The 72,089-nt window shown below is 35.4% G+C and overlaps 6 protein-coding genes across 6 annotated transcripts; 2 read left to right on the top strand and 4 right to left on the bottom strand.

Annotated features, from left to right (window-relative positions):
* Positions 1–1,257: 1,257 nt before the first annotated feature.
* On the bottom strand, positions 1,258–2,223 carry LOC123641611 (olfactory receptor 52N1). The gene has a single exon (XM_045556493.1). It carries the CDS (start codon positions 2,221–2,223, stop codon positions 1,258–1,260), a length of 966 nt encoding a protein of 321 aa, XP_045412449.1.
* A 13,313-nt stretch (positions 2,224–15,536) lies between these two features.
* LOC123641612 (olfactory receptor 52N2-like) lies at positions 15,537–16,499 on the top strand. The gene has a single exon (XM_045556494.1). The coding sequence runs from the start codon at positions 15,537–15,539 to the stop codon at positions 16,497–16,499; it is 963 nt and encodes a 320-aa protein (XP_045412450.1).
* A 12,928-nt stretch (positions 16,500–29,427) lies between these two features.
* On the top strand, positions 29,428–30,384 carry LOC123641613 (olfactory receptor 52N2). Its single transcript, XM_045556495.1, has one exon. The coding sequence runs from the start codon at positions 29,428–29,430 to the stop codon at positions 30,382–30,384; it is 957 nt and encodes a 318-aa protein (XP_045412451.1).
* A 7,351-nt stretch (positions 30,385–37,735) lies between these two features.
* On the bottom strand, positions 37,736–38,686 carry LOC123642051 (olfactory receptor 56A3). The gene has a single exon (XM_045556978.1). The coding sequence runs from the start codon at positions 38,684–38,686 to the stop codon at positions 37,736–37,738; it is 951 nt and encodes a 316-aa protein (XP_045412934.1).
* An 11,648-nt stretch (positions 38,687–50,334) lies between these two features.
* LOC123641614 (olfactory receptor 52E8-like) lies at positions 50,335–51,276 on the bottom strand. Its single transcript, XM_045556496.1, has one exon. The coding sequence runs from the start codon at positions 51,274–51,276 to the stop codon at positions 50,335–50,337; it is 942 nt and encodes a 313-aa protein (XP_045412452.1).
* Positions 51,277–62,207: 10,931 nt separating this feature from the next.
* Positions 62,208–63,155, bottom strand: LOC123642052 (olfactory receptor 52E8-like). Its single transcript, XM_045556979.1, has one exon. The coding sequence runs from the start codon at positions 63,147–63,149 to the stop codon at positions 62,208–62,210; it is 942 nt and encodes a 313-aa protein (XP_045412935.1). The 5' UTR covers positions 63,150–63,155.
* Between the last annotated feature and the right edge of the window lie 8,934 nt (positions 63,156–72,089).

A 72,089-nucleotide genomic window follows, 5' to 3' on the forward strand; every position in this document is an offset into this window, starting at 1 on the left:
ATAGGGCAGGGCACAGATACAGTAATTGAATTAAATCCTAATTGTGTATAACAGAGTAATGGGTAATCTAAAGTTCAAACATAGCTTTGAGTGAAAGAAATAACCACTAAAAAGAAAAAAGGAGAACTAAAACACACACACACAAATACTTTTAAGAGAGAATATCTGCAAAGAAAATAGATGGACAAGATTTTCAGGATGGAGGTTTTGATATTTTTTACGATAATCACGTCTGTATTTGATTATAATTTGTACAATGTGCACATATTATTTACACTAAATTTAACATACTTCTAAAATAAAAGAAATTATGCATGCTTTGTGAGCCATTGACAGATGGTATAGGAGGCAAAAAAGAAGTGTTTCATATTTTAGTCAGAGGGTGTGTGCAAGACACATTATTTTGAAAAAAAATTTTATCGAAGTATAGCATGCATGCAAAAAAGAGAGCACATCATAAGTGACATGAAATACCCACCCTGAAACTAACATCCAGGTCAAGAACTAATCAACAACAATTCCTCAGAAGCACCCCTCATTACTTGGCCCCTCATTCTCAAAAGTAAACATTATCCTAATTTCTAATAAATTAGTTTTGCCTGCTTATGAACTTTATATAACTGAAAACATACAATATGTATTTTTGTCTCTTACAGTCAACATTATAATTGAATGGACCACAATTATTTATTTATGTAGTCTAATGTTGATGGACATTGGTGTTATTGTCAATTTCTGGGTATTATGAACATGCTGCAATTTATGTTTTTTACAAGATTCCTGGTGAACTTAGGGATGAATCGCTACTGTCAGACTTGGGATAGAAGCAAGAGATAAGAACTTAGGAAATAAGAGTGAACTCCAAATGACTTTGGCAGAAGAGTGGTGATATAAGTAAATTGGCACAGACATTAATCAATGAACATGGCTCATAGTTAGCAGGGATTTAAAATTTTGTAAAAATTTAACTCCAGTCTTAGTGATCCAACTACTGTGGTGCAAAATTGTGTAGATTGTCATTCAGGATAGATATACCTGTCTATGAACATTAAACACAGCGAACTTTGAAGTCCTGTATAAATAAAGAGGATCTTTACCTACATGAGCATGGTGGTTCCCTTTCAAAAGAGGAAGAAAATTCTGAGTCACATGAAAATATTTCTTGTGGACAGATTTCTGGTTTCTTTTGGAGGGTCTCCTGTTGACTTGATGATCTCAACCTGGCTAAGAGAACTTTAACTTCTCAAAAGACTCTATTTAAATGTTATGAGAAGAATTGTCCTTTCCCTTAAACAAGAACCTAATGACACTATCTCGTATCTGCTTGGTTTTCACCCCATACACAATAGGGTTCATTGTAGGAGGCATGAGTAGATAAAGATTAGCCATAATAATGTGTATATGTGGAGGAATTGTATGTCCCCCAAAACGGTGTGTAAAGAAGGTGAAGAAGGCTGGAACATAGGTGATGACGATGGCACAGATGTGGGCAGTGCAGGTGCTAAAGGCTTTCTGCCGAGCATCTGCTGTTGATAGACTCACAACTGCTCGAAGAATCATAGTGTAGGAGATTGTGATGCACAAGATATCAAAGCCCCCAATCAGGAGGGCAACCACCAACCCATAGATGGCATTGACCTTAACATTACCACAGGATATCTTGGCAACAGACATGTGGTCACAGTAGGTATGAGGTATGACATTGCCCCTGCAGTATGGAAGGCGCTTGGTGAGGAAAGTGAAAGGGATAACAAGCATCACACCTCTAAAAAAAGTGATGAGCCCGACCTTGGCAATGACTGAATTAGTAAGGATAGTGGCATAGCGCAGCGGGTAGCAGATGGCCACATAGCGGTCCAGAGCCATGAGCATGAGTACCCCAGACTCCATCCCCGTGAAGGTGTGCACAAAGAACATCTGGGCCAAGCAGGCCTTAAAATCAATCTCCTTGAGGTTGAACCACAATATGCAAAGAGTGTTTGGAAGGGTGCTGGTGCACATGAGCACATCCGTGAAGGAAAGAAGGGCTAGGAAGATGTACATAGGTCTATGTAAGGCCTCTTCAGAGTAGATGAGGTACATAAGGCCAAAGTTCCCTGTAATAGCAATGCTGTACATGGTACAAAGGGGAAAAGAGATCCACAAATGCACTTCTTCCAGACCAGGGATGCCATTTAGGATGAATGAAGCTGGAGTTAGGCTTGTGCCATTTAGAAATGACATAATGACTGTTGGAAGTTCATGGTATAGCAGGTGCTGACTTGTCTCTGTAAGCAGGAAAAAATATAAGTTCAAGAGTAACTGATAAGGGAGTCTTCTTTCCCATAATGGCTAATTTGTCTTTCTTACAGATCAATGGCCAATATGTATACTTATGTTTAATATGTGATGTATACTCTGTTTTGGTCCATGTCTTAAACATTAGACATTGACAAGATAAACTGACTGAGTCTATTCAGTGTGTTTGGAGGGTCTTCTTTTTTTTTTTGTCATGTAGTCCATTCTCCAGGATAAAGTTGGTCACAAACTGAACAACTGGATAATCAAGTATTGATTAAATATTTATTGTGTTGTACCTACATCTTAGTCAGAGATGCCTATTCTATTCTGAAATGTTAGCAGACTTCAGCAGATCTTGTGGGTTTACCTTTCAAAGTTAATCAGTCTTACCTATTGGACATACTGACAATAATTTCAATCTAGTTTTAGCCCAATCTTCCCATTGTCGGTTTGCAGAAAACCTAAATGCAGAAAAATATAAATCATTCCCTTGTACCAAGTTTTCTTTAAGGAAAATCAAAGGATGGTCTTAAATGTATTAAAAAAAATCCCCTTTCTAATAATCATCAAAAGGCCACCTATTTTACCAGTACCACAGTAAATTAATGAAAAAGAAGCATTAGAAATACAATAATTTCTGAGAAGCTGATGTTTCTCTAAGATTAGAGTCCAGTCTAATGGGCTATGGAGTCCAGTCTAGTGAGAACAAAGATCTTTATCATCTTAAACTAAATCAATTGACATTCCTTTTAGAACAGAGTGCTTTATTTTCTATCCATATCGCAACTTCAGAGAGCTACAGAATCGAGTATTTCTCAAGCTGTGTATCTCCAAAGCTGTTTTTCTGGTATAAAGAAGATACTGAATGTATTTTTTCAAAGTCCATAGCAAAAGAAGCAGTGGTGCAGAAAGGATCAATAAAACACTCATTAGGAGTAAAGAGGTGAATATTTGATATGACAATCTGTTGTGAGGAAATAAGAATAAAGTTGTGATCATAGGATGGATGCAAATGGGTTGCAAGAGTCTGAAGAAGTGGGCCGTGTGGAGGTGGAATGTGTTGATTAAAACAAGGAACAAGGAGTGTGATGGGGGTAGTCTTTTAGAGGGGGATATTGGAGGAAAACTAAATAGGCTCTTTGATTAATAAATATTAATATTGAAATTTATAGTCCCTCCTGGACATATTGGAGGTGACCCTCCCATCACTTCAGGGCTATCTCCACTGGAAATTCAAGGTTGTGTAAATTGGCTCCCCTTTGTTCATAGGTGTCTTTTATAAAATTTTATATCTTTATTTTGTAAAACATGAGGGATGAGTAGATAAACTCTACGGGCCTTTCTAATTAAAATATAATTCAAATATCATACCTATAATGTGAAATGGAGGCAACTCCCTGGAAAGAAGAGTAGACAAGAAACAGAGAAAATTATGGAATAAGGCTGCCATCACTCTTTTCTCCCACTGCAAAATAAATTCTTTTCTCTCAGAAATACTGTTTTTAGCTTTCATAACCAGTGAGACTATGTAGAACACACCTCACAAGGGTTATGTTTCAGTAGTTGAAATGTGAATGTTTTATCCAATGTGAAAATGGAACATACAAGCCAGTATGTAAAAGCAGCCTTAGTAGAGTGCATGCCTTTTTAAAAGTTAGGAGAATAATTTTTTCTGGAAACTTTCTAATTCATCCTCCTTTCTCAGCTAGCATAATCTGCACCCATTCCTTTAATAAGAAGAATGCAACCCCAATTGAGAAATCTGCTCACCCTGCAAGCTACTCGAGTTCCTCAAGAAACTGAAGACAAATCCATGGATTGAGTCATATTCATGTCCATGTGATGATCTTGGCCCTGCAGAAGAAATATAAAATCTATATTGAGACCTTGGGAGGCAGCTGGAAGATGGAACATTTCTATTCTCTGTGTATGTGTGTGTGTACACATGCACATGTGTGCAATGTGTGTATGTGATATATTCTGAAGTTGGCAGTCAGAAAAACTTGGTTTTACTGTCTCTTTCTACTATAGTCTCAGAGGAGAAGTGATTTCCTGTGTGTGTGTGTGTGTGTGTGTGTGTGTATTTACAATAAAAATAAAGGATAATTAAAAATCAGATATATCTGGGTTATAAGGACACTGGCTAAACCCCTGGGAGCTGTCTTAGAAACTATTTGGTCCCTCATTATAGTCTAGGACTCCTGAGGGCATAATTTTTTACAGGTACGGCAGAGACCATGCAGGTCTGAAACCATTTGGAATTTCAGAGTTAAATCTTTTGTGAGACAGATTTATCTTCTTTTTCAAAATTTATCAAAATGTCAAGCACAAAATTGGTACTGAAAAATATTTTGGAAGAAAAATTAAATTACACTGGTATGCAAACAATTGAATTATACAAGTAATCTTTTATTTAATGTCTTCAATATATTGCTTATTAATAACAATTTTTGTATAAATTATTTAGGATTGTCTAGATATATGGCATCACATTGACTCTGAAAAGTGAACATGTTCTTTCTTTCTCTTCTATTTTTATGCATTTTTCTTGCCTTAATGCACTGGCTAGTGTCTCCCTTCTATGTAATATTTACCAGGAATAGTAATAATGCATATCTTTGTTTCATTACTGATGACTGAGGGTAAAGAAACTTGGTTCCAAATGATCATATGAAGACACAGACTTATGGCACAGTACAGAAGCATAGCTGTGCAAGCATAAACAAATTACATTTCACTTAACCTAATGTCCTCTAGGTTCATCCATGTTGTTGCTAATGACAGAATTTCCTGTTTTGTTAAAGCTAAATAGCATTCATTGTGTATATATATTCCACACTTTTAATCCATTCATCCACTGATAGACACTTAGGCTGTTTCCATGTCTTGGCTGTTGTCAATAATGCTGCAATGAACAAAGGATTGCAGACATCTCTTTGACATATTGATTTCAATTCTTTCTTTACATATACCCAGTAGTGAGATTTCTGGATCATATGGTAATTCTATTTTTAATTTTTTGAGGAAACTCCATAATGTTTTGATAATACTAATAATACTAATTTGCCTCCCCACCACCAGTGTACAAGTGTTCCCTTTTCTCCCTATCCTCGCCAACACTTCTACTCTTTCATGTTATTGATAATAGTCAACCTTACAGGTGTAAGGTATTATCTTATTGTGGTTTTAATTTGCATTTCTCTAAGGTTAATGATGTTGAGCATTTCTTCATGTATCTGCTGCCCATTTGTATTATGTCTTCTTTTGAGAAATATCTATTCAAGCCCTTTGCCCATTTAAAAAAATCTAGCTTTTTAAATTTGTATAAATTTAAGGAGTATAAGTGAAATTTTGTTATATGGGTATATTTCACAGTGGTAAAATCTGGGCTTTTAGTGTTTCCATCACCCAAATAATGTATATTGTAGGCTGGGCGTGGTGGCTCACGCCTGTAATCCTAGCATTCTGGGAGGCCGAGGTTGGAGGATCCTATGAGCTCAGGAGTTCAAGACCAGTCTGAGCAAACGAGACTCCGTCTCTACTAAAAATAGAAAGAAATTATATGGACAACTAAAAATATATATGGAAAAAATTAGCCAGGCATGATGGTGCATGCCTGTAGTCCCAGCTACTCGGGAGGCTGAGGCAGGAGGATCGCTTGAGCCCAGGAGTTTGAGGTTGCTGTGAGCTAGGCTGACGCCACAGCACTCTAGCCTGGGCAACAGAGTAAGACTCTGTCTCAAAAAAAATAATAATAATAATGTATATTGTACCCTTAAGCAATTTCTCATCATCCACCTCCCCCTGCTACACTCCCATCCTTCTGAGTCTCTAATGTCTATCAGTTCACACTCTATGATCATGTGTACACATTAATTAGCTCTCACTTATAAGTGAGAACATGTGGTAGTTGTCTTGTTTTTTTAGTTGTTTAAGATAATAGCCTCCAGTTTTATTCATGTTGCTGGAAAAAAACATGATTTCACTCTTTTTTATGGCTGAATAGAATTCCGTAGTGTATATATACCATACTTTCTTTATCCAATTATCCATTTATGGACATTTAGATTTATTCCATGTCTTTAACATTGCTAATAGTGCTGTAATAAACAGTATGAAAGTTCCTCAAAAACCTAAAAATAGAACTACCATATTACCCAGAAATATCACTGCTGAGTATATATCCAAAGAGGAATTCAGTAATCAAAAAGATGTTTGCACTCCCATGTTTATTGCAGCACTATTCACAATAGTCAAGATTTGGAATCAAACTACATGTTCACCAACAGATGAATGGATAAATAAATTGTGGTACATATACACAATGGAATATCATGTAGCCACAAAACAGAATGAAATCCTGCCATTTGGAACAACATGGGTGGAACCGGAGAACATTATGTTAAGTGAAATAAACTAAGCACAGAGGGACATGTTCTGTCATATGTGGAAGCTAAATATTAAAAACAATTGATCTCATGGATACAGAGAATAGATTGATGGTTACCAGAGGTTGGGGAGGTAACAGGGAGGTGGGCATAAAATGGGGATGGTTAATGGGTGCAAAATAGTTAGATAGAATGAAAAATATTTGATAGCATAGAAAAGTAACTATAATCAACAAGTTAGGGTATACTTTAAAATAACTAAAAGAGTGGAATTCCAATGATTCTCCCCCTCAAAAAAGATAAATGCCTGAGGTTGTAGATATCCAAATTACCCTGATTTGATTATTCACATTGCATTCCTGTATCAAAACATCATGTGTACCCTATAAAGAGATACAATTATTTTATACCTATAATAATTAAAAATAAAAATAATTAAAACATGGTCATGCTTGAAGGTGCTGACTCGTGGAGGTGGGGGGGGAGGATATGGAGGTATGACTACATGGTGAGTGCCAGGCGCACTGTCTGGAGAATGGACATGCTTGAGGCTCTGACTCAGAGGGATGGGCGGGACACGGACAATGTATATAACCTGAGCTTTTGTACCCCCATGAAGAGCTGAAATAAAAAATAAATAAATAAATAAATAAATAAATAAATAAATAAATAAATAAAGGTGATAATATTGTAAAAAATAAATAAATAAAAATAATTAAACAAAACAAAAAAGTACAGCACAAGTATATTTTTGAGATAACAATATCTTTTCCTCTGGGTAGATACCTAGTAGTGGGATTTCTGGATCAAATGGTAATTATATTTTTAATTCTCCATACAGTTTTCCATATGATGTCAAGCATTTTTTCATATGCCTGTTGGCCATTTGTATGTCTTCTCTTGAAAATGTCTATTCATGTCCTTTGTCCACATTTTAATGGGATTATTTGTGGGGTTTTTTTGGTGTTGTTGAGTTGTTTGAGTTCCTTGTATATTCTGATAATTATTTCCCTGTTGGATGTATAGTTTGCAAATATTTTTTGCCATTATGCAGGTTGTTTGGTCTGTCTGTTGATTATTTCCTTTATTGTGAAGAAGCTTTTTTCTTTTGTTATTTCAGCATATCATGGGGGTACAAATGTTTAGGTTACCTATATTGCCCTTGGCCCCCCACCGAATCAGAGCTTCAAGCGTCTCCATCCTCCAGGCGGTGCACATCGCACTTATTATGTATGTATATACCCATCCCTTCCTCCCCTCTCCCATCTGCCTGACCCCCAATGAATGTTATTACTATATGTGCACTTAGGTGTTGATCAGCTAAAACCAATTTGATTGTGAGTACACGTGGTGCTTATTTTCCCATTCTTGGGATACTTCACTTAGTAGAATGGGTTCCAGCTCTATCCAGGATAATACAAGAGGTGCTATATCACCACTGTTTCTTGTAGCTGAATAGTACTCCATGGTATACATATACCACATCTTATTAATCCACTCATGAATTGATGGACACTTGGGTTGCTTCCACATCTTTGCAATTGTGAATTGCTCTGCTAGAAACATTCGAGTGCAAATGTCCTTTTTATAGAATGCTGTGAAGAAGCTTTTTAAAGTCCCATTTGTCTATTTTTGTTTTTGTTGCTTGTGCTTTCTTAGTCATGAATTCTTTGCCTCGACCAATATCTGGAAGAGTTTTCCCTTGGTTTTCTTCCAGTATTTTAAGTTTCAGGTCTTAGACTTAAGTCTTTAATCCATCTTGAGTTGATTTCTGTCTATGGTGAGAGATAAGGGTCCATTTTCATTCTTCTGCATATAGCAATCCAATTTTCCCAGCACTATTTATTGAAAAGGGTGTCCTTTCTGCAGTGTATGTTCTTTGCCCATTTTTCTAGGGTTATTTGTTTTTTTGTTATTGAGTAGCTTGAGTTTCTTGTATATTTTGGATGTTAGTCCTTATCTGGTGTACGATTTGCAAAATTTTTTCCCAATCCATGGGTTATCTCTTCACCCTATTAATGGTTTTATTTGCTATGTAGGAGCATTTTAGTTTTATGTAATCCCATTTGTCTATTTTGGTTTTTGTTGTCTGTGCTTTTGGGGTCATATCCAAGATATTTCTGCCCAGGAGGTTTTGATTTTAAAAGTTAAAATTTGTATGCATCAATAAATTTTTATGTTATGGTTTCCACTTTTTGTTTACTAGATAAGAAATATTTGCCTATACCAAGGTCATGATGATATCATCCTGTCCTTTTCTTCTAGAGGTTCTATAATTTTAGCTTCTAGTTTAACTATATGCTCCACATTGAGGTAATTTTTGTGCATGGAGTGAGGTAAGGGCTGTGATTCATTTGTCCCTAGAGATGTACAATTATTCCAGCACCACTTGTCTCATTACATGTTTTGACCCCTTTGTTGAAAATCAATTGACTATATATGTGTGGGTCCGTTTCTGTACTGTCTTTTCTGTTTCATCTATTTATGTTTATATCTTTATATTATAAGCAAATTTTCTTGATTACTGTAGCATTATAATGGTTTCAAATAGTAAGCCCCCTCTGTTTGTTCCTTCTTTTTAAAGATTGCTTTGGATATTCTTTGTCCTTTGCATTTCCACAGATATTTTAGAATTAATTTTTTAAAATTTCTAGAAAAAGATTTCTTGGATTTTTATGAAGATAGCATTGAATAATAGATATTTTAACAATATTAAGTCTTAAACATTTAAATTTATTTATTTGGATCTTTTTTGACCTCTCCTAGTAACATTCTGTTGTTATTATAAAAAAATCTTACAAATAATTTGCTAAATACATATCTAAGTGCTTTATCATTTTTGGATCTATTATAAATCTTTTGCTTTTTAAGAATTTCAATTTCCTATTGTTTATTGCTAGTACATATAAATAAAGTTAATTTTAGTCTTATTATTTACTTCCCTTATTTGGAGTCTTATTCAACTATGTTTTTTTCCAGATTTTAAGGTAGAACTTCAGAAAATTGATTTTAAATATTATTATTAGTATTTAAATATGCACATTTCTTTCTAAGCAATGCTTTTCTGTATCCCACAAATATTAATAGGTTGAAATATGCTAATTTTCTATGTGCATTTTTCTTTGACCCATGGTTATTTAGAAGTTTTATTTCCCTGTATCTTGGAAGTATTTGGGTATTTTGTTGTTATTGATTTCTAATTCAATTATTTTTAGTAAGAGACCATATTGCCTATGATTCCTATGGTTTTAAATTTATCCATCCCCTGTTTTATGGACCATATGCCCTTGAAAAGAAGGCATGTTCTTCTGCTTTAGGGTGGAGCAAGAACAACAGGAATGGACCATCACCTCTGTATGTGTCATTCAATATATATGACCATAATGACCTTCTGAAAGAGATGGCTGAAGCTTTGACTTTGCCTTGCCTTCTAAATCTCATACAAATTCCTCTTTTGGCTTACTCTACCTCATCAACATACAAGAAGAAAAGTCTTAGAAATGTAGTTCCACCTTACCCATATTAACACAGTACAAAACACCACTGGGTTATTTCCCCCTTTAACAAAACAAACAAGACCGAAAAATCATTTCTCCATGTGGAAAATCTTAAATTGTAATTGCTTTTTCCATAAAGATGGGTAGTGTGGATATGAAGTTATGAAGAAAAGAAGTAAAAATAATCCATCTTTAGATTCATGAGTCTACATCCAAGACTTATTGAAATCAGTCTTCAAGAAAAGATTTAGTATTAGCGGGGAACTTCCTTCATTTGCTACTACCTTGATAGAAATTTAGTTTCATTTTTCTCCCATACATTGGTATTTTCTTTAAATCATAAGTTAAAATGTTTGAGTTAGTTGTTTTTATTTTATAAAGAGAAATCTAATTAGAATCATATGGGTGTGTTTCTCTGACTTTTATTTTTATTCTACCTCTTACTTTGGTTTTTTTTTTTTTTTTTGAGGGAGGATATAATTTATTTTTACAAATTAACTAAAAGTGGTCAATAAATTTGACAAGGTTGCTGAAATGGGCAAATTTCTTGAACTATACAATTACCAAAACTGACTAGAGAAGAGAAAAAAATCCAAACAAGCCTCCCTATATTTGTTAAAAAATAGAATCTATAATTAATCCTTCCCATTAAAAAATATTCAGGGCCAGATTATATTAATGGTGAATTCTTCCAAATACTTAAACAAGAAATAAACTCTTTTAGAGACTAGAGAAAGATGAAACTCATCCAAGTTTGTTTAATGAAGCCACATAAACTCAAAACCAAAACTTTACAAAGACATTATAAGAAAGAAAATTTACAGGCCAATGGATCATGAATGTAGATTTAAAATCTCAAATAAAACATTAATATTAAAAATTGAAGTTAGCAATGTATTAAAAGAATAGTAACTCATAACTAATGGGAGTTTATCTCAGAACCACAGGCATACCTTCTTTTATTGTGCTTTGCTTTACTGTGCTTCACAGACACTACATTTTTTACGAATTGAAGGTTTGTGGCAACCCTGTGTTTGAGGAAGTCTATCAGCGCTATTTTCCCAATAGCACATGCTCACTTTGTGTGTCTGTCACATTTTGAAAAGCAATATTTAAAACTGTTTCATTATTATTATATGTACTAGGTGATCTGAGGTTAGTGATCTTTGATGTTACTATTGTAATTGTTTTAGGGCACCATGAACCGCACCCATATAAGGTGGCAAACTTAATCGATAAATATTGCATGTGTCCTGACTACTCCATCAACTGGCCATTTCCCTGCCTCTCTCTCTCTCCCCTCAGGCCTCCCTATTTCCTGAAACACAACAATATTAAAATTAGGCCAATTAATAACTCTATAATGTCCTCTAAGTGTCCAAGTGAAAGAAAGAGTTGCACATCTCACTTTAAATTAAAAGCTAGAAATGATGAACCTTAGTGAGGAAGGCATGTCAAAACTGAGATAAGTGGTATGTTAGGCCCCTAGCATCAAATAGTTACCAAGTTATGAATGCAAAGGAAAGGTTTTGAAGGAAATTAAAAATGCTACTCCTGAAAACACACAAATCATAAGAAAGCAAAACAGCCTTATTGCTGATATGAAGAAATTTTAGTTGTCTGAATAAAAGATCAAATCAGCCACAACATTCCCTTAAGCCAAAGCCTAATTTAGAGCAAGACACTAACTCTCTGCAATTTAATTCCTTAAATGTGATCGAGATCTACTAGGTGAAATTACAACTTAAAGAATGTTATATTTCTACCAAGGTACAAAGGAACAGGAATGGAGAAACATTGCGTTTTAACAGTGTAACATTTCAAATGAACACATAACCCAGCCTTTTGCAGAAATATATTTTTATGAGCCTTTAGCATAGATCTGAAATTCTTTACTCAATATTGTTGAAGGAACTTTGAAACAAATACATTCCATGTGGATAAAGCTTTGACAAAGTTATAACACCCCTGGAGAGTCAGATATAATTCCAGGTTTATAAATCAATGGATGTCAGACACTGTGCACGTCCCTTCAGAGAAAAGCTGTCAAAATTAGAGGGTTTTTTCTTTCATAAACAAAGGTATTCTAAATATAGATATAGTTTCAACAAAGTTAAATTTACCTCCCCTCCATAAGAGACCTGTGGGACATCTACCTGTAAAACCCCAAACAAATTTTGTTCTTTTGCTTGGAAAATCCCCAGAGAAGATACTCAGTTTGTTTATAGGGTTCCTAACCAATATAATTCCATTGTTTCTGAGTAATATCAGTCACGAAGAGAGATTTAAAAACAGCTGGCACCAAGATGAGTTTGGAGGATTAAAATAAACCCAAATATATATAAGATGCACAAAATATTTGCTACTAAATAGAAAGTATTTGAGTCAGAGAATAGTTGAATAAGGAAGATACTGAATTGACTCACTCTTCAGAATTCTGAAACCAAAGGGATTTGGAAATTGCTTTGAAAAGGGATAAGTGGGAAAAATTAAGTGTGGTTTAGGCACTGAAGGAAGGAGACTCCATGATGCTGATGACAAGGACCCAAAAGATAATGTTACAGGCAAGCATATTTCTGTACAATAACATAAGAACTTCTCTGGTTTCCATGGATGAAGTATGCCTTAAGAAGTGGTAAGACCTCTACCGATAAAAGTGAATTAGTGCAAGAGTTGAAAGAAATTTCAGTAATCATTTTGCCCAACTTCTTGACAACATTCATGACACGTTCCATTTTCCCTTTGCTTGTATACATCAAATGACAGTGATCCCATTACCCCATTAGAAAATTTTATCTACATGAATGAGCAATGTTACTTGAATCCAAGTCTACTTTTCTGTAACTTTTTCTATTCATAATATGTATGTCCTTAGGGTTTGTAAAATAATACAAAAGGCAATTGCATGCATCTACTACTTATACTCTTTCCAATTCTAAATATCTCTAATTTCATTTGTTTAGAAGAATCTTTAAGGTTAAACACATCTTGAAATCATGTCTTCCAGATGCATTCATATTTTCTGATGTTTACCATGACATTAATTTGTTAAGGTATTTATGTACAACAAGGAGGATTAACCAAAACAAAGATTTTGGAGTTTATTCACCTATTCATTCATCATACAATTTTTTTTTCTTGTGCTGAGATACAGCAGTGAACAAAATAGCCAGAAATCCCTGTGAATATAGGTTTTACACATTAGTGAATGAGGGGACAATAGACAATATTTATTTCTATGGAGCAAGAAAAGGCTTGAAAGGGAGATGTTATGCCAAGATTGGTTGGTGTCTGGGAGTTGCAACTTTAAATTGGGAAGTCAGGGAAAGCTTTTACTTTTGAGATGATACTGAGTGGAGACCTGAAAACATTAAAGGCATGTGCCATGGTATTATCTTGGAAAGAACATAGCAGGTAGTGAAAATGACAAGTGGAAATACCCTGAATTGCACATATTTGTTGAGTTTGAGAAAAAGCCAGTAGGTATGGATGGACTGAGAGAATGAGAATTATTAATAGAATAGTGGGAGATCACATTCAGAAGTTTAAAAGGTTCCTAACTATGCAGGAATTTGCAAACAAATATAAGAATGTTAATGTTTGCTCTGAGTGAGATAGAAGGATACAGGAGGTTTTAAGGAATAGCTAGACATAATTTTACTTCTATTTATTTTATAGATCAAAATAATAGTAATAATATTAATAATAATTGTGAATAGTGCTATATATTTTGCTTATTATATTTCAGGTTGTACTGAAATTTTTCATGGTTTACTCTGTTTAATGTTAAAAGTGTTTTACAATTGAGCAAAATGCTTCAGAACTAATCAGCTCTAATCTTTCCCTGTTTTCTAGAAGAATGTACTTTCATATTTTTTATATATTGAGATTATTTATATAGCAACACTTGAAAAGTTTTCCATTTTTTAATAATAAAAAAACACACACACTTATACAGAAAGTCTTGGCTAAATCGCACCAGAAGGAGAAAGAAATAGATAGGGAGGGAGAATGAGAGAGTGAAGCAATCAAAACCAGAACTTTATAAAAGGCTGTATATAGGAGAAATTAAAATATAACAGATTATGATATAAAATAATTCATAAAAATGCAATAAAATGTTCAATGTTATGAGAAAATGAATAATTCAATTTGTTAATCTAAAACAAGCAATAACTAAGAAAACATTTTTTTTAAATATAAGGAAGAATTTCCTAAAAAAGAATAAAGGAAGAAAAGATCTTAGAGTCTCATGATTTAAATTAGGAAAGATTTCAAGATAGATCCATGTCTCAGAACATAGGAGAAAGATGGAAAGCCAACTGTTCTCAAAAAACAGACTAATAAATTAATAAGAATTTCACCCCACCCAATATAATTATCCATAGTTATTTAGGGGCTAAAAATAATACCTAAAAAGAAGACACACAATTATGATTTCATATATATATACACACATATATAATATATACTGTACATTGAGAGCACAATATATTCTTAAGCCTGATTATACATATAAGCATGATGTATATATCATGCTTATCCACAGGGAGATTTGAAGAGAATTAATAGAAAGAGAAAGTAGAAATAGTTAATAAAATTAATAGAAAGAGAAATAATAAGAAGATAAAGAGAAAATAGAGAGAAAGAATAATAGAAAGTATGAAAATTAATTAGGGCTTAACAATATCATTGGTTAAATATAAATATTATAAAAACCTTTCACATTTATTAACAAGAAACAATTAAAGATATAATACAGAATACACATGGCCATGCTTTGTAAGGTGCAACTTATTATGTAATTTTTTAGCCTGTCACATCTTCTGTCCTTGATTATTCTGACTTGGAAAATCCAGATTTGTCAGATTTACACTTGTAGATAGATCAAGCCAAGACTCATAGTAAAAGTGTGTAATAAGTAGGTGCTCACACAATTTAATTGACTATAACCCAATAGACACACTTGAAAGTACTTCTTGGAAGAAGGAAAATTAAGAGATTCAGTGTTAGACACAGTCCATAATCTGGAAATTGGTTGACAGGGAAAAATCAAACATCAGTGACTGACCTGGGAATTTAAGTAGGTAAATATAGACAGAGTTTCTAGTATAAAACCAAGCCAGGTTGGGGCTTTGATGCTATGTTTACACTATATTTGCATTCTTTTGATTCAGTAGTAGGTGTAAGACCACTCAATAGGATCAAAAAACACAGTCTGGGTACAAAATGATGAATTTTTAAATTTTATTATTTATATTGTGCAAAGCACTTGTTCATCTTTTTTCTGTGGATTAAAATAATCTCACTATATTCTTGTACAGGACAACTTTATTGGTACAAAAAGTAGCATGTTTTCTAATTGATCATCATGCATGGGGCCAATAGCTCTAACCTGACACCAAGATACTTCATCCTCAGTGGGATTCCTGGGCTGGAATCTGCACATATCTGGATCTCTCTGCCATTCTGCTTCATGTACATCATTGCTGTCATAGGGAACTGTGGGCTTATCTGTCTCATCAGCCATGAGGATGCTCTACACCAGCCCATGTATTATTTCCTAGCCTTGCTATCCCTTACAGATGTAACTGGGTGCACTTCATTTGTCCCCAATATGTTATGTATCTTTTGGTTCAATCTTAAGGAGATTGACTTTAATGCCTGCCTTGTGCAGATGTTTTTCATCCACATGCTGACAGGCATGGAGTCTGGTGTGCTTATGCTTATGGCTCTAGACCGCTACGTGGCCATTTGCTACCCTCTACGCTATTCCACCATCCTCACCAACACTGTGATTATCAAGATTGGACTTGCCACCTTCATTCGCAGTGTGTTGCTCATGATCCCATTTACTTTCCTAATCAAGCGTCTCCCCTACTGCAGAGGTAACCTCATCTACCACACCTATTGTGACCATATGTCTGTAGCCAAATTATCTTGTGGCAACATAAAGATTAATGCAATCTATGGTCTCATAGCTAACATATTGATTGGGGGGTTTGACATGTTCTGTATCTCCATGTCTTATACCATGATTATCCATGCTGTAGTGAATTTGTCATCTGCAGATGCTCGTCATAAAGCCTTCAGTACCTGTACATCACACATATGTGCTATTGTCATCACCTATGTCCCAGCCTTCTTCAACTTCTTCACTCACCGTTTTGGGGGACGCACCATACCTCACCATGTTCACATTTTTATAGCCAACCTCTATCTGTTGCTTCCTCCCACCTTAAATCCAATTGTCTATGGGGTGAAAACCAAACAGATCCGTGAAGTAGTGATAAAATTATTTTTTAGAGAGAAAGATATTCTGAATATAAGATAAATCTATGATATAAAATTCTTCATTTGTTAATAGCATAAAGAAAGTTATAGAGAAAGAAAGCAAATGTAAAATTCAAATACCAGGAGCTCAGGTGAAAATACCTGTAAATATTCTGCCACAAAAATTCATGAAATAATCACAAAATGTTCAATCTAAGACATTTAATGAAAAAAATAGGAAATAATTTTATTTTTCACATAATTTAGCTTTAGTTAGACCTCATGGAATAAACACACAAAATGAAACAGGATACCAGACTTTAAGTAAACTGTTGATGATTAATGCACTTTGGGCTAGGCACTGTGGGGAGTGTATAGGAAGCACTAAAAAATGTCAGATAGCCTAGAGAGACTCTGGAAGATTGGGGAAAGCATATAAACAAACTGTTCCATGTATTGTTACAGAGAAGCATGAAACACTTTTCCAGAATATACCGAATTTGAAGGGTCTTGTCTGTCATCCTTTCTATTCCACATTTATGTGAAATTTGTATAACTTTAGAAAAAAAAATTTGCCTGTTCATTTACCTCTGACATTCTGCTGCCTGAGGAATTATTTGGATTTATGTGAATGTACCAATGCATACACAAACGAAGCTGGAGTAAATATGGTTGCTGGAGTTCATCATAGTCTCGGAAGTACCCTTTGGAGTTAATGTAAAAAGAATTTTTAAAGATATTATTTGGATATAATGGATATTATTTGACAGCAGTTTGAAGAGAGGAGAGAAGTAGAGGAAACGAAACTTAACAAAATTTATGTATTTTGCCAGTCAAGGATGTCTGGGCTTGAGTGTTTTATCTGACTTTAATGCAGAGAGATAAACAGCAGAATGGTTGGAGACATTGAAGAAAGAACAGTTGACCCTACTTATCCATGGCTTCCGCATCCTCAGATTCAACCAACTGCAGATGAAAAATATTTGAAAAAATAAAAATAACAATACAACAGTAAAAATTACAAATAAATATGTTATAACAACTATTTACATAGCATTTATGTTGTATTAGGTATTATAAGTAATCTAGAATTGATTTAAAGTATATGGGAAGATGTAGGTAGGTTATATGCAAATATTACACCATTTTATACAAGGGACTTGAGCATCCAGGAATTTTGGTATGAGGGAGGTGTCCTGTAACCAATTCCTCACAGATACTGAGGGAAGATTCTATCTTATTTAGATTTCTGAAAATAACGGCGAAAAAAGAATAGAAGTGGAATGATAAATGTGGTATTCAGAAATAGCAAGATTGAATGGAAGTGAGAAAGAATAAGAGCGTAATTTAAGAGATAATTAAAGTAATAAATAGAATGTGATCAGAAAATGAATATAAATAGGTATGTATTAGTTATTAATATATTGATGAAAATTAAATTCTCATTTACTAATATGAAGAATTTATTTTATTTTATTTTATTTTTTTTTTTTATATTTTTTTTTTATTTCAGCTCATCATGGGGGTACATAAGTTTAGGTTATATACATTTTCCATGTCCCACCCATCCCCCCAAGTCAGAGTCCCAAGCGCGTCCGTTCTCATTCTCCAGACAGTGCACCTGGCACTCATCATGTAGTCATACCTCCATCCCCTCCCCCCCCCACCTCCCCGGGTCTGCACCTTCAAGCATGACCATTCCCCAGAGGGTGTGCAACGCACTCATCATGTAGGCATACACCCATCCCCTCCCCCCACCCCCCCATCCCAGTCTGATATCCAATTGGTATCCTTCCCTGATGTACATTTAGGTGATGATCAGGGAAACCAGTTTTCTGGTGAGTACATGTGATGCTTGTTTTTCCATTCTTTGGATACTTCACTTAGAATAATGGGTTCCAGCTCTCTCCAGGAGAACCAAAGAGATGTCGTATCATTGTTATTTCTTATAGCTGAGTAGTACTCCATGGTATACATATACCACAGTTTACTAATCCATTCGTGGATTGATGGGCACTTGGGTTGTTTCCACATCCTTGCGATTGTAAATTGTGCTGCTATAAACATTCGGGTACAGGTGTCTTTGTTAAAGAATGACTTTTGTTCTTCTGGGTATATGCCCAATAATGGGATTGCTGGATCAAATGGTAGGTCTACTTGAATCTGTTGAAGGTATCTCCATATTGCTTTCCATAGGGGTTGCACTAGTTTGCATTCCCACCAGCAGTGTATGAGTGTTCCTGTCTCTCCGCATCCACGCCAACATGTGTTGTTTTGGGATTTTTTGATAAAGGCCATTCTCACCGGAGTTAAGTGGTATCTCATTGTGGTTTTGATTTGCATTTCCCTGATGATTAGGGATGTTGAGCATTTTTTGATATGTTTTTTGGCCATTCTTATGTCTTCTTTTGAAAAATTTCTATTCATGTCCTTTGCCCATTTTTTGATAGGATTGTTTGATTTTTTCCTGCTGATTTTCCTGAGTTCTAAATAGATTCTTGTTATCAGTCTTTTATCTGATGTGTAGTATGCGAAAATTTTTTCCCATTCTGTAGGCTGTCTGTTTATTTTCATGACTGTTTCTTTGGCTGTGCAGAAGCTTTTTAATCTAATCAGGTCCCAGTCATTTATTTTTGTTGTTGCTGCGATTGCCTTAGGGGTTTTCTTCATAAATTCTTTGCCTAGACCAATGTCTGTAAGAGTCTTTCCTACATTTTCTTCTAGAATTCTAATTGTTTCCCATTTAAGGTTTAAATCTGTTATCCACCGTGATTTGATTTTTGTGAGAGGTGAAATCTGTGGGTCCTGTTTCAGTCTTCTACATGTGGCTATCCAGTTTTCCCAGCACCATTTATTGAATAGGGACTCTTGTCCCCAGAGTATGTTTTTGTCTATTTTGTCAAAGATTAGATAGTTATATGAGGATGGTTTTATATTTGGGTTTTCTGTTCTGTTCCACTGGTCTGTGTCCCTGCCCTTGTGCCAATACCAAGCAGTTTTAAGAACCACAGCTTTGTAGTATAGTTTGAAGTCTGGCAAATCAATACAAAGAGCTGGAGAAAGAAGAACAGACTGACCCCAAACCCAGCAGAAGGCGAGAAATTATTAAGATCAAATCAGAATTAAATGAAAAAGACAACAAAAATACTATAAGGGAAATTAATAAAACAAAAAGTTGGTTCTTTGAAAAGATAAATAAAATAGACACACCACTGGCTAGACTAACCAAGAGCAGAAAAGAAAAATCTTTAATAACTTCCATCAGGAACATGAAAGGAGAAATCACAACCGAAGCCACAGAGATACGTGACATTATCTATGAATATTACAAAAATCTTTATGCACACAAATTGGAGAATGAGGAGGAAATGGACAAATTTTTAGAATCACACAGCCTTCCCAAGCTCAATCAGGAAGAAATAGAATTCCTGAATAGACCAATATCAACAACTGAAATTGAAACAGCAATAAAAAACCTTCCCAAAAAGAAAAGCCCTGGTCCAGATGGGTTCACACCTGAATTTTACCATACATACAAAGATGAACTGGTGCCCATCCTACATAAACTATTCTTCAATATTGAGAAGGATGGAATTCTCCCCAACACATTCTACCAAGCCAATATAACATTAATACCAAAACCAGGAAAGGATGCAACAAAAAAAGAAAACTACAGACCAATTTCTCTCATGAACGTAGACGCAAAAATTCTCAATAAAATCCTAGCAAATCGTATCCAAGTGCTGATTAAAAAAATAATTCATCATGACCAAGTAGGCTTCATCCCAGAGATGCAGGGGTGGTTTAACATACGAAAATCTATAAATGTAATTAACCACGTAAATAGAAGCAAAAATAAAGACCATATGATCCTCTCAATAGATGCAGAAAAAGCATTTGACAAAATTCAACACCCTTTTATGATAAAAACACTTAACAACATAGGCATAAATGGGACCTACCTAAAAATAATACAAGCCATATATGACAAACCCACAGCCAACATCATACTGAATGGGGAAAAACTGAAAGCATTCCCACTCAGAACTGGAACCAGACAAGGCTGCCCACTATCCCCATTACTTTTCAACATAGTACTGGAAGTCCTTGCGAGAGCTATCAGACAAGAGAGCAGAATCAAAGGTGTCCAAATAGGGACAGAAGAGATCAAACTCTCACTCTTTGCTGATGACATGATGTTGTATCTGGAAAACCCCAAGGACTCAACCAAAAGACTCCTGGAATTAATTAACGAATTCAGTAATGTCTCAGGTTACAAAGTCAATACACACAAATCAGAGGCATTCATATATGCCAATACCATTCAATCGGAGAACCAAATTAAGGACTCAATACCTTTCAAAATAGCAACAAAGAAAATAAAATATCTAGGAATATATTTAACTAAAGAGGTAAAGGACCTCTATAAAGAGAACTATGAAACGCTAAGGAAGGAAATTGCAGAACACGTAAATAAGTGGAAATCCATACCATGCTCATGGATTGGAAGAATTAACATCGTTAAAATGTCTATACTACCCAAAGTAATCTATAGATTCAATGCAATTCCTATTAAAATACCAACATCATTTTTCACAGATTTAGAAAAAATAATTATACACTTTGTATGGAATCAGAGAAGACCCCGTATAGCAAAAGCAATCTTAAGCAATATTTTATTTTTTTGAGACAGAGTTTCACTCTGTTGCCTGGGCTAGAGTGCTGTGGCATCAATCTAGCTCACAGCAACCTCAAACTCCTAGGCTCAAGCCTGCCTCAGTCTCCTGAGTAGCTGAGACTACAGGCATGCATCACCATGCCCAGATAATTTTTCCTATTTTTAGTAGAGATGGGGGTCTTGCTCTTGCTCTTGCTCAGGCTGGCCTCAAACTCCTGACCTCAAGCGATCTTCCCACCTTGGCCTCCCAGAGTGCTAGGATTATAGGCGTGAGCCACTGTGCCTGGCTGAAAGATACATTTTAATGTCATGTTATTTATGGTCAAATGGTTGCAAAATATATTAATCACATTATGTATTTTTGCAATAAAATTTTCATGTTTGGAGGTAAAACCTGAATTTTTTTTTTAAAAAAAACATGCTAACACTATAAAAGTGCCTCTATATAATGTAATTTATTAAGCTTATCAATAGTAACTTTGCTATATCTTAGAATTATGTTTTAACATTTATTTTAATGTTAAATAATGTAAATGTGAACATAAATCTTATTTTTCAGGTAATTTCATTTAAGCCATACCAAAAATTGTCAAACATATCAAGAAGTTACTTTTGTTAAATTGCCTATTTTAAACCTAAGCTTTTTGTCAGGTATTATGATAATGTTTCACATATATTATTTCACTGAACTTTTACTTCAAAACCGTGAGATAGACATAATTATCTACATTTTATAAATGAGGAATATGAGCTACACAAGCAGCAAGACTGGATGAATCTTAGAAGGTTAAGATTAACATTTTAAAACAATAGTGTTAATAGGCCTATGCACGGTATGTGTGTGGGGAGTGACAACAAGAGCAAAAAAGTAAAACCAGAACATAAGCTTAAAAATATGGATGGAAGTTCTGACTCGGGGGGATGGGCGGGACATGGGCAATATATACAACCTGAACTTTTGTACCCCCATAATAAGCTGAAATAAAAAAAAATGGATAAATAAAATGTAATAAATAAAATTTATTTGAAGTGCATAACAATCTCCAATTGATTTCATCATCTTCTCATCACAAACTAAAAGATGAATTTCATGAAAAAAATTCTGAAAACTAAGACTCTAAGACTCACAACTGAATTAGAGCTAGAATGCCAGAATCTTTGAGGGATTTAAAAATTTTATAATAATTATAAGGTAGATTGTCATGGAAGAAAATTCTACTCAGTATTCATGGGTTGGGGGAGAGAAGAGAGGGATAGAGAGAGAGAAGAGAACAAGGAAATAAGTAAGAAGGAAGCAGAGGGAAGATGAGCGCACTGGAACAAATGGTGGAAGATATTTCATTTCAAATTGTGTCTCGTGGTTGTGAGGCAGAAATCAGCAGGCTGGATGAAAAAGACCCAATATTTCTATACCAACCTCACACAGTTAGATTAGATCTAGAACTAAGGTATCAAAGAACTCACACCAAGATTTTAGTTTGATGAAGCCATATTTCCTTTCAAATTATAAGACATATTAATATTCCCAAATAAAAGAAAGAGGAGGAAAATGGCAAAGTGATACCCAGTGTAATAAAAATTACTTTTTTTCTACAGAATATCCCCAACCATTTAGTCAACCATTACAGACTGGCCACATGTGTAGGTGTACAGAGATAAAAAAAAAAATGGAGCAACAAAACAAAACACACAAAACAAAACAATACATGTGGGAGGACAAAAAGTATAGCAAGTGTCCACACTACCTGCTTCCTCTCACAAGTCTCTACTAATAGTTACATTTTGTGTCTTACGGAAGTGCAAAATTAAGCCAAAAATATAACTGGAATCTTATCTCACTCTTTCCTTGAGTTCTCTTTCTTATTATAAATAAATGACAGTTCTACTTTGCCATGAAGTAAAAAGTACTATAGATATACCTTGTCTTTTAAAAAGACTTAAAGCTATTTTCAAAGCAGTTTTATAGAAAAGTTGAAAAATAAAGCAGATTGCACAACGATGGTTTGATTATTTTGTGGGCTAATTAGAGATTAGAAATTTTAACACTTCTATATTTGAGATAATGAGTTAAACACATTTATGTCAATAGATAAGAGGTTTGTTATTGGTCTGAGATTGTCCCCTGATTCGTTTGGAATAATTAATATTTATAGAAACTAGAGAATTGGGCATACCTATCTGTCTGTATGGTAATTTTATGTTAGATGGTCAAGGCACAGCTTTCTTTATCTAACCAATGCTATGTTCACACACCCAAACACATCCTAAACCCCTGGTAACCATAGCATACAAAGAGTTATAGGCAAATGTGCATGGAATTGGTGGTAAAAATGGTATTGGGGGTTCTGTGAAGGAGAAATTGTCCACGTGGAGTGGGATATTTTGCTAAATATAGCTCCCAACGTAAAGTACTGCATTCTGGAGTAGTGATAAGAACTCTCTAGTTGCAGTTCAAGCTGTGAGTTTTAAGGTAATAAAAGAGAGAATTTAGGAAAGAATAAGTAGAGGAGAAAAAGGGGTAGGAGGAGAAGGAAAAGAAAGAAAAGGAAAAAGGAAAATTCAGGAGAGGCTATCACAGCCTGAATATTGTACAAGAAGACACTGTGTGATGAGGAAAAGCAAACGACAATAAGTTTAAAGAAAGGAAGAAAAATTTGGATAGGGAATATAATTATTTCATATTTATTAATTTAAGTATAGGAACTTCATTTATACTAACATTCTTAATGTCTTGTCCTAACTCTTATTCCTCTGAACAGGAGAAGCATCAGCTATCAGTGAGTTCTGGGTGAGTTATATGTGGAGCTCTGACCCCTCATATCAGTCAATCTCCCTGTCTGGACAGACCATGTTTTCTGGTCTATCCACATTGACAAAGGCAGTGGCCAGCCTTTTCCACAGAGGCTTATATGTACCTATGCTAGAGACTGGATGAGCAAGCCAGTCAATCAGAGGCAAAGTATAAACAAGCCTTTTAGATGAAAATCTAGAGCCTTTTTCCCCCAAATGCATGTCATAAAACTGTTGACATTTTGTGTCAGCTTCATTGGCTCCTCTGTTTCTCAGTTAGCTCTGAACTGGGGAGGAAAGACAAGGTTGTTATGAATAGGTCCTTCAAAATCCCAAAAAAGTTTTAAGATGAACTTAAGGTAAAAAGATGAATAAATCAGATGAGAAAAAAGTCAGATCAGATAAAGCAAAAACAAAACTAAACGTGTTACAAGTACAATGAAGATGTAGTTTGGAACAAATTACAAATATCAAAAAGGCTTCCAGAAGAAATTAATGCTTAAGTTGATACTGAAAGATAAACTGGTGTTAATTATGTGGAAGGAAGATGGGAGATAAAAATTGTTTAAAGAAAAGGAAATGGCATGCATGAAGGATTTGAGGAAAGAAAGTGCCACACTCAAGGAACTGAAAAAAAGATTAAGCGGGCTCAAATCAGAGGCCAGTTCCTTCTGAGTTTATAGTGTATAATCTTTTTTCTCTAACTGACTATATTACCTTTTTCTTGTTTTATTATTGTATTGTTTTGTTTCATACAAAACTTAGAGGCATATGTCCATGATGTCAGATAACTTTATTTTTTATTTATTTATTTTTTTTGTGGAATCTTTTTTGTTTTTGTTTTTGGTTTTTTGGTTTTATTTATTTATTTATTTATTTATTTATGTATTTTTTATTTCAGCATATTATGGGGATACATAAGTTTAGGTTATGTATATTACCCTTGCCCCCCATCCCCCCTGAGTCAGAGCTTCAAGCATGTCCATCCCGCAGAAAGTGCACATCGCACTCATTATCTATGTATACACCCATCCCCTCCCCCACCCATCTGCCCAACACCTGAGTAATGTTATTCCTAAATGTGCTCTTAGGTAATAATCAGTGAAACCAATTTGATGGTGAGTACATGTGGTGCTTATTTTTCCATTCTTGGGATACTAGAATGGGTTCCAGCTCTCTCCAGGAAAACATAAGAGATGCTATATCCCCATTGTTTCTTATAGCTGAGTAATACTCCATGGTATACATATACCACATTTTAGAAAGTCATTTTTGGACCTATGGTAAGAATAAGAGAGACAATGGAACGTTTTAAGCAGATGAATGAAAGAAGCTTTCTGTGTGGGATAATAATTTTTTCTGTAATCCAGAAAGTTGAGAAATCATTTTTCAAAAAAAGCAGCAGTAAAAGTGGCTAAATATGTAGAATATATATTATAATATTTATAACATATATAATATATAAATATAATTTAAATTTTGGCTATCTATCTTATACTTATGATATATAAGATTAAGTACAAAAATGAAAGTCAAAAGTTGAGGGAGTTTATTACCACTGGATCTGCCTTATAAGAAATGCTAAAGGGAGGCCGGGCGCGGTGCCTTACTCCTGTAATCCTAACACTTGGGAGGCCGAGACGGGTGGATCGCTGGAGGTCAGGAGTTCGAGAAATGCTAAAGGGAATTCTTTAAGCTAAAAAAAGAAGGATGCTAATTACTAACATGAAAATAAATGAAAGCATAAAGCACACTGGCAAAAGTAAGTACATAATCAAATTCAGAATACTTTAATACTGTAATGGTGGTGTGTAAATCACTTATATCATTAATATGAATGTTAAAAGACAAAAATTAAAATAATAATAATAATAGCTACAATAATTTGTCAAGGGATACACAACATAAAATGATATAAATGTGACATCAAAAGCATAAAATGTGAGAATAGTGGAGTAAAAGTATAGAATTTTTTTGTGCACTTGAAGCTAATTTGTTATCACCTTAAAATAGCAATCCCACTACTAGGTATTTACTTAAAGGAAAAAACACATTTTATAAAAAAGACACTTGCACTTGAATATTTATAGCAGCACAATTGACAATCACAAAGATGGGGAAACAACCCAAGTCCCCATCAATTCATGAGTGAATTAATAAAATGTGGTATATGTATACCATGGAGTACTATTCAGCTATAAGAAACAATGGTGATATAGCAGCTCTTGTATTTTCCTTCATAGAGCTGAAACCCATTCTGCTAAGTGAAGTATCCCAAGAATGGAAAAATAAGCACCACATGTACTCACCATCAAATTGGTTTCACTGATCATCACCTAAGAGCACATTTAGGAATAACATTAATCGGGTTTTGAGCAGATGTGGGGGGGGAGGGGATGGGTGTATACATACATAATGAGTGCGATGTGCACTTTCTGGGGGATGGACATGCTTGAAGCTCTGACTCAGGGGTGTGTGGCGGGGGCAAGGGCAATATACATAACCTAAACTTATGTACCCCCATAATATGCTGAAATAATAATAAAAAAAAATTTTTTGAAAAAAAAAGTGCTTAAGAATAATAAATAAGCACTAACACCTCCATTGAAAATAGATAAGGAATTAGATGAATAATCAAGGTATGAGAAAAGCAATTGACCAAAAGCACATAAAAAATGTTCATAATTACTGCTAGTGAAGTTAATTTTAATTTGATTTATAACACCAATGAGACAGTATTCTCACTAGTGCAACTGGGGAAAGAGAGAATATAATCAGTCAGTACTCACAGGGGGATAGTCCACTCCCTTTGCATGGAAGCAAAAATCATCACAAATTTTACTGAGACAATTTTTTTCAACATTTATCAACATAATTAAAGTTGCCAATGCCTTTTAACAGCATAAACTTCAATACTATTTCTAGTTATATGTAGAGAGGAAAAATTAGTAATGTAAACAAAGTGGATTAGGATATTTGTAGAGGAATTATTTTTGAAAGACAAAAATAGAAACAAATATAAAAGAGTAATGAATGCATAATTGAATTTGGTACCACTATTGAATGGAAAAAAGCTACTGAAATTTTTATTTCAAAGCATCCATAATAGAATGATAAAATGTTCCCAAAATACTAGTTAAAGAAACATTGTATAAACTTCATATAATCTAAAATTTATTTTTTTTAAATCATATAAATACATAATAAATATAAAATGACTGAATGAAAAACAAAATCTTTTTAGACTGGTTATTTCTCTGTCTTAAGATTACAACTGATTTTCCAATTCATAATTATACTGTTCTACAGATTCCAGATTTTGTACATTAAAAATATATTTCTTTTGTCATAAGAGATAAAACATTTTTAAAAAATTATGTTCATCACCACCAGACTTGGTGGCCACATTTCCCATTTGGGAAAAGGCATTAAACTTTAATGTCTTTTTGTTTTTGTTTTTATTTTTATTTCTACTCAAAAGCTACTAAATATAGATCTATTACCACCAAGCGCTACATTCATTCTCTTTCAAACAGAATCCACCGAGACACCTAATTGTGAAGACTCAATCAGCCTGGGACATCATGCTAGAGATTCCCCAGGGAAACTAAAAATCCTATGTAAGAAGATGCCATCCTAGATTTCAAAAAATTCCTAAAGATTCTCATCCACGAATAGAGATTTGATTATGCCTATTACGGAGGTGAGTTCAGGTAATTTTCATAAATATCTATTTTGACAAAATGCAAAAACACTGTTGACTACAAATGCAACAACTTGGAATATAAGGACAGTTAACAAAGGGCTGCAGCAGCAAAAGGAAATGTGTTTTTCTTTCACTTTTTTAGTGGTAATAGCTCTTGTTCTTTCTGGGTGGCTTCCATTGGACTCTCATTTTCCTTTCATCCCATTCATTTCATTGTGGTGTAAACATAAAAGATGGTGGACACTGGAAATTTTAATCTTGAAGTTTCTCTTATCTAGGACTATGTATGAAATAATGGTTTCTCCATACAGTGGCATTTCTGGAGAGGTATTGTGAGAACTCCCATATAGGAAGGGCTCTTTTATATGAAATCCAGTCAGCTAGGAACTAGAGGTTCTGAATCTCTGAATTGTGCAGTCTTTTGTATTTCTTTCCCTTCTTGGGTACTCTAGGCAGTGGAGTTAGCAACAGCATGTTCTTTAGAATGTCTAGGTCACAGGAATATATGCCTTACAGCTTCATAGCCATGTAATTCATGCCATCACATTACAAGTATCTATTTTGCTCTGCTAGATGGTGAAGAATGTTTGGCATTGGCTTTGCTGCATGAGGTCTACTCCAGAAATTAAGAGACATTTTCTTTTTTCAAGTAAAAGAAATATTTTAATCATTAGGAAACTTCAACTTTCCTCAAAGACGCTTTCCTCAAAGGAAGCTATAAATTCCTTCAAATACCACTCAATTCTTTCTGCCGCCTCTATGATAAATAGAAATCCAAAGATGTGGTGCTATTTTCTGTACTGATTACCTGTCTAGTTATAACAAAGAAGATAGTATTTAAATTAAAGCAGTACACAGTTGCACTGTAATCCTAAGAACTCCAAGGACCTCCTGAGTATAAATTTAGTACTGAGAATGGATAGAGAATTAAAAAAAAAAAATGAAAAGGCAGAGAAGCTAAAAGGAAAGAATTTCTACCTAATTGAATTTAAATCTTTAGTAAAATCATTACTAAAATTACATAAAACTTGGTAATGATTTAGACATGTAAATATTTTTCTGTTTCCTGTCAAGAACTTCCTTTAAAATTCCATGGTATAAAAAAACATGAAATTGACATCAGAGTTTAAGTATCAGACAGAGCAAATCCTTATGAACTCAAACATTCATTTAGTCACATATATTTAATTGAGTATCTACACTTTATTACTTTGTGTAAGTTATATGGGCCATTACTGACAAATTTCACATAAAGAATATAAGTTTTTTTATAATCATCAAGACAGGACAAAAGCAATAACTTTGAGTAACTATTAAAACTGTAAAGTTAAATTGCAGAAAAGGACTGGTCAGATAGGGTGATGATCCTGTAAATATACCCATGTGATTTTAGTGACAAGATTCAGGTACAATTAGCAGGGGACAAATCTGAGAAGAGAATAGAAATAGTTTATACAAATAAAGAAGACAGCTGTTAGTCTAGCTGACAATTTGTTATTGAAATATGGTAGAATGTAAGAAGTGTGGTGGGGAGAGGCGTGGAAATAGAGGATAGTTACTCAGACAAAGTTTGTAGTGGGACATTGAGTAGTGTAAGACTGCACTGCTTAATGACTTCTAGAAACCATAGTTCAAAGTCTCTCTTGCTAGAGTTGGAAGAAAATTCCTGGTTATCAAAATAAGGTTCATAGCATTTGTGAATTATATCGTCCAAACCAGTCCCTCTTATATGGTCTCTACCTCTACCTCTCCCTTTCCCAGGAAGAAAGCAATTGCTGTTAAAGACTGCAAAATGCCCTCTTCCTGTCAGCCATTATGTCCAGGGCCAACAGCTCCAGCCTGAGCCCAGGATTCTTTATCTTGAATGGTGTTCCTGGACTGGAAGCCACACACATCTGGATCTCCCTGCCATTCTGCTTCATGTACATCGTTGCTGTCCTGGGAAACTGTGGGCTCATCTACCTCATCAGCCATGAGGAGTCCTTGCACCGGCCCATGTACTACTTCTTGGCCCTACTCTCCTTCACTGATGTCACCTTGTGCACCACCACTGTACCCAATATGCTGTGCATATTCTGGTTCAACCTCAAGGAGATTGACTTTAATGCCTGCCTGGCCCAGATGTTTTTTGTCCATATGTTGACTGGGATGGAGTCTGGGGTGCTCATGCTCATGGCCCTGGACCGCTATGTGGCCATCTGCTACCCCTTACGCTATGCCACCATCCTCACCAACCCTGTCATCACCAAGGCTGGTCTTGCCACCTTCTTGAGGAGTGTGATGCTCATCATCCCATTCACTTTCCTTACCAAGCGCCTGCCCTATTGCCGGGGAAACTTGATCTCCCACACCTACTGTGACCATATGTCTGTGGCCAAGGTATCCTGTGGCAATTCCAAAGTCAATGCTATTTATGGTCTGATGGTTGCTCTCCTGATTGGTGTGTTTGACATGTGTTGTATCTCTGTGTCTTACACTATGATCTTGCGGGCTGTTGTGAGCCTGTCATCAGCAGATGCTCGCTACAAAGCCTTTAGCACCTGTACATCACACATCTGTGCCATTGTGATAACCTATGTCCCTGCTTTTTTCACTTTTTTTACTCATCGTTTTGGAGGACACAATATCCCCCACCACGTACATATCATTGTGGCTAACCTTTATCTGTTACTGCCTCCTACCATGAACCCAATTGTTTATGGAGTCAAGACTAAGCAGATTCGGGAAAGCGTAATCAAATTTTTACTTGGAGACAAAGTTGGTTTTACCTAAGATAAATGAATAATAAAATCGATACATCATTTGGGCAGGGGAGAAAATAGTGGAGAAGAAATTCATAAAAGCTGTGAGAGAAATGGTATTACAAACTTGAGTCACTCTAATATATACATTTTCTGAAGTTTTTGCAAGTACATATTATGAAATATTTTTGTTGTGGGCAAAGATCTGCCGAAGTAGAGAAAGCAAAATAAAGAAGTGACATGCCCATGCCTTAAAAAGCTTATGTTTTCCATAGGGTTTATATATTCATATGTTTACTAAGAACAGTAAGGTAATTAAATGAGGACTGTAGGCCTGGTGACAATCTATGCACTGTGTGTAAGAAGAGGAGGCTATAGCAACATGGAACAAGCACATCCTCTCCATAAAGGAAGAATTGTACTCAGATCAAGCACATCATTGCCATGGGGTAACATGGCCCAGTGTTGTATAATAATATTTTCCAGTATTTTTAAGACAAACTAGATTTGGATGTTTTATGAAATCTCCAAATTTTAATTGTTCACTAAGTATCCTTTAAAATACCCTATAGTTTATGAATGTCTAAGAGTTCTGTTTTAACCATGTTATCATTTGGGGACCTTCATTTAAAATGGCTCTAAAAAATCTAATTTTCATGTTATCAACCAAGCAGGGAAAATATTGTTACTAATATATATTATAACTTATTGACTCATTCAGTCATTAATTTTTTGAGACATTAATTTAAGTAATACTGTTAGTCATACCTTATATTTAATGAGAAAAAGGCAGAGTTGAATACAATATACTTTCTGGCCTCAGGATACTCAGAATCTAGACTCTGGTCAGGGATTCAGGACAAGAAACACATACGAAAGAAAGAGGAGAGATAATAAAAAATGGATGCAGTGTGGAAGAAGCAAAAAATTAGTAGGAAAGAGTTGGGGGAAATATAATATGAGTTTTAGATTCATTTAGTCCCAAGATTTTAATCCTTTATCTTTTAATTTCTAGCCACTAGATCTAGACAGGCTACATAATCTCTCTAAATTTTTTCTTCCATATTTTTTTTCAAATGTGGAAAAGAAAACTTACAACAAAAATGTATCTTGTTGATAAAATGTAATGCTAAAAAGTCACGTAGCTTAATTTCTGATCCATGCTAACCATTTAATAAATTGTATGTGATCTTATTTTTATGGGCTATTAGTTTCAACTCTGATTCATTATAACCATTACAGTTTAATGAGAAATCTTTCCAATTATATAGGCAATAAAAAAATCAGTTTTGTATGCACAATCTTTCATTCACACATGTTGTCAATATTAGCGAACAAGTTTTTCTGGGTACCCTCTATGTTCCTGGCTCTCTGTTATGCACAGAGAAATATAAATGAATACAAAAACACTAGTGAATCCTAGCCTAGTAGAGGATATAAAATGCAATGAAATGATTAGTATAAAATGATAAGGAAATTGTACATCAGAGATTATTATAAAACAATGGTGATCTAGCACCTCTTATATTTTCCTGGATAGAGCTTGAGCCCATCCTCTGAAGTGAGGTATCACAAGAATGGAAGAATAAGCACCACACGTACTTGCCATCAAATTGGCACTAATGATCAACACTAAGGTACTCACATAGCAGTAATATTCTTTGGGGGTTGGGGTATTGGGGTGGGTAAACTCACAACTAATGGATGCGGTGAGTGTTGTAGGGGGGAAAGGGCATGCCTCCAATCATGGTTTGGGTGTGGCAAAGTCATAACATGTAACCAAAATGTTTATACCCCCATAATATCCTGAAATAAACAAAAAATTCATGAAAACTGACCAAATGATCATTGATACCTATTAGAGCTAGTAAGTAAAGACTTATAGGAAAAGTAGTATATATGAGGTGAATTTTGAATTATATGCATGAATATTATACAAGAAAGAGAAGATGGGAATTATCCAGGAAAAAATGAACAATATAAGCAAAATACTAAGTCTAAAAAAAGAATGGTAAGTTTGGGCCCACAAACATTTAGTATGTTTAAAGGTGAAAAAGAAAGGAGAAGAAACAAAAAATGTGACTAGAAAGGTAGACAAAGACTCACTTGTCTGTGAGTCTTGGCTGACCTGTGGCATGCCCTACATTGCACTTCACCTTTCGGAGATGTCAAGTACATTAGAATTACCCTTAACCCTTAAGCAGCTGCTGCCCCATTTGTCATTTTCCTGGATTGCTCAGATCTCTGCCATAACCTCTGTCTCTTAAGTCCTTTTTCATTCTCCTTGTTCCTTCTCCAACTTTCTTCTTTTCTTCCATAGAAACTCCATTTTCTCAGTTTTCACTCACTTCCTCAGTGCACTAACACAGATGCTCCTGAGAACCCAAGGCATTCCTGCGGAGATGTCTTATGTCTTCCTCTAGATAGAAATGATCATATCATTTTCCTTCATTTGTTGATATGATGTATCACATTTATTGATTTGTGTATGTTGAACCATCCTTGCATCTCTGGCATGAATTTCACTTGATCATGACAAATGATCTTTCCAATGTGTTGTAGAATTTGGTTTGCTAGTATTTTGCCGAGAATTTTTGTATCTATGTTTATCAAAGATATTGGCCTGCAGTGTTCTTTTTTGTTGAGACTAGAAAAATAATATTAAAAAAATCAATGAAACTGAGTTTTTTAAAGACAAAATCGACAAATCTTTAACTAGACTGAGAAAAATAAGAGAAGACTCAAATAAGTAAAATAATATATAAAGAGAAGACATTATTACTGATACCATAGAAATAGAAAGGATCATAAGAGACCACTATGGGTAGATATTTGTCAAAGAATACATATTTACAGTTAGATAGGAGAAATAAGTTCAAGAGCTGTATTGTACAGCATGGTAACTATAGTTAATGACAATATCGCCTATTCTTTAAAAATGCTGAACGAGTGGTATATGGGTTATACTGGCCTCATAGAATGAGTTTGTAAGTATTTTCTCCTCCTAGATTTTTTAGAATAGTTTGACTAGGATTAGTATTAGGTCTTTAAATAATTGGTAGAATTCACCAGTGAAGTCATCAGGCTCTGGGCTTTCCTTTGATGGGAAACTTCTTATTATTGCTTCTATCTCATTATTTGTTATTGGTCTATTCAAGTTTTGGATTTCTTCATGGTTCAATCTTGGTAGGCTGTATGTGTATAGGAATTTATTCATTTCTTTTAGGTTTTCCAATTTATTGGCATATAGTTGCTCACAGTGATCTCTCATGATTCTTTGAATTTCTAATCATATTTACAATAGCTATGAATAAAATAAAATACCTAGGAATAAACTTAACCAAAGAAGTGAAAGATCTCTACAATGGAAACAATAAAACATTGATGAAAGAAATTGAAGAGGACACACAAAAATGGAAAGATATGCCATGTTCATGGATGGAAAGAATCAATATTGTTAAAATGTCCATACTACCCAAGCAATCTACAGATTCAATGCAATCTGTATTAAAATATCAATGACATTTTTCACAGAAATAGGAAAAACAATTCTAAAATTTATATGGAACCACAGAAGAGCCAGAATAGCCAAACCCATCCATCCTGAGCAAAAAGAACAAAGCTGGAAGAATCACATTACCTGACAGCAATAACATGGATAGAATTAAAAAAAATATTGTACTAAGTTAAATAAGCCAGGCATGGAAAGACAAATAACATATGTACTCACTTATATGTGAAATCTAAAGCAATCAAACTCAAGATCGATAAAGAACTTAAGTGTAAGGCATGAAACCATAAGACTTCCAGAAGAAAATATTTATTTTTGTTTTCATTGTATTTGCATTTGGGGTCTTAGCGAGGTATCACAAGAATGGAAAAATACACACCACATGTACTTGCCATCAAATTGGTACTAACTGATTAACACTAAGGTGCTCACATGGTAGTAATATTCATTGGGTGCTGGTCACAGCAGGGAGGGATGGGGGTGGTAAATTCACAACTAATGGAGACAGAGCACACTGTATGGGGGAAGGGCACACTTGTAGTCCTAGCTTTGGTGAGGCAAAGGCATTACATGCAACCAAGATGTGTTTACCCTCATAACATTCTGAAATTAAAAAAAAAAAAATGCAAGGAAAAGAAAAGAAGAAAAAAAGGCTTCATTTATCCTCTAAAACTCTGATTTCCATGGGAAAACATATATAAAAGAAAAATGACAGCCAAAAATAATAATATAAATATAACTGTGTTATATTGTGAATACAATCTGCGTTCCAAGAAGGATATCTTCTTTTTCCAGTTAACTTTATTTCCTGACCATATCTGTCTCTTAAAACACAACATCTAGAGCAGCAGTGATTAATGCAGTAGCCACTAGCGACATGTGGTTGTTGAGCACTTGGAATGTGTGTAGTTTGAGTTGAAATATGTTTTAAGCATAAATTACACAGTGTATTTCAAAGACTTATTACAATAAAACCAAATGTACATTACCTTATTAATAATTCTCTTACGTATATTATGTATTATAATGATACTATTTTGGATATATTGAATTAGTGAAACATTGTCAAAATTAATTTCATCTGTTTCTACTTTTTCAATGTGTCTACTAAACAGTTCAAAATTAAATATGTGACACACATTAAACAGCACTGTTCTGGAGGAAATTCTCATTAATATCAACTGTTCGAGTGGGATAAAAAACACTGTTAATCTGTTAGCTTTTTATTCAAGTAAATATACGGCCATATTACTTTGATATTGGCAATAAATACCGAAAAGTTACATATAAAACAAATAAAGAGTTTTAAAGCACATATGCTCTAAGTATAAACATTTTACCCTGCTATTTTGGAAGACAAGTCTTATGGTAAATTTTCTCAGTCCCTGAATGGTAGGTACTTTAAATCCCCCTAGGCAGCCTTTTTCTTGCATCCAAAGATATTTTCTAACAGCTTATTGTAGATATCTGGATTTGTTATACAAACAATGCAATCTTGGAAAAGATTACTCCCCAAAGTTTTGGTCCCTTGATGAATGGATGTTAATACAGCATATTGTTAAAAATTAAGGTCTTTAATATTTCCCAAGAAGCGACAGCTTAAATTTACCTTAGAAGCATATTAAATCTTTGTATTTGCAAACCCCTCCCATTGGTATTCGGTTCTGCACATTTTAAGGCAGGCCATTTTTCTACTGTTGAAATGTTTTGGAGAATGAGAGGTTAGGGAGTTCATCTTTGAGTAATAAAGAAAGAGGTGTACATTGTTGGATCTTAACAGAATGCTTTTCACTATTGAGAAATTCTAGACTAAAATGGTCATCATTGATTATATGCTCTTAATTTTATTTCTTTCTTTATTTATTTAATTTTAGAGATAGTCTCTCACTCTGATGCCAAGGCTGATTTCAAACTCTTGACCTCAAGCAATCCTCCTGCTTTGCCCCACAAAGTGCTGGGATTATAGGTGTGAGCCATTGGGCCTGGCATAATAATTGCTTTCTATATGTTCGTGAATACTTATATTTCAACTGGTAGCTCACAGGATATCCAGAAGCTAAGAAATTAAGTTATAATTTATTGTTTTTAACTGCAGTATGAGGAAGTAAAATGAATACACAGAGTTTTGCAGAATGTAAACTTGAGTAGCCCCAAGTTTAATTCCATGTGCTTTCAGTTAAATTTGAAAGAGCAAGACTTTGGGGACAGTCTTTGTGTTGGACTACCGCGAGATTTTTCTTTCATGGTCAAAAATAGTAATAAATATTACAAGTTATTATTGAGGCACAATATCTTTGATCTAGAAAGAATATTCTAAAACAAATTCTTCATTATTCTCAAGCAATAGATGTAAAACATAAAAGACAGTGAGATGACCTGACTTCTTCCCAGGCAGGAACCCAACTTTTTCCTTGCATGGTTGCGCAAGACCTACTACCCAGATCTTCTACCTCTCTTTCCAGTGATTTCTTAGGTTACCAAGTATCTTACTTCCCATGCATGTACCTTGTTCAATCCTCACTGCTCTCTAGTAGAGAAGAACATGTTCCTGGAAATTATATTTGTATTCTTTCCAACCAAAATTTGCTCCTTAAAGCAACAACAATGGTCTATTCATTTTTGTTTTAATATTTAACAGAATTCACAGGACACAAAGTGTGCTTAGAAACTAATCCAATTAATAAGAAAATAATGTTCAGCTAGGCTATTTTATGTCAGTACTATTACTGAATTATATATTATACACCTAACAATCTGTTGACTCATTAGCAGAGCTATGTTTGCATACTGTATATGATATGCTGGATCCAAAAGATAAGCGTCCTAAGCAAAGACATAATGAGGAGGGGGATTTAGGAATTTCTTTTTTTTTTTTTTTTTTTTTTTGAGATAGAGCGTCACTTTGTTGCCCTGGCTAGAGTGAGTGCCGTGGCATCAGCCCAGCTCACAGCAACCTCAAACTCCTGGGCTTAAACAATCCTACTGCCTCAGCCTCCCGAGTAGCTGGGACTACAGGCATGTGCCACCATGCCTGGCTAATTTTTTCTATATATATTTTAGTTGGCCAGCTAATTTGTTTCTATTTTTTAGTAGAGACGGGGTCTCGCTCTTGCTCAGGCTGGTCTCGAACTCCTGACCTCTAGCGATCCACCCGCCTCGGCCTCTCAGAGTGCTAGGATTACAGGCGTGAGCCACCGTGCCCGGCCGGATTTAGGAATTTCTTATATCTAAGAAAAATCATTGATAATTGTCAAATATGTAAGCAATCAAGGCAGATCCCCTCCCCCTTGCAGTGCACATTACAAAATTTTACATTGTCTGACAGAGGAAAAGAGAAGAGAAAGAGACAGAGACAGAGAGACAGAGAAAGGCAATGATGTGGTTGAAGGATGAGAGAAAAAGACCTAACGAAAGACCAGTAGCAAGCCTCCATCACTCAGGAGTGAAATCTCAACTGCTGTGTCTTTTTCTCATTCTCTTCTGTGAAAATGAAGATAAGAACACATTACACATAACATAATCCACAAAATACCTGCAGTTGTACTTTTAAGAATATAAAGTTCATGGGATGTTAACAGTTGCATGCTCTGGAACATAAATTTCTCACTTTAGAACCTGCTTCAAGGAATGTCACTATTTTAGACAAAATAAGATTGTAAGCATTGGAAAAAAGGGGAAAGGGCCAAGGATATCCTTGATGGAAGGATGAAAGAAAGGGAAACTTAAAATGAAATTGAAGTTTTAGAAAATAATGTGCAATATCTAGTTTAACCAGTATGAGAGTATAACTCATAGGTACAAGTTTCAGCCCACTCACTGATTAATGATTCAAAAGACATCCGATTTTAGAAATTCAGAGATTCAGTTGCCATTAGTACCACCCTTTCTTCAGTAACCTCTGGATTCCTTGCTTGATCTCCTGGGTTCTCACCCCATAAACAATAGGGTTAAGGGCTGCAGGAATGACATGGTGGAGGACATTGAGCAAGACTGGTACATCAGGGGAGACCTTCTCCTTAGCCACATGAGTAAGGACAAAGACCAGAAGGATGGTGCTGAAGAAGAGGATAAGGATGAAGTGGGAGCCACATGTGCTTAGGGCCTTGGCCACAGCACCCTCCACCTTGAGTCTCAGCACATCTCGCAGTATGAAGGTATAGGAGAGGAAGATGAGGGTGAGGTCAAATCCTAGCATAGTCCAGCCCCCAGCAAATTGATAAAGGCGATTGATAGTGACATCATCACAGGAGAGCCTGGAGACAGACATATTGGCACAGATGCAGTTTTCAATGACATTTCTCCTGCAGTAATAAAGCTGTGCTGAAAGAATGGGAATGGGCATAGTTAAAACGACGTTCCTGGCCCAAATAAAGGTGGCAGCTTTGACTACAAACTGGTCAGTGATGATGGATGGGTATCTCAGTGGGTGGCAGATGGCTATATAACGATCATAGGCCATGACCACGAATGTGCATGACTCCATGGCTAGGAAGCAATTCATGATGTACATCTGGAGGAAGCAACCAGAAAAACTGATGGGTCGGAGGTCGAACCAGAAGATGGCCAGGACCTTGGGGATGACGGTGAGGCAGAGCACAATGTCCAGCAGGGAGAGGAGGCTGAGCAGGTAGTACATGGGCTGGTGCAGAGCAGCCTCCAGCCAGATGGTGATCAGGAGGGTGGCGTTGGCTCCCATGGCCAGGAGGAAGAGGAGGCTGAGGGGCAGGGACAGCCAGCGCTGCCAGGTGGGAGACCTGGTAAAACAGTTGAGGAGGAATTCAGAGATTTCAATAGGGAGAGAGCTGTTGCTATAAAGCAGCATTGCCAGTGACTTTAGTGAGGTAGATGCCTTCAAGTAGCTGAAGAAGAGAGAAAGAGTTAATTCTATCATAGTCTCTGATGACTATGTACTTAAACTATAAAATTCATGGGGTTATGGACACAACCCATGTCATTCACCCCATAGCCCTTGTGCCTAACACATTTCTGACACAAAAGAGGTGGCCATAAAGTATATAAAATGATGTTTTACCAGATTTTTTTCTATCATCTGTGTTTCATCTGACATATTCTCCTAGATGAATTTATCTTTTCAGTCTCTTTCCTTGATTAATATTTAATGAATCACAATTATTTAAACATCAAACATCACCTAAGTGAAATAGTAAAAAGAGATAAAGCTGAGAAAACATTTCAATTTAATGTATAGAAATACATTCTAAATGCTAAACACTATAAAGTTTTTTTTTTAAGGGAGTAAAGCTTAAGAGTATCCAGAAGCATGATGGACTGGGTACAAAGAACAAATCCCCTGATCAAAATAAATAAAAATCATACCTATGTATGTCTATATTTCTATGTTTTTTTATTTTTAAAATTTTAATTTGAAGTACTTTCAACTTATCAAAAATAGTATGCACAAATAGTTAAAAGAATTTTCACATGCCCTTTATCAAGATTCCTCTTTTGTGAACATCTGGTTACAGTTGCTTTATCATTCTTCTCTCTCTCTCTACATACACACACACACACACACACACACACACACACACACGCACGCGCGCGCGCGCACACACACAATCTTATCTATACTCATACCCACATCCATACCCACACCCACACCAATGCCTGTACTTATATCTGTACCTATACCTATACCTATACCTCTAACTATACCTATACCTATAGCCATACTTGAATGCCCTGAATATTTTCATGAGCAGGCAAACAAAAAATAATTCTCAGGCTGAGGATTGAGTGAAATCCAGACATTAAAATCAAATATTGAGGTTGGCTTCCAACCCAAGGGCACTTGTGGAATTAATTTAAGCATACTATACAATAAATCTCTTGAACTTATTTCCCCTGTCTAACTGAAACTTTTTATCTTTTGACCAACATCTCCTGTCCTCTCACCCCAAACACCCCAGGCCCTGTTAACCACCATTCTATTCTCTACTTTTAATGCATATGTTAATTAGCTAGATTTAGTCTTTCCATGATGTATATATACTTCAACACAGCATGTTGTACATTAAATACATACAACTTTATCTATCAGTTAAAAAAATCCAGGCTCCGGCAGATGGGGAATCTATTAAATCCCACATAGATAGAACCACATAGTCCTACATAGATAGGATTCTACAGCACCACACCTGGAGCAAAGGTGCTGTAGGTGCATGTGGTGCTGTACACTAGAAATAAACCTCCTCGTCCACCTCCACCCTCACGCTTACCTGGAACTTTTAAAAAAACTGGCTACCTCCAAGGTTGTTATAGAAGAGATAATGTCCTTGGAAATACCAAACCACAGGCAAGTCCTCATGTGACCTGTAGCCTGATATCACACCAGTTGCTCAAAAGGAATTTAAAGTTATATTGGATTCTCCAAGGCACCAGAAAATGACAGAATCAAGTCCAAATCCGTTCTTGAGGAACCAACTTTTATACTAGGCCTCAAAGAATTTTAATATATAACCTCCTGAAGAAATCAATCTATTTGCAGTAAACAATAATTAATTGAAAAAGAAAAAAAATCATACCCACAAAAAAATTGGTGTTATTTGATAAAGAATATTGAACAAATTTCCTGACTGGATTTTAAGAAATGAAAGATAAGCTTGAAAACATAAGAAAAGGATAAACATACTTAAAAGAAGTTTGCCATATCTCTTAGAAATGAAAAATTGTAATAACATTAAAATTTCATGAGAGATGTTTAATAGTAATTAAGCCACAATTGATAAGATAATTAGTAAATTAGAAGACAGAACTGGAGAATTTTTAGAATTAAGTTTCAATGAACACATAGAAAATGTGAAAATGTGAAAGTGTGAACAAGGACATGGAATTCTGATTTGACTTAATTACTCCATCTTTTTGTTTACTGGGATTCAGAAGATAAAGTCTATAAATCAATATTTTTCTCAGGGCACTGGAAGTTATCAAAAGTAACAAAGCAGATTTGAAACAAAACCAGATGTATTTAAAAAAATGCAATAAGAATAATAATAAGTCAAAGGGTGAATTTAACAATATATTAGAGACAGCTAAAGAGAATCAGTAAATTGTCAGAAAGAAGGTCAGAAGAATCTACAAGAGTGAAGATGGAGATAAAATAAAAACAGATCGAAAATACTGGAGAAACTGTAGGAGAATAGGGAATAGAGTAAGAATGTCTAACACACATTGCATAAGAGCTCCAGACTAAAGAAGAGAGAGAATGACGCAGGCAGGGGCTTTTGATCTTTTTAGAAGAAATGAAATGCAGCAATCATCAGATTTAAGAATTCTAATAAATATTATTTGGGATAAGTAAAAAAAAGTATACCTACCCCAGCCAGTTGCCACCAAAAGAGGCTGTGCTGGCTGGGTCAAAAAAGAAAGAAAAAGTATACCTAAATATATCTAGATTATTCTAAATGTACACCTAGCTGTCATCTCATGGTCTAACTTCAGACACCAAAGACAGAGGGAATATTTTAATGATCAGTATGACGAAAACAATCAGAAGAATAAGGGTGTGCCAAGCACTGGTACTAGAATTCCAGGTTAAGAGTCACATATTAGCTATAGAATTCTTGGACTCGTTTTTGAAGAGTGTTTTACTCTCAAAGCATTCATGCTTCTCCTTCTAATCCCCTGAATTCATATCATTCTTCCTTCTTTTTCCCAATTGTTAGCTTTCTTTGCTCAGGTTAATAAGATTTCTCTGCCCATTTTATAGTTCCGAATAGTCTGCAGACAGACTTCTAGGGCCAACACTTGAGATCTCTAAGGGGCTGTGGCACACAGGGATCCTACCCAGTGATTTGAAGATGTTGTTCTTGGTGTCTGGAGGAGCCATATCTGTGCAGAAGCTTTTCTCCATAATCTTTTTTGGGTATCAGATTAGAGTAGAAGGGATTTTCATTAATTTTGAAAAAATATTGGGTGTGACATCAAACTTGTTCAGTAGGGCCTGGAAATGAGACCAGAGTAAGGAGTGATAAATAATGACAAAGGGAAGAGAGAGAGTCATTGAATAGAAAATGGTGCTATAAGTTTACTTCCTCTGGGGGTCTTACTGGTCTGGAGGAAGCTGCGCATAGTGGGGGGTAAATATAGGCTAAATAAGTGGAAGAAAGACTGAGAGAGCGAATAGAAGGAATGGAGAGAACAAAAGCATATATCCCCAGAAAATAGATGGTGTGTAAAAGATGGAAAAGGAGAAAACTGAATTAGAACAAAAGAGATTGCCCTGAGAATAGAGAGGACAAAGGAAGCAAAGAGGAGTAAAGAACAGACAAAGGAGCAGGTATTTTTAAAAAATACAAAAAGGAAAGAAAAGGCAAACTAGTAAAGATTTCTAATTAATGATGATCAAGAGAGGGTGATTGGGGACCTTTTTTCCCTTCCAAATCTGAATTCTCCTTCACGCCATAAGGGTTCAATGAATGCTGCTCAAGATATTTCCCACCTGATACACTATTCAGGCTCTGAACTCCCTGTCCAAACTCCTTCCTTGGGAGCACAAGAGTCTGGGCTCAGGCTTGGAACAATCATCTCCATTTGGTCCCATGCCATTTCTCTGCTCAAATGCTTTTTGCCACTTCCCTTTAAGCCCCAATCCTCATACTTCAATCCTACAGCCTTTTCAGTTGCAAGCGCAGCTCTAGTCTCACCACAATTCCTGCTCTAGCCAGGTGTCTAATCTCATAGTGGTGGCTTGGAGCCTTCATTTTCCCATGGGGCCAAACTTACTAGACGGAATCAGAGACCTCTCCCGGGGAGGGACATTCCTGGTGCTGCGTGTATGAATCTTCTACACCTGGGCTCTCAGAAAGGAGAGTTTATGTCTAATTTCAGCCACCTATGCTTCCCCAAGGAAAGATAGCCTTGCTGTCCCTGAAGGGGCTCAAGAATCCAGAGTCCAGCATTCTCTTATCCCCAGTGGAGAGAGCTTTTCTCTCAGCTCTTCATGCCCTGTGACTCCATAAATGAGGTTGCTATTTCCCCTAAAGGCACAGGGAGAGTCTCAGAGTTGATCACCTAGCACCAGCTGAATGTGTAGAATGTGATACTTAGAACATACTTAGTATGATTCATTATACAAAAGCAAAACCATTGGGCAAGGAGGTTTAGATGAAATGCTCAATGGTGCCAGGTTCCAATTTCCAGAAATGTATTAATTAAAAAGTACACATAATTTACATAAAACCAATCATGAGCACTCCTATACTGATAGTTTGCAGTAATTATAACATGCTCAGAGAAGCTCCCTAATTATTTAATGTCTGTGAACAATAGTTCTACTTGAGTGAAATGTTTCAGGAAGCCCTATTCTTGTGACACTTTTAATACAAAAATCCAAGAAGATTGCATAAGCTTCATAATTTACATCATCATTTACTCCCTCACTCCCTTCATAGTCAATTTTGTACATGCCGTATAGATAACTTTTTAAGTAAGACATTCCAAAATCGGTCGAGATATTTTAATTTGGTTTGTTAATGAAGATAAACTTAATTTAATAATTTAATAATATCTAAGCTAGTTAAACCAATATTTTTATCCTGTAAGATTGATTCATATTCGGGCAGTTGGAAGATTGAGCAATTTTCATACCAATGACCTTTATTAAGGTCAGTCTCATGACAACAAATGAATACTTGGTTACTTAGAATATTTTTGTGATTCATCATTTTCTTTATTTCACCATTGATCTAACAAAAACGCAGTTACAAATTTTCTGTGACCTAATCATTTATCATTGGTACTTAGAAAAAATAGTTCTGTTGAGTGTCTTCTGCAAGTTTATTTTCAGCATAAGAACTGCTATATTGGCCTTGCTATACTTCATAGAAGGCCCTAATATTGGAAGCTGAGCCCCAGGAGGCTGTTGAGTGATTCATTTCTTGTTTATTGCTTCTATAGTGATCAGTTCAATACCAAAGTCTTGTGTCCTGCACAAAGCCAGTGAAATTTCCAGGACAGGACCTGTTATTGGTTGAACAGTGTTGGATAAAACTCTAATGATAATCCAATGACTTCTCTTGAAAAATAAAGGGTGGCTGGCCTTCACACAGCTCACAAATTACTTTAGAATTCGGATGCACAAATTCTTGAGTTTCCATTCAAACGTTGCTAGCACTGTCCTGAATATTTATGTGTGTATCCTGCAATGTAATACTTTTATTTTCCCAGGCTTCAAGAACTCCAATTAGAGGCTGCAATTTTCACTGCTCTTACTCACACATTGGATCTCATCTCTACTAAAGAGTTGAGAAAATAAATTAGGAGTTATTGAGTAATGGAGAATTGTAGATTAAGAAAAAGCTGTTTCAGGGACAAGGCTAAAGCTGAAGTTATTGATAAGGCTAAGGACATTAACTGACATAGATGTCTTCTTAAATAACTTACAATATAGGGTTGGGGGAACAGATAGTAGCTACAAGTGAATGGTCAACCTACAGATGTAGAGAAGCATTACCTGCCACCTAGAGATTGCAACACTCTGAGCCAATTTGGCTATGGGACCAGTGAGTGAACAGGTAACAAGAGGATTTCTTCTTATAGCAATACCTTCTATAACTCACAAATTGTTCCTTTGAGGCATTTCCACTAGAGGTTCTCCTTGGCTACATAACATCAGATAAACACCAACAGACCCAGTTATATTATTTATCAAGGAGGGGCAAAGAAGGGTAGCATAATGAATGGCTAATAAATAATAATATTTATTGAATATATTTTATGTACTTTACATGCTTTTCTTTTCTTAATCATCACTAAAACACTACTAGGTAAATTGTATTATTTGATCCATTTTTATAGATGGAATATTGATGCTCAGAGAGGTTAAGCAAATTGTCTATCATCAAAAAGCAATAATTGGAGGAGACAGGGTTAGAGAGTATATCAATGTGATTTCAGAGAAGAGCTATCTGTAGTAATATTATATCTCAGTCTCAAGTAGTGCCTATGGAACAAGTAGTCATTTGCAAGAGAGTGTAGACTTTCATAATCTGTGAATAGATAAACTATCAAGAACAGACCTAATAGATTTCTCTGTCCTACTTTTCAAAAGACATTTTTTCAGTAATAATTTTATTAAAACATACTACAAAGTATACTTTGTTAAAATATACTATGAAGAGTGCAGTGAGGATGGTTTTCATGGTGTTTTTAATTGTAAATTTAACTTTATAGTGGTTTCTGAAGACAATACCACCAATTTTAATACTTTAGTATACATGCTTTTCTGTGTGTACACATTTTTTTGCTTTTTCAATTAACAATATTTACCTTATTTCAGTAAATCTCATCTAATTCCTAGATCACATTCAAATTTTCTGTCAACCTAATTAAAATATTTTTTATAGTTGGCTTTCCCAAATCAGTAATATCCTTTCAGAAACATTTCCTCCTATCTAATACCTACCTCCAAACAAGTATTCTGTTGACCAAAGGATATTTTTCTACAACCAGTGCTCCCAAATCGGTATCTAATCCAGAAGGACCACATATTGCATCTGGTTATGTCCCTTAAGTCTTTTTAAATATGATACTTAAGAAAAAAAATAAAAGATACCGGCTCATTGCATAAATCAGGCCACTTGAACATTTCTGGATTTGAATGGTTGAATGGTTGCTTCTCAAGAAATCATTGAGGTTGCTCCCCTCAGCTTGTGTTTCCTGCAAACTGGAATTTATATCTGAAGGCTCAATGGATTCAAGTCAAACGTTTTGGGCTAGTACACATCATATGTGATGTTGTATTATACTTTATGTTTCCTTATATTAGATATAATATTATGTATTGTATCTAATGTAGATATGTATTATATCTAATATAATGATACTAATGTTGATCACTGGATTAGTGATGATATACATGCTGTTTTTATCAAGTTCATTTTTAAAATAGACTTTATATAGTCTATTCCAATGCCTACCAATGCCATATATTTTAATATTTTATCCCATTCACAGAAAACTAATTTTGGTTTCCAAATATGCTCAACTTTTTTCCAGTGGCTTTGTACCTTAGAATATATGGTTATAGTGTATGAGCAGAATATGAGGTTGATGTGAGATAAAGTAATGTGGTAGGCTGGAGCCAGAATGGGAAAATTTTGGATGCTAAAATGAGGAAAGTGAAGTTCACAAGGGTGCCTTGGATATTTTCAAGGACAGTTACCCAATATCAGATTTGGGTTTTTAAAAGGATCACTCTGGTAAGACTAGAGCAGGCAAAATAGGAGACAGAACCATTTGGAGGCTGCCTAAGATCAGGAAGATTTGAACTAAGGAAGTAGGAAAAAAAGGAAACCGGATTAGTGAGATATTTAAAGAAAATATCTTCAAGTCTGCTGATTCTTTCCTTTGCTTGCTCAAATCTGCATTTGAACTCCTCTAGTAAAATTTTCACTCGTTACTGTACTTTTCAGCTCCAGAATTTCATTTAATTCCTTTTTATAATTTCTCTTTTTAATGATACTCTAATTTTGTTCATACATTGTTTTCTTCACTTCATTCATGTCTTACTGTAGCTCTTTGAACAACTTCAAAATAGTTTTAAAGCCTTTGTCCATTAAGTCAGACATCTGGGCACCTTCAGGGACAGTTTCAGTTGATTTATTGTGTTCTTTTGAATCGGTCATACTTTCGTGTTTCTTTGTATGCCTTGTGATTTTTTTTTAACACTGAACTCTCCTGGAAGACGCAAACATTCAAAGAGGACCCAGGGTTCCAAAATCATTAGTTCGGAGAGTTTCTGACAGTCCAACTGTTGTTCAGGTGGAGGGATGGCTTCCCTGTGAGTCCTGCTCCATCAGGCTTAAGCGCAGAGGCCCCTTCAGGCCCACACAGGCAGCCGACCCGGAGACCCAGCTCCCGATGAGCGGCTCAGAAGAGGACCCCGGACAGCAGCGGGTCTTCTAGTTCACACAGCCTGAGCTGCGGGCGCTGATGGGCCAAGGCCCCTCGGGGCAGCGGGCAGCGGCGCTGGCGCCGAGAGTCCCGGGCACTCTGTTCGCGCCCTGCCCGCCACCTGGAAAGTCCCTCGCAGGCCGCCATCGTCCGCCGAGCCTGCCGATTGGCAGAGGGGACCAGGGGACCTGGAAGGTGTCTGTGTCTGGCTGCTTGTTCCAGTGCCACTGGGCCCCTCTTTGGTTTGGGTTTCCTAGCGGCAGGACCTCCTGGCGGTGCAGAACCCTGGCAGCGGCCTTCCCCTGTGCTCGTAAGTCCCGAAGCGGCCGGGTGCGGGCTGAGGCGGGGGTCTCCATATGGAGCCCCCTTGGGGCCCGGATCTGCAGGGACCTGTGCGGGATGGGGGCCGAGAGGCTGGCCTAGGCCCCAGGACGCCTGAGGAGCCCTTGGCCTAAACGTGTGTTATTGTTGCTTCTCTGACTCAACCACGCCTCCTTCAAATCCAGATTTATTCAAATATTCCAATATTTGGTGAAATGGTAGACATCTGGGAGGTTCCAACAGTCGAGAACTACTGTAGCTACTGAGCAGCATTTCTTCTCTTACAGTATTATAATTTCAAGTCAGCAAATCCATTTCTTCTCCTTTTTCTTCGGTCTTTTTGTTTGTGGAAAGTATGACCTCTCCTTTTACAATTCAGAGGCACTACATTTTGTTACTTATGTTCTCCACTTAGCATTTTTTTGCTTTTTTTTTATTTCGGCATATTACAGGGGTACAAATGTCTAGGTTATATATATTGTCTTTGCTGCACCCCAGTCAGAGCTTCACACCTGTCCATCCCCCAGACAGTGCACACCGCACAAATAGGTGTGTATATACCCATCCCTTCCTCCCCCCTCCTATCTGCCTGACACCTGATGAATGTTATTACTATATGTGCACTTAAGTGTTAATCAGTTAAAACCAATTTGATGGTGAGTACATGTGGTGCTTGTTTTTCCATTCTTGTGATACTTCACTTAGTACAATGGGCTCCAGCCCTCTCCAGGATAATACAGGAGGTGCTATATCACCATTGCCTTTTGTGGCTGAGTAGAACTCAATGGTATACATATAGCACATTTTCTTAATCCACTCATGTATTGATGGACACTTGAGTTGTTTCCACATCTTTGCAATTGTGAATTGTGCTGCTATAAACATTCTAGTGCAGATGTCTTTTTTACAGAATGTCTTTTGTTCTTTTGGGTAAATGCCCAGTAATGGGATTCCTGGATCAAATGGTAGTTCTACTTGTATCTCTTTGAGGTATCTCCATATTGCTTTCCACAGAGGTTGTACTAGTTTGCAGTCCCACCAACAGTGTAGGAGTCTTCCTCTATCTCCGCATCCATGCCAACATTTATTATTTTGGAACTTTTTCATAGAGGCCATTCTCATTAGAGTTAAGTGATATCTCATTGTAGTTTTGATCTGCATTTCCCTGATGATTAGAACTTTTGATCATTTTTTCATATGTTTCTTGGCCATTAGTTTATCTACTTTTGAAAAGTTTCTATTCATGTCCTTTGCCCACCCTTCACTAATGTTGTTTGATTTTTTTCTTGCTGATTTTCCTGAGCTCTCTATATATTCTAGTTATTAGCCCTTTATAGGATATATAGCATGTGAATATTTTCTTCCATTCTGTAGGTTTTGCTATTCACTGTAGAGATAATTTCTTTGTGCAAAAGTTTTTTAATTTGATCAGGTCCCATTTATTTATTTCTTTGTGTGTTGCTATGATTGCTTTGGGGGTCTTCTTCATAAATTCTTTGCCTAGGCTGATGTTTATAAGAGTTTTTCCAACATTTTCTTCTACAATTCTTATGGTTTCATGCCTTAGGTTTAAGTCTGTTATCCATTGTCAGTTGATTTTTCTGAGAGGTGAGAGGTGCAGATCCTGTTTCAGTCTTCTATATGTGGGTAGCCAATTTTCCCAGACCATTTATGAAGAGGGATTCTTTTCCCCAGTGTATGGTTTTGTCTGCTTTGTCAAATATCAGATGACAATATGAGGATGATTTTATATATTGGTTCCCAGTCCTGTTTCATTGGTCTATGTCTATAAGTCTGTTCTTGTGCCAGTATCATGCTGTTTTGGTTACTATAGCCTTGTAGTAAAGCTTGAAGTCTGGTAAATTAATGCCTCCCAATTTGTTCTTTTTGCTTTAGATTGCTTTAGCTATATAGGGTCTCCTCTGGTTATACAAAGCGTAGAATTACTTTTTCTAGATCTGTGAAAAATGATGTTGATATTTTAATAGAGATTGCATTTAATCTTTCTTTTTATTACTTACTTTTGACTTGCAAAAGTTTTTTTGTAGTTTGGTAACAAATTCATTGTCTGATACATGTGTTGCAAGTATTTTCTCCCAGTCTGGGGCTTGCATTTCTTATTTCCCTAGGAGTGTATTTTGAAAAGCAATATTTTACAAACTTTGATGAAGTCTATACAATGAGAGTAGGGGTTTAGGATGGTCAGGTGCTCAGTGGAATTTTAGCTCAGGTTTGCCTCACAGTTGGACCAGTAGTTCCCAAGCCCATCCTATGGGTATTTCTCCAGTTATAGATGCACGATTGGGTTAAACATACTTAGCAACTGGCAGAATTCCCTCTTGCTTGGGAGAGGCCTTCAGTTTTTGTTCTAGTCAGGCCTTCAACTGATTGTATGAGGCCTACCTACATTATGGACGTTTTTGTTATACAACCAGTAAAGTTTAAAAGATTCTCAATAAACTTGTGCCTTGGCTTATCTGAAACAAAATTATCTTTGCACATTTTTTTGGCTTTCACAACAAACTTTATTCTGTGCAACTGAGAAAGTGTCCTAGAAGATGCACCTGAACATTTTTAAATTTCTCCATGTTTACATGCTGTATCTTTCTTTCTCGTTTCGTACCTTGCTTTGACTTTAGTTAAGTCCTAAGGTCCCTTCAGGTATTTGATCCTATGTAATTGCTGCAGTTGCTATTTCAAAATTCATGAAAATAAAGTATAAAATGATGCCTATGGTGTTTTATTATTTTGTTCCCTGTGGTTACTTGATTATAGAAGCCAACTCTGTCAAGGAAGAAATAAGAGTTGCATTTAATTTCTTTGATAAGGGCACCTACATCCTGCAGCATTGTCTAGTCAGTCCCATTGCAGCTATGATAGTTCTTGGCAGCACAGAACCACTCTACTATAATCAATGAATTCTGTATAAAAGACTATATATTAGTACTTGAGCTGCATTAGGACTTTATCCCTGAAACATGATCTTAATATCTATTACAGAAATAAATGATACCTATTTATGTAACAATAAAATTTATATTTAGTGCAGGGATAAATATTTGCTGTGTAAACTTATCTCAAATCTGATATTGCATGTAAGAAAACATTTCCTGTTTAACATCAAATTCTGTAAAGCATTTACTCCACTGAAGCTTCATAACACTTAAATTTCCCTTTTTAAAGAATGCATTAAAAAAAAGATTTGAATACTATCTCCAAATCAAATGTTCAGAGTCAAACTTCCTTAGAAAGGAAGATCATTACCACCCGATCTCGGATCTGCTTGGTTCTTACCCCATAAATGAGGGGGTTTAGAGCAGGGGGGATAATCACATATAAATTAGCTAGCAGGATATGAATATAACGTGGAATGTTGTGGCCAAATCGATGAGTCATAAAAGAGAAAAAGGCTGGAGTGAAAAAAGCTAAGATGACACACACGTGGGAACCACAGGTATTAAGAGCTTTGAGCCTAGCCTCCCAGGATGGGAGTTTGAAGACAGTATGGAGAATCTTCACATAGGAGATACCAATCAATATAACATCCAAAAGTATCATAGAGATAAGAATTAACCCAAATAATATATTGACCTTTATGCTGACACAGGACAGACGAGCAATGCCCATGTGTTCACAGTAGGTATGGGGTATAATATTTTGTCCACAGAATGAAAGCCGTAGAAGGAGAAATACAAGTGGAAAAACCAAAACAAAATTTTTCAACATTCCTACGCCAGCAATAATACAAATTGTTCTGCTGGTGAGGATTGTGTTGTATCGGAGAGGGTGGCAAATGGCAACATAGCGATCAAAAGCCATGGCTACAAGCATGAACGTTTCAATGCCTGTAAACAGATGTATGAAGAACATTTGAGCTAAGCAGCCCCCAAAGGCAATCTTGCTGAAGCCAAACCAGAATATGCCCAGCATTTTGGGGGTGGTTGCAGTGGACAAGCCCAAGTCAGTCAGAGCCAACATGGCCAATAAGTAGAACATAGGTTGGTGAAGGCTGTGCTCAATCTGGATCACAAAGAGGATGATGACATTCCCCAGGAGGGCAACCAGATACACTGCACCAAATGGAAAGCCAAGCCAGAGCTGCATATTTTCCAGTCCTGGGATTCCCAACAGCAGGAAGGACGAGGGGTGAAAATATGAGCTATTGGCTGAGGACATACTGTCAAGGGCCTCTGATGGTCACATTCACTTGAAGAAATCTTTAGTTTTATATAAGAATTCTCAACACCTCACTAATACTGCTAATAGTGAATAAAAACAAAAAAGATGCAATTAGTACATTTTCTGTCAGAGAGCAGAAGAAAGTCATGTTTTCCCTCATACTTCCCCTCCACTTTTACTTTTCATTAATATATACGACAAATGAAAGAAAACATTCCTCAGGAAATGAATGGATATTTGGTTGTTGGACTAGATAATCTAAATTATTTTAGTCAGAACATAAACCAATCCAGTTGATATGGGATTCTATATTAGACTCTAACTTTTTGAAATATTTAATTACAAATTGGGAGAAGATGCACAATGTGCTACACCACTGATAAATGATTACAAACTGGGAATATAGGTAATATTATAGGTTTCAAAAGCACACTTTAAAGATCATTTATTTAACTTGGTATATGAGTTCAACATATGCCTCTGGGATTTCCACTAATAACCAACAGATTTTGATTTCTGCTCCTTATATGGACTATCTTTCTACCTCAATCTGCTTATAAATAAATTTTCATCAGCATCAAACTTTTTTTTTGCTTCTTCTAAATTTATGTGATTAATTTTTATTTTGTCATCAATAGATAAGATATAAGCTTTGTTCTCTGAAACAAGGAACTTGCCTTATGAGGACACCAATGTCACAGAATTCAAGGCAACATAATTGATTTTAGACATAAAACCACCGTTTTTTAGAGAGATTGATCCGGGTTTAAAGCACTGACTGAACTCTTCAGGCTCCCGATTTAGTTCCCCTATTCCTCACAGAAGACAACATGGGCTCACTTCATTTCTAAATAATGCATGTCATATCCAACTTTACTCCTAAATGGGGAATCATGGATACTATAATGATAATGCTATTATTATCATCATTGCCATTATATTAGAAGAGAAGAATTATTAAAATTATGGTGTCATATAACCATTTAATATTATTTATTTTACAAGAAATTTTCAGACATATAATTTTTACTCATATTAGTTACATGAGAAAAACAGAACATATCCTAATTCCTAAAGAAGTTGATTTCTTTTATGTCTGGATTACAGGTGTGTTCCTCCATACTCAAAATGAAGCTTCTCTGTCAGTCACCCAGCTCTCTGACTTCTTGGTATTACTAAGACTGTTCCTAAATGTATTTATTCCCTGGACTTTTGTTTACTCTCAAGTATTTAGTCCATTATTCAGTTTTTTTTTAGCTAAATTGTCCTTCATGATCAGTTACTTCCAGGTTTCCTCCCAATTTACTCCTCCTTATTCTCTGCTATCTCTTGCATATTTTACTAACGTAGTTGGTCTAAATTCACATTTCTAAAAGTGGGGGAGCCAAAGATGAGTAGGACCTTAATTATAATCCATAAGGAATAGTCCTTTAAAGAGGGTGAAATAGTATTAATAATGGGAAACATGATATCTTTCTAGACACCAAGGAAGTCAGGACATGGCACAATATATAATGCACTTGAGATTTTAGGAAATAAAAATATAAGATTTTAAGAATAAAAGAGGCATGACCCTGTGATGGAAAGAGAGGAAGATGAACTCTCTAAATATGGAAATGTACCTGATGGAAGCTTCTTAAGACAAGTGTGGGGAAAAGGAAGGAGGAACCAATATCATCCCCCTATTAATCCTCCATGCCTGTACTTCAGTGACCTTTCTCAGAAAGGCCTTTACTGGACTCAGTGCAGTGGCTTGTAATATTCCCTCCCAGAACCCTCTTATTCTACCACATAGCACATTGTATGACTAATCAATGTCTTAGTTCCCATTTAATTGCAAGTTTCCTGCAGAACTGAGGGAGAAGGCAGAGAGTAGTTTTGTTCATCATTATTTCTCTAGCACACCATCTGGAATATAGCTGACATTCAAAACATATTCATTAATGAAAGATTTAATAATCAGGTAATTACTAATTTTGACTCTTGGTCAAAAGTCCTCATGTTAGAAGAATATGACAGAAATCACACAATGTATCCGGAAGCTAAGGATAGAGAAATGAGAAGGAAAACTGTAATCCTCATAAGGGGATACTGTGGGTATAAAAGGAAGATGACTCTTCTATCAGAGGCTTTCCTGACAAGGGGAGCCATCAATGGGACTGTGATATAGTAAAGGGAGACTACGGGGAAGACATTCTAGGGAGCATTTAGTCAGAGCAGGTGATCAGGAATGAAAAGGAAAATATAATTAATGGACTTATGTATAACTTATTCTTTTTATGGAAATTCCTGCCTGTTGTGATGCTCTATGGCATCAGTGAAACATCAATAAAATGGTTTTCTGGTGGTACATCTCCAAATTCTGAATTTTTAAAGCTTTTGTAATATCAACTTGATGTCAGCGTAAATCATTATCTATTCCATATAGAGCATCAGTCCCCAACCTTTTTGGCACCAGGGACCAGTTTCATGAAAGACAATTTTTCCACGAAAGGGGATTGTGGGGGCAGAACTCAGGCAGTGATGCCCCCAATGGGGAGTGGCTGTAAATACAGATGAAGCTTCTCTCACTTGCCAGCCGCTCACCTCCTGCTGTGAGCCCGGTTTCTAAGTTTCATGGAAGACAATATTTCCATGGGATGGGGTGGGAGATGGGGTAGAGGCAGGGCTCAGGTGGTGATGCCCAGCCTGGTTCCTAACAGGCCACACACAGGTACCCACCCGGGGGGCTGGGGCCTACAGATATAGAGTATCTAAACAAATAAAATTGCTCAAGGAGCAAAAAGATAATGCTAGAGACTTGCAAAATCTGTAACAAAAGGCTTAAACTTGTGAGGAAATGCCTGCCTTTATGTAGGAGAGAAATACACTAGAAGTAAGAGAGGAATTGCTGCAAAACAGCTTTATTCTGCATGACAGGTATTTAGTTCTTCATTTTCACTATGTAGGAGATCTTTACCCCTACACAGAATGAACAGCAAAAGCTCAGGAACTGTGTTACAACCAGAAATATGTTCCATTTAGTATTCTGCCATGCTAGGTAAAGGAAAACTTTTCTGAGACCAGAATTTTTCCTCCACACAATACTGAGCATACTTAGTTCAGGAGCAGCTGCTTACCTCTCAGGAGTCTGTCTGCATCTGGGGAAAATTTGGAGACAGGGTAATGTTAAAAATGCCCAGGTTATATGCAACTCAAGAGCGTTTTCCTTGTAAGAGCCATAAACCAGATATATATCAAAAAGATCCATCCTCCCAACCCATACCAAATAGATAGATAGAATAATAGCTAAATAAATACATTTTAATAATCTGGGATAGAAAAGGAGGATCTGAGTGAGTTCTGCCAATTAACATCTTTATGGGAAAAAAAGTGATATTTTTAAAAAACTTCTTTTTGAATGTGTTTTGATCTACAGGTTATATATTTAATGTCAAAATAGTTTGATAATATGAAAGAGTGTAAAGCAAGAGTGAATATGTATGTTAACATATAGCCATAAATGCACATGTCAGACTAGAAGAAATCCATTGTATGCTTTTCAGAAACTACATACAATTATTTGGATTCAAGAGGTATTAAAGTATTGCTGTTCTTCACCATTATTGTTGGTGAAGAACACTATAAAGAAATAAAGACAGAAAATGTATTGATTGGGAAAAATTTGAGAATGCCATTTTTGGATATTAAATACAAACAAATTCTGAAATAGCCAGTAACATGATTAAATTCAGTAAAATTAGACTAAAAGAGAGAGCTGGGAAAAGTCGGGGAGAGACAAGTGAGAGAGAGAGAGAAGACAGAAGACAGAAAACAGAAGGTAGAAGAGAAATGACAGGAGAGAAGAGAAAGAGGAAGAGAGAGAAATTCAGCAATACTTTGACAAAACCAGTTGCTTGTTGCCTGTTTATTTTTTTCTTTTTCTTTTCCTTATTGTTAAAAGTAGATACATTTATTATCAAAAAAAGATAAAACATTAAAATATGCAAAGTCACCTGAAATTCTACCAGTTAGACATAAGCATGCAAAATATTTTGGTTTATCTCCCCCAAATTAATATTTGTATCATATACAAAGTTAATGAGGGGATTAAATGAACAGATCCAAGTCTAAACCCTCTCAATCTATACAATCAAACATGTATGATAGCCAATCCTATACCCACCTCACTAACCTTAGCTATAGCCAACATTGAAATAATCTGCAATCCTGACTGATAACTTCTCCAAGTGTGTCTCAGCTTCATAACTGTGGTGCAAGGAGAAAAGTTTATACTGGAATTGAAAATCCTCTCTCTGACCAGGAATAGCTGCTCTTCTGGGGTTCCATGGGATGTCAGCACAAAAGACAAAGAATCCAGAAATTCTCCCCACAAATTTATTGGCATAAAAAAAGCACATGCACAAAGGAACCCCTTGTGACTTCAAGTTCCTCCTCATAGGTTCCCAACTTATAATAACTTCCCATTTTCTAACTACTCACTTTCTAATTACTCTGTTATCATTATTCCCACAAGAATAATATTTGAACCAATCTGTAATTCCCCATCTTATTGCCCAGGGCTGTTATACTCTCTAATGACAAGGCAATTGTTTCTCAGCAGCTACCATTTACTCCTTCTAGAAATCAGGTAAACCATTGAGCACTTATTTAAGATTATATGTTCAGATACATTTTACATCTGTAATTCATTCCCTCAAGAAACTTATATGCTGGGTGTATAGATAATGCTAACCATCTATAAATATGAAAATAATTAAGTTTTAAATTATATGCTAATTTTAGAGTTACAGGAATTCAGAGAACCAGTAAGTTTTCTAGGCTTTCCAACTCAATTTCCTTTGAAATGGAGTTGGAAGGTGGCATAATAAAAACTGCAACATAATATGGAAACAAATATTATTTAGGGACATCACAGATGATTATATACACAGAAAGGTTGTCTAGCCTAGATAAGTATAGAATCATGGAAGACTGACTTCCTTCTGAAAAAAATTAAAAAGTAGCTCTAACAGCTGTCAGCTGGTAGCTGACCTGGCACAAACATCTTGGCCATGGTGATACCCACTTAATAAACAGTTTTACAAAATATGAACATCAAACAAATTCACTTTGTTTCCATGATAATAGATTGAAATAAAAACAAAACCCTTCCATTATGTACGTGTAGAGATGAAAACAACAACACTGTCAAAAAAAAAAAAAAAAAGATGTCCTCCTGTCTATTATGAGTGACGATGGCTATCTTATCAAATATAGTTTTAGCCTTACTTCTTTCCCCCAACCTTCTATATAAAAATTATTAAGATACTCAATAATAGACTAAGCTTCTCTTCTTGAAGCCACCTGTTTCTGAAAGCCATCCCGAGAACACACTTACTGAGACCACCAACATTTCAACACTACATGTGGCCTCCTTTGTTGCAGCAAGTAATAAACCCTACTTTTTTGAAAATAAGTGTATTCCTGATGGTTGTTGGCTAGAAGGCATCGATATTGCCCATATATGAGAGTATCAGTTGCTTCACCTGGTTACCAGAAATTAGCATTCTGAGGGATGTTTTTAAACCATTCTAATAGGTTTTAATCATACCTCATTGGGTTTTTTAGTTTGCATTTCCCTGAAGTCAAATGATGCTAAGCCTCTTTTCATATGTTTATTTGTCATTCATATCATTTTCTTTGGTGAAGTGCCTGTTCAGATCCTTTACCCATTTCTTTGTGATTGTTTTTTTAAATTATTGAATTTTGAGAATTTTTTATTTTTAATTTTAATTTTATTTTAATTTACAAATAATAATTGTATATATTTTCTGGATGAAAATGTTTCATCATGTATGTATTTTGCAAATATTTTTCCCAGTCTGTGGTTTGTCTTTTCATTCCCTAAACAGTGTCTTACAAATAGAAGTTCTTGATTTTTTAATGAATGCTAATTTTTTCCTTTTATGAATAGTGTCTTTGGTACCATATCTAAGAAAGCTTTATGTTAGCCAAGGTTACATAGATTTTTCTCTTATGTGGTCTTCTAAAAGTTTTGTATTTTTAGATGTTACTTTTAAAATTTATGCTCATTATTTCTTGAGATATATTTTAGTATAATTTATATTGAAGTTTTACAGACTTACTAGGAAAATGCAGGAAGCATTAAGAGTAGGGTTGGTAAATTTTCACAAAGTATTAGTATAAAACAGATCAAGAAATGGAATATTATTCATAATGCAGAAGCTATCTCAGATCAGCTCCTAGTTACTACTACTCCCCAAAAGCAACCACAATCCTGACCTTTAACACCAAAGACTGTTTGCCTACTAGGAAGCAAAGGTTTGAAAATATTTTTCTCTCCCTCTTTGTGAGGCTCAAGAAAATCAACTACTCCAGTTAACTCCACTTGTAAACATACCAATAACTAGTCATCCTGGTAAGCATATTAATTCTGCTTACTAGCAGATAACAAATATGAATGCTATAATTAGGGGGTACATGGTTCATATAGGTTGCTTATTTTTTGAAAAACTAGACATTATGGATTTATGGGATCTTAGCTTGATAGATAATGGAAGGTAATCAATAATTTCATAAATAACATGACTAAGATGAGGATATACCACAAATAAAACAGCTCACTCTATGCAATCAATTTCCACACATATGTTGCTCAAACAAAACAAACCTCATATAAAAAAATCAAATAATCAGAGGCTCTTGGGTTAATTTACATGCAAAAGAATGAAATTGGACCCTTATCTTATACCGTGAACAAAAATCAAGTAAAAATGGAGGAGATACTTAAATGTAAGACCTGAAAATTTAAAACTATAGAATATTTCTAGAAGAAAGCTTCATGACATTACTCTTGTGGGACTACATCAAACTAAAAAAGCTTCTGCACAGCAAAGTTAACAATCAATAGCATAAAAAGGTGACCTATAGAATGGAGGAGTATACTTGCAAACCATATATCTGATAATGGGTTAGTCTCCAAAACATATAAAGCACTCCTACAACTCAATAGGGAAAAACAAATAACCCAAATAAAAAATTGGCCTAAAGACTTGAATAGATATTTCTCCAAAGAAGACATTAAAATGGCCACCAGATATATTAAAAGGAGCTCAAGATCATGAATCATCAGGGAAATGTAAATTAAACCCACAATGAGACATCACCTCACATGTGTCAGGATAGCTATTACTAAAAAACAAAAGATGAAAAGTGTTGGCAAGGATGTAGAAAAATTGGAATGCTTGTACACTGTTCATCAGAATGCAAAATGTTGGAACCTTTATGGAAAATGGTATAGAGGTCAGTTCCTCAAAAAAACATAAATTGAACTACCATATGGTCCAGCAACTCTACTTCTGAGTATTTATTCAAAAGATTTTAAATTGGGATCTCAAAGAGATATTAGCACTTCCATGTTCATTTCAGCACTATTCACAATAGCCAAAATATGGAAACAACCTAAATGACCATCGACAAATAGATAAAGAAATTGTGGTTTATACATATAATAGAATACTAGTTAGCCTTTAAAAAGAGGAAAATTCTACAATATGTGACAATGTGGATGAACCTTCAGAATATTATGCTAAGTGAAATAAGCTATCACAGAAAGACAAAGACTATGTGATTCTACTTACATGAAGTATCTAATATAGTCAAATTTGTAGAATCAAAGAGTGAAAGAGGGTTGCTAGGGTATGGGGGTTGAGGGGAATAGGGAGTTTCTATTCAAAGGGCATGAAGTCTCAGTTAAGCAAGATGAATAAGCTCTAGAGATCTGCTATACAATATTGTACCTACAGTCAATGTTACACAAACCTAGATGGTATATATATTTTTGTTTATATATATATATTTCAGCATATTATGGGGGTACAAATGTTTAGGTTACATAAATCACCTTTGCCCCACTGATGTTAGAGCTTCAAGCGTGTCCATCCCACAGACAGTATGCACTGCACTCATTACCTGTGAATATACCCATCCCCTCCTCCCCGCTCCTGTCTGCCCAACACCTGATGAATGTTACTACTATATGTGCACATAAGTGTTGATCAGTTAATACCAATTTGACGGTGAGTACACGTGGTGCTTGTTTTTCCATTCTTGAGATACTTCACTTAGTAGAATAAATGTCTCAGTACTATTACTGAATATCAATCATTTCCTCTACTTGATCTGCAATACCAATATCAAGTGCCATGCATCAGGTTTCTATATATGCTCCATTAAAATCTTATGGGACCACCATTGTATATGTGGTCTGTCCTTGATTGAAATGTCTCTGCAGTGTATTACTTCACATATAATGAATTTTTTTTCATCTGGTTCATTTCACTCAATAAGTTATTTGTAATTATAGAGGATATCCCAAAAGTCTCCATTCAAAAGAAGAATTTTGTAAAATTTTGTCATGAATATTTTGTAAGTAAAGGTACAGTTAGCTAGAATCTCCCATTTTCCTATGTATGGCAAATTTTGGGATACCCTGTATTTGTTCATTCTCAATGCCACTTGCTATTACATTATATAAATATATCACACTATATTTATGCATTCTACTATTAATGTACATTTGAGCTGTATCAATTACTGGCTCTATTTATAGTATATTTGTGATAATTGAGCCACATATAGGTGAAAATGCGTAGTGTTTTTGATGGATGTATACCTAGGACAGGAATTTTGGCATCATAGAATATGCATATGATTAGCTTGTAGAAATACTGCCAGTTTTAAAAAGTTAATTTACCAATTTACCTTCTCACCATCAATGTCTGAGGATTCCAGTTACTCCACATCTTTGTATATTTTAGACATTCTGGTCAGCGTATAGTGGAACTGTCTAGTGGTTTTAAATATTATATTTCTTTTTACTAAGTAGAGCAACTTTTCATATTCACTAGAAATCTGGATATCCTCCTGTAAAAAAAAAACCCATGCAAATCTTTTGTTCATTTTTATGTGTTTTTCTTCTTATCAATTTTTAGGAATTATCTATATATTCTGTATACATGGTTTGTCCATTTTGTCTGTTAATAGTGTATTTGATTAAAGATGCTCTTAATTATAACATACACTGATTAAGTAATATGCTTCCAATATTGTTAGCATGTGTAATTGTGTTCTATTTTTGAATTTTTCCTTATTGTACGGTCATGAAGATAGTCTCTTTGCTTCTAGAAGCTGTACTATTTTCCCTTTCAAGTTTACATCTACAATACACTTGGAAAGAATTCTTTGTATGATAGGAGAACAAAAACACATAATCACACTTAAGTGTTTCCTACAAGAATTGACACAAGTCCCTTCTACAAATATTTTTATTTGCCACAGCAAGTCACATGGCCAAGTCTAACTGCAAGGGGCTGGGTATGGGTAATCATTTCACGTTTCTGAAAGAAAACAAAAACTGAAAATGTTGATGAACACCAGTACTTACATTAGACAATGTAAGTACCCCAAGCAGATATTTTTAATTTTCATCCTCTGATTATTAAAAAACCCAATCTATATATTACTTCTTTAAGAAATCTTCAGAAATTTATTTTCTTCCCATTATTATTTTATCCAAAGGCCAAGTGGCTATACATAATGTTTTTAATTTTTGCATTTATTTATATATGAATGTCCAATACTATTTTTGCTCATCGTGTACCAATAGATAAGTTCCTATGTTGTTGGCTGATTAAAACTTTCTTACCTTATCTAGCTAGAGACAGAAAGCTTTAAATATAAAGGCTAGCTTGACTTAATTTGTCTGATGTCTGTTTATTCAATTGACCCAGTATGTTCTCTTGATCAATTAGGTTTTCTAAATACAAAAAAAAAATTTAACTATAGCTTATGGAATTTTTAACAAGTATTACATGCGAACATCTATGCTGTCCTGTTCACAATATTTTTCCTAGAATTATGACAAGATTTAGAAGATATTATCTAAAATTCTTTATCTATGACCTTTTCTGATCATACAGTAGAATTTCCATGCTCATAAATTGACAAAGAATCAAAAGATTTAATTGAAGTAAAACAGAGAACATAACTTTGGTAGATTCACTTGAATGTAGTTTCAAATGACATTTTTTTTTATGAACTAGGTCAATAATTTGCCCTATGATTATCATAGAAAGTAAAAAGAAGTCAAATATATTTCCAGTTTTGTGTGGCTGTCTTCAATATATTGGCTTAATATCTCAAATATTTATTATATATTATTATTAATACAAAGTTCTAAAAAGCCTCTCCCACATATAAATTAACACATAAATCTACAGCATAACGTTCTTAGCCTAAACAACCTCCCACCATTGATTTCTCAGGACATAAGATTCTGTCAGTTTATCTGTCTCTCACCAAACAGCCACACAGAAATCACATAAGAAACAAGTGTATCAACATAAGTAAAGTAAATTATTTAGAACAGTAAATAGTAATGATAAATAATGCCATTATTATTTTGTGAACTCTGTCACCAAAGTTATGTACAATGCCTGAACAAATTTTCTTCCATTGTTGTCACATTCCCTTGGGTGATTCATAAATTGCTACAATTTAAAAATCATATGGCTTAATTATCCATCTTCCACTAATAGTTGGATTTTCAGATGAAACATTTTATAGACTTAAAAATCAAGTTATTAATCTGAAAACTAAAGAATAACTTCTTTATAGGGTTACCTTGCTGATCAAACAATATATGAATATAATCACTTTGTAAAAGATCTAATTCATACAGATTATAGTATTATCATCAATAAACTCATTAGTATCCTTAAACTCAAGACGTTGTGGAGAAAGGAATGTCATTACTGTTCATATTCCTCTTTGTTCCCTGACTTCTATCTTTTTAGGAATTAAATCCCTTCTAATGAACATATGGAAGAAATATGAACTGTAAGATATTCTAAGACTGCTGATGGTTAACCATCTTTTATGAAAAAAATCCTCAATATTCGCTCCTGAATCTGCTTGGTCCTGACCCCATAGATTACAGGATTGAGAGCTGGTGGAACAACCACATATAAATTGGCTAAGAAAATGTGGATATATCGAGGGATATTATGGCCAAAACGATGTGTTAAGAAAGAGAAAAATGCTGGTGTGAAAAAAGCTAAGATAACACCTATGTGAGAGCCACAGGTATTGAGAGCTTTGAGCCGGGCCTCCCAGGAGGGCAGGCAGAAGACAGCATAGAGTATCCAGACATAGGAAAGAATAATAAAAATCACATCTAATAATAAAATAAACATATCCCCAAGGCCAAATATTATGTTGACTTTGATGCTGCCACAGGCCAGACGGGCAATACCCATGTGCTCACAGTAAGTATGAGGGATGATATGGTGCCCACAGAAGGGCAATCTTAGGAGGAGAAACACCAGTGGAACCACCATGCACAGACTCCGCAGGATGGCAATGCCTGCAATGAGGCTGATGATTTTGCTGGTGAGGATCATGGTATATTGAAGAGGCTTGCAAATGGCAATGTAGCGGTCAAAGGCCATGGCCACCAACACAATGCTCTCCATGGCAGTGAAGAAATGAATAAAGAACATCTGGGAAAGGCAATTTTCAAAAGATATCTCCCTGAGACTGAACCAGAAGATGCCCAGCATTTTGGGGATGGTGGCTGTAGACAATTCCAGGTCAATGGAATCCAGCATGGCCAGGAAATAGTACATGGGTTCATGGAGACTGTGCTCAGTCTGGATCACAAACAGGACAGTAGCATTCCCCAGGAGTGCAACAAGATACACAAAGAAAAAAGGAAATCCAATCCATATGTGTACATCTTCTAGCCCTGGGATGCCCAGCAATAGGAAGGAAGAAGGATGGAACTGGGTGTTATTAGGAATGGACATTCTCCCTGTCACTCTTGGTGACTGTGCATATCAGAGTCAAATATTGACTTCCCACCAGTGATTCATTCCTCATTTCTTTCTTTTTCTGTAGTCCTGGTAAAAGGTAAAATAACATTTTAATATTCCTTTTCTCTCATTCAATGTTATCAACATTTTCTACTATGCTTACCTGAATAGCATATGATTCCAGGAGTAGACTTACTCTTATCTAGATCCTTTCATCCATAACAGGTTGAATAATAAGAGAGATGAGTAGACTATCCATCTATTAGGTGAATATTCAGGGTAATAAGTAAGAACAATAAACGCCTTTGTTCTTTGCATCTGGTGGTGGTATACATATTGCAACTAAGGTACGTGAAAAATGCTTTAGCGTATATAATCTAATCTCCTATTAGGGAACTTAAGGATCATAAAAATATATACGTAAATACATATTAATATACACTTAATATGTATTTACATACAGATCTTTTTATATACTTTTTAATGCATGCATATACTGCTATCTGATTCTGAAAACAGAGGTCACAAATTTACTTTTATTTAAGCACCTAAAACTTCCTCACACGTACAAATTCTCAGAACACATGTTTATTCAGCATGCATATCATTAGTAACATAACTTCCATCTCAACTTAGTCTTTCAAAAGCCATCTTCATCTAGAATATTTTGGATCATGAATAAAGACATGGTGAAAACATTTTGCAAAGGGACTTTTAAATTTAGAGTAAAACTTTGGTTTATAAAATATTTTAAATTGAAATGGTCTTATTATCCATCAAATATACAAAAATTCAAATTTATTAATGAAGCTGTCTTGAGAATGCCAATCAGGGGTACCTAAAGAGTTCCTAATTTCTTGAGTCTACTCTGTTTAAATCTTATTGAACCCTGATTATGCATGGAAAAAGGCATATTATTTCAGATACCCTTGAGATTCGAGTTCAACAAACCTGTCCTCTATCACAGATCTTGATGTTTTTCTGTATGTCCTCTTTTAATTACTAAATAAAAAAGAATTTATTAAGTGATTTTTTTATATAGCAAGTAGCTTGAGTGTCAAAATATTAGATTTATTTATCCTGAATTAATATTTTAAAACAATCAAGAAAGGAGAAGTTTATTATTTGGTAACTTCCTAAGATGAAACAATTTTGAAAATAGTGTGGAAATGATAGACTCTGGGAATGGATGTATGGAAATTGTGGGAGTTCATATTTGAGTGGTACCCACCAGAGATGGATATATAAAAAAAGTGTCATAGCCTCCTTTACCCAGGATAGGACCAGTATCTAGCAAAAAATGTTGTCCATCCAGGACCTGTTAGAAGTTGGGACATTAGATATAAGTTTAGATGAAAATTTGAATGAGATTTGGTCAATGTTGTCACAATGTAGTGAGGGAGACATAAATGAAAAGATGAAATCAAAATAAAACGCTGCATTATACTAGAAAAATATAGAAAATGCTGTCAGCATGGATTATGACAAAATAAGCTCCAAAGAAGAGGTAAAATGGATCAAAGTGAGCTATATTTGTATAAATAATATAGCAAATTATTCAAGGTGGAGAGAAAATCAAGTAAAAATTGAAAACAAAAATCAAAATTATCAGTGGCCCTACTTTGTAAGGTGAATTCCCATCTAGGACTTGGTCTCTGTGGTCATCTATGTGATCATCTTCAGATTCTGTAGCTTCATGACTCTACCTTTAAGTCCATGGTGTCTGGGTCACTCTTGAATACTGCCTAGAGAATGAGTTTGTAGGATTATTATGGTTTTATCCAATGAGAAATGCCCATTTTATTCTCAGCCCTGATTTTCCAGAAGTATTCCTGGAATTGGTGCCCTCCTAAGAGCTGAAATAGCCACATTTTCAAATCAATAAACAATGAGCAAACCACCTAGTCACTTATGCATTCCCCATAAGCATATACCATTCTATTTTACCAACACATATTCATAGATTCTCAAATCTTTGCCAGATACAGTGACAAGAATGGGCCCCAGTCTCTCCTCTGAGAACATTATTTCCAACATCCTGACATGAACTTATCAAAAAGCAATTTTCTCAATTCTGCATCATGTTAATTATTACTCTACCATATTCCACAGCCTCCACCCACCCACCTACCTTGGCCCACATACCCAAACACTATTTCATGTCCTGAAACTGACAAGGATAAACAGAATAGATTCTCTACACCCGCGGTTTGCAACCAGGGGTGATTTTGCCCCTAGGGGATATATGACAATGTCTGGAGATTGTGATTATCACAACTTCAGGCAAGTGCTACTGATAGCTAGTGGATACATGCCAAGGATGTGGCTAAATGTCCTGAAATGCACATCTCTCCCCAGAACAGAATTATCTGGTCCAAAATGTCAGTAACATAAAGGTTGAAAAACCCTGCTGTACACCTTTTTAATCTTATCTCTCCCTAATTTCCAGTCCCCTGGCATGGGCTACTATAAAATGACCTGAACTACCCACGTTATTCGATTTCTCAGCTGCCTTCCGACTTTCGTCTTGAGTCCTATTAAAAACAATAGAAAACAAAATAAATTAATTCTACCATCATTCATGGTTATAATTTATTCATTCATGAATTCCTTTGTTCAAAATCATACTTGTTGATCTCACTTTCTAGGCCTGGCAATGCACTAGGTACCAGGAAAACATAATTCTTGACCTCTTGATATTCACAGTTGGTTCATAGCACATAAGGTGAGACAAAGTAGCTGATCTAATACAGAGTTTTTGTCAGTGTCTCATCAGTAGTTGCATGTGTAAAATGCAAAGAGATAGATGTGCATGTAGGGTTACGTGTAACCATGATAGTTTATGGGTATAAAATTTGAAATGCCCAACACTTGCCTGTGTGTTCTTTCTTCATCCTTTACCAGCTCTCTCTATCATATATTTATTTTCCCTCCCCATCTTTATCTTAGTTTAGCATGAACTCATTCCCCATCTCCCACACTATTTCCTACAGCCCTAACCAGTATACTACAGCCTTACCATGCTTTCCAGATATCTGTGAGAAGCTGAACTTTGAAAACATAACCTGATATCTCTCTGGACCCACACCTTCCTAAGCAAGGATAGGTATTTATACTCGTACAGTAGCCCTGCTTCTACTGGAATGGGGACTGTAGCCTCCTGAGGTTCTTGGCATAAACTAAGTGATATTCACTGGAGAGTTCACCTAAGAAACCTCCCTCCCTATACTGGAACTATGGGCCAAGAGTCATCTACTCTTTATTTTCCAATGATACATTCTGTATCTTTTCTGCTTTCCAAGTTAGAAGTCAAAGCTCCTGCTTAACAACTGGGCAGTCAGTATGAGTTTTTGCCACCTACTTCAATGGCATATTTCCTTAGTTTTCCATTATTGTTCTGTCTACATCCTCCCTGTTATAGCTTAAATCTTAGTATGTCTATAATCCTTTTGCCCCACTCCTCATGAATTATGCAGGTGAAAGGCTGGATAAGACAACAGAGATATGCAGGACAAAGATCCTGGCAAGAAGAAAGCTCACTAAGGTGAGCATAACTTCCTACTCACCATATTTCCACTGGTTTTTTAATGACTGTAGGGACAGGGAAGAGGTAAGCCACTCAAACACAAGGAAACTTGCAGAGCTTTGCCAAATTATTACTGCTAGGAGGAAAAAATACATATGGGGATTCAAAAGCAGCCAGAATGTGAGAAAACAAGATCTCACAATGGAAAGAAGTGCAAAAAAGCAAGCCCCAAAATCTACACCACTCTTCTTGCAGCGCCATTTCTTTCATTTAAATCTGCATAAGGCAAATGGAGAAAGCAGATGTAAAGCACAACATAATGTTGGCAGTCTTATAGTGCTACGGGGACAAAAATTAGTATTCAGGACACACCAAGAAGGACGAGGCATAGTAAAAACCTCTGGAAAGCTATATCCTGAAAGTAGATTGAGTCTTACAAGGGTGATGAAATCTACCAAAGAACAAAATAAATATTTTCTGCAGTAAAATAATGCATTCAAAAGCTTCTACAGCTTTTCAAACAAGTTATCTCATCTTCAATAAAAAGCTATCAGGTAAACCAAGAAAGCAGGCAAAGAAAATAAAACAGAAAACAGATTCAAAAGGCAACCATATACTGGACATATACAGAGATTTTAGGATTACTCTGATTAATATGTTCAAGAAAATAGATGACAAGACTGAGATTTTCACAAGGGAACTGGAGTCAATAAGAAGAATCAAAAGGAAATTCTAGAAATAAACAATAACAAAATAAGAACTTGACAGATGATTATAACAGCATATTGGTTATTCTTAAGAAATCTTAAAATGGGTTAGAAAACTATAAACTGTGGGCCAAATCCATCTCATGGCCTGCTCTTTTTCAGCTAGCAAGCTAAGAATCGTTTTTGTTTTTTGTTTTTTTTTTTTTTTTTGCATCCAGTAAAGGTTAATGAAGGAGAAAAAGGAGAAGTCGAGAAGGGGAAGGAGAGAAGATATGTGACAGATACCACATGTGGCCCACAAAGCCTAAAATATTTACTTACTGTCCTTTTGCAAAAAAAGTACACCAACCCCTGATTTAGATTAGTGAGGTCAAAATACCATGACAAAACACAGAGAGCAAAAAAATTTAAACACACACATAAATCCAAAATATATGTCATAGGTTTGGGAACCATGCCTTGAGTGGAAGACTGATGGACCTTAAGGAGACTGAAGGTGAAGTCAGGAAGAAAAGTGAGCAAAACAGAATTGCGAGCTAAAAGGAAGGAATTCTTTTTTATATAGAGACAGAAAGGCTGGCCAAACTGTTTTGTTCAGTAACACGGAAAATAGAAAATTTTCAAAATACACTGGTAAAATTTTCAAAATACACTGGTGGATTTGGCTAAAGAGATTCCAGGCAGAATGTTGAAAGTGCCAAGTGATTTCTTTTAGTTAGTGTAACAAAATTTGGTGCACATTTGGGAATAACACCAATTGGGTATCAGACAGAGGTGGGGGCTGGGGGGAAGGGATGGGTGTATACCTACTTGATGAGTGTCATGCGCACTGTCTCAGGAATGGACACGCTTGAAGTTCTGACTGGGGGGGATGGGGGGAGGGGATGGGTGCATACCTATGTGATGAGTGCGATGAGCACTGTCTAGGGAATGGACACGCTTGAAGCTCAGACTCAGGGGGATGGGGGGGTATGGGCAATATATATAACCTGAACTTTTGTACCCCCATAATGAGCTGAAATAAAAAAAAAATTACATATGCAGAAAAAAAAATAGTTAATGGAATTTGAAAAAAAAATAAGATTATCCCAGTTTCAACCAAAATCTAAAAGCAATATAAAGGAGCCAATACTTTCTGGTTTCAAAAACCAAGCCAATTTTCATTCTTAGCTTCTCCTAACTACAAAAATTCCTCAAAATAAGAGATGACCAAAGAACAAATTAAAGGTGTGACTGTAAAACCTTTGTTAAGATCTTGGAAAGATTTAGTTAGTTTCCAATTTATCAATTTATTCTTTTGCTGTTTGCATTTTGGTGTTGTATCTAGGAAAACATTGCCAAATCCAAGGTCATGAAACTTTATCCCTAGGTTTTCTTCTAAGATATTTTTATTATGGTTCTTATGTTTGAGTCTTTAATTCATTTTAATCCATTTTTGTGTATGGTGTGAGAAAGTGTCCAACTTCATCCTTTTACATGTGGATCTCCAGTTCTTCCAGGACCATTTTTTTTTAATTTCAGAATATTATGGGGGTATAAACATTTTGGTTACATGTAATGGCTTTGCTTCGCCCAAGCCAGGGCTAGAAGCGTGCCCTTCCCTGATACAGTGCACTCCGTCTCCATTAGTTGTGAGTTTATCCACTCCCAACCCCCCAACTGACCATTTTTTGAAGAGACTTTTCTTTCCTGCATTAATTACTATAGTCATAGGTATTTGACCATAGATAATCAAATTTATTTCTGGACTCTTAACTACATTCCATTCATCTATATGTCAATCTTTATGCTAATATTATCCTGTATTAATTACTGTAACTTTATAGATAGTTTTGAAATTAGAAAGTGTGAGTCCTTCGCCTTTTTTCTTTTTCAAGATTTTAACTATTTGGAATTTCTTGCAATTCAATATGAATTTTAAGATATCATTTTACATTTGTGCAAAAAAGGATAGGATTTCAACAGGGATTCTGTAGAATCCTTAGATTGCTTTGGGGAATATTAACAATTTAACAATATTGAATCTTCAACCCATAAACACAGGATATCTTTACACTTATTTAGTTATTTTATTTCCTCAGCAATATTCTGAGTTTCCATTGTGCAAATCTAGACTTTCCCTAGTTAAATGCATTCCCGAGTATGTATTTTCCTTTCAAGCTATTGTAAGGGAATTATTTTCTTATTTTACTTTTAGATTATTTACTGATAGTATGTAGAGATACAATTGATTTTTGTGTGTTTTTCATGTCCCCAGCAACTTTGCTGAATTTCATTCTTAACTCATAATATTTTTTTCTCTGTTTGTTTTTTATAAAGGCAGCCTCCAAAATATATTTCCCTGAGACTGAACCAGAAGAGGCCCAGGATTTGGGAGATGGTGGTCATGAATAAGCCCAAGTCAATGGAATCCAACATGGCCAAGAAGTAGTACATGGGTTCATGGAGACTGTGCTCAGTCTAGATCACAAATAAGATAGCAGAATTCTCCAGGAGTACAACAAGAAACACAAATAAAAAGGGGAATCCAATCCATAAATGCACATCATCTAGCTCTGGGTTGCCCAGCAGTAGGAATGAAAAAGGATGAAATTAAGTATCATTAGGCATAGACATTTTATTCTGCCAGGAATAGCTGTTGTGCATCTCAAAGATAATTATTTACTTCCCATTAGTGATTCTTGCTCTGCTTTTCACTTTATTCTGATTCCAGGTAAAATGTAAAATAATGTTGTATTTTTTTTTATTCTTTTTTTCAAAAAAATAAAATACTCTTATTCTGCTAGCTTCACTTAAGCATAAAATTAGCCTCACTGTGCCATCACTTTTCCTACTAGAACTTATTACACACAAAGAAGAGAGGGGAGAAAAATCTCTACCTTCCTTATAGAAATTAATAATGAGGAGTCTAGGCAGAAACAGATGAGAAAATAAAATTCCAGGATCTTTGTATCTGGTAATTTTATACCCATTTTTTTCATAATGTATATGGTGGTTTATTTGGTATTTGTGATCTCAACCATTCCCTTACGAGGGATTCTGTGGACAATAAAGATTGTGTGTGTGTGTGTGTGTGTGTGTATGTGTGTGTGAGAGAGAGCAAGAGAGAGGGTATTCATTTTTATATGCATTGGTGAACAGTAGAGGGTGTGAGACTGACAGCAAAGAAAAAAATCTGATTTGTTGATTCACATGCAATAGAATGCATTAAAAAAGCTCTTAATTTTAAATTTTCATTAAATAAAAGTAATTGCTGATTTCCCTGATTTCTATATAGATTCTAGTTATCAACCCTTTATTGGATGTGTAGCATGCATATATTTTCTCCCATTCTGTAGAGTGTCTATTTTCTCTCATAATAGTTTATTTGGCTGTGCAGAATCTTTTTAATTTGATCATGTCCCATTTATTTATGTTTTTTGATGCTGTGATTGCTTTTGGGGTCTTCTTCATAAATTCTTTACCTAGGCCAATGTCTATAAAATTTTTCCAACACTTTCTTCTATAATTATTTGGTTTCATGGCCCTATTAAGTCTGTTATCCATCATGAGTTGATTTTTCTGAGAGGTGAGAGGTGCAGATCCTGTTTCAGTCTTCTACATGTGGCTATCCAATTTCCCAGTACCATTTATTGAATAGGGATTCTTTTCCCCAGTGTATGTTTTTATCTGCTTTGTCAAATATCAGATGACAATATGAGGATGATTTTATATCTAGGTTCTCTGTCCTGTTCCATTGATCTATGTCTGTGTTCTTGTGCCAGTATCATGCTATTTTCGTTACTATAACCTTGTAGTATATCTTGAAATCTGGTAGATTGATGTCTCCCAATTTGTTCTTTTTGCTTAAGATTGCTTTCACTATACAGAGTCTTCTCTGGTTCCATACGAAGCATAGCAGATGAAAAACCACACCATGCTCACGGATCAGCATAATCAACATTGTTAAAATGTTTATACTACCCAAAGTGATCTACAGATTCAATGAAATCCCTATTAAAATACCAACATCATTTTACCAGATCTAGAAAAAATAATTCTGTGCTTCATATGGAAGATCCCAAAAGCCATCACAGTAACAAAAATAAATAAATGGTACCTGATCAAATTAAAAAGCTTCTGCACAGCCAAAGAAACTATCATTAGAGCAAACAGACAACCTACACAATGGAAGAAAATATTCCCATGCTATACATCTGATAAAGGGCCGATAACTAGAATCTATATGGAACTCAGAAAAATCAACAAGCAAAAATCAAATAACCCCATTAAAATGCGAGCAAAGGACATGAACAGAAACTTTTCAAAAGAAGATACACTAAATCTTGTCCAAAAAATGCTGAACATCTCTAATCATCAGAGAAATACAAATCAAAATCACAATGAGATATCACTTAACTCCTATGAGCATAGCTTTTATCAAAAAGTCACAAAACAACAAATGTTGGCATGGATGCAGATAGATAGGAATACTCATACACTGCTGGTGGGTCTGCAAACTAGTGCTACCTCTGTGGAAAGTAGTATGGTGATACCTCAAAGAAGTAAAAGTAGAACTAGCATTTGACCCAGCAATCCCACTACTGGGTATTTACCCAAAGGAAAAAAAGACATTCTATAATAAAAATATCTACACTCGAATGTTCATAGCAGCACAATTCATAATTGCAAAGATGTGGAAACAACCCAAGTGCCCATCAA

The sequence above is a fragment of the Lemur catta genome, chromosome 7, assembly GCF_020740605.2.
Source record: "Lemur catta isolate mLemCat1 chromosome 7, mLemCat1.pri, whole genome shotgun sequence".
Lineage (NCBI taxonomy): Eukaryota > Metazoa > Chordata > Mammalia > Primates > Lemuridae > Lemur > Lemur catta.

Excerpts from the sequence above, each read along its gene's own strand:
- LOC123641614 (XM_045556496.1), bottom strand. The coding sequence starts at position 51,276 with ATGTCCTCAGCCAATAGCTCATATTTTCACCCCTCGTCCTTCCTGCTG.
- LOC123641612 (XM_045556494.1), top strand. The coding sequence starts at position 15,537 with ATGCATGGGGCCAATAGCTCTAACCTGACACCAAGATACTTCATCCTC.
- LOC123641613 (XM_045556495.1), top strand. The coding sequence starts at position 29,428 with ATGTCCAGGGCCAACAGCTCCAGCCTGAGCCCAGGATTCTTTATCTTG.
- LOC123642052 (XM_045556979.1), bottom strand. The coding sequence starts at position 63,149 with ATGTCCATTCCTAATAACACCCAGTTCCATCCTTCTTCCTTCCTATTG.
- LOC123641611 (XM_045556493.1), bottom strand. The coding sequence starts at position 2,223 with ATGTCATTTCTAAATGGCACAAGCCTAACTCCAGCTTCATTCATCCTA.
- LOC123642051 (XM_045556978.1), bottom strand. The coding sequence starts at position 38,686 with ATGCTGCTTTATAGCAACAGCTCTCTCCCTATTGAAATCTCTGAATTC.